Consider the following 72089-nt stretch of genomic DNA (forward strand, 5'->3'; position numbering starts at 1 on the left):
CTTACTCTATGCAGTCTGCTGACACTTCCTCTTCAAGGCTTGAATGTGGAAGTGTGGAGTGGCATGGATCTGAACTATAATGAAACTAAATAGTTAGGCCAGTAATTTTAGAACTGTATTTTAAAAGAAAGTTGAGTTGAATTCTAGAAATAAGCAAACGTGAGGGGAAGATGCATCTTCTTTTTTCAAAATATGTTCACCTATCCCTAGGGTGTATATACACACACATACACTGAAAAGAAATTAAATGGGGAAGAGATGACAGCCAAACTTTAGCTCTCCTATTAAAGCCTGTTTGCCCTATTTTTGAACTTACCTTGCCTCTCTGTGCTTGCTAGTGTTATATCTTTTATTCAACCAGTTTCTGCTGGTGAGAGACACAAGCTTTTGAGTCACACAGAGCGACTGAGCTGGCGACAACTACATTGCATACCAGCAAGCATAATAATTTGCATTAAGGGCCTGACTCAAAGCCCCCATTGAGGAAAACTCCCATTGACTTCAATGAGCTTTGGATCAGGTAGCAACTGTTTGGGGCACAGTATATGGCCACTTTTGGTGGAACTTGGAATTTCAGAGGTGGATAATGGGTCAGAGGGGAGGAATTAAGCAGACTTTTGCAAACATCTACAAAGGCTCAGGATTGGTCCGTGTTTTATGTAATGGTTTGGGGTTGAGAATGCTTATTTCATCCGAATCAGGTCACTCATGTTTAATTTATACTGAAGTAGGTGCAGCCTTCCTCAGCACCAGAAATGTTAGGGTGTTTTTACTGAATAACTTATAAGAAGCCATCACCTGCTAACAGGTCAGCCTCCCTTTGTATTTCATTCGAGTTTCATTATGAAAGAAAAAGGGCCTTTGATTGGATTAAGGGAAATAAAACCACAAGGACTGAATTATAAAGCATCCAATGATTATTTCTACTAGCTCCTGCTTACAAATAGAACCACAATTTTTATCATTGCAGCCTCAAAACTTTTGTATATAAGTGCAACTGACCTGGACTCAAACGTAGAAGAGGCTTTTTGCATTAGCAGGAACCACATTTCATCCTTACCTCTCCATTTATGAGCTATTGAGGCACTGTTTTTCAAGGGGATTGACCTCCTTTGATGTAAGGTTTGGGGGGCTCTGAACAAAAGCAAGTTGTTGACTTCCAAGAGGAGTCAGGGTTGTGGGTTTTTTTTGCAGCACGGGGTTATTTATTTATTTATTTATTTGGTGGGACTATGCTTCAGTGGCTGAAATGATTGGAGATGACTCAAGCACTACAGGCAGGCCTCAGAGCCACATGCTCGGTATAACTTATGTAAACATTGTCCTGGATGACAGCGTTTTCCTACCCCAGCTGCAGCTGCAAGGGAATCCATTATTTTTCCAGTCCCTGGGGAGGGAAAGTTCTTGGGCATCATTACTCCTAGGCAAATGTAACTGATTCTACTGCACACCCTAATTTGCTTGCCGTAATTATAGGTCACTCAACCCCTTTGCTACTTATAAAACCTTCATTTATTTATTTATTTTGTTCTTATCAATAATAAATGAATCCAGTGACTCACAAGGCTGCAATATTTGAATATTATGAAAATGCTAATAACCAGGTGTCATAGACAGGAGCATCCAGGTCTTATCAGCTGGTCAGATGCTCTATTAAGCAGCCAGTGAGGAGTTCAAGCAAATTGGTTATGTTAATGTCGTGTAGTACTTGGGAAAGATGAGGAGTTAGCAATCTTTTTCCCCCCTGGCTGAAAACAGACAGGGCGAAATTATATTGCTCCTTCTCCATGGGACTAGGCTAGGAGGAGGTGAGGTAGAAAAGGAAGCTTCTACCAAGAGCTTTCTGAGATCTAAATGAATGGTGCTAAATAAAGAATGGAGCAGGAAAAAAATAAATAAATAGAGCCCACAATAGTGGGAGAGCAACATTCTTCCCTATTCATTCAGCTGACAGTGCTTTTGCAACTTAAACCTGTTTTATTAATTATGTTTGACATTTCCTTAATTAGTTTCATTTACATCTCATCAGCCCCTACCAGAGCATTGCCCCATACATCATTTCACCAGAGGACTAAGATGCCTACAGAATTACCAAAACAAAAACAAAAACCCACAACAAACAAACAAACAAACAAAAACCTACACACACAGTGGCTGCATGTAATTTGCACACAATTAGTGGATGGGCACTTTCTCCTTTTCTTTTCTTTATTTTTGTTTGGCTGTTTGTTGTTTTTCATCTCTTCGGAATTTGGAATGCAGGGTAAAAGGAGCCCGGTTAGATTTATTTTTGCTTCTTCTCAGATGCTTTGCTTTGCTTCCAGGCTCACTCCCTAACACAGATATTCTGGTGTCAAAAGAAACACATACAGTACAGACCACCCCAGAAGACTCATAAGTAAGGGCCTGATCCTGGCTTTGGATTAGGCCCTAAAAAGTCAGCTGAACTGAGCATCCTCTGAAATTCCCAAGAACCTTTCCCAGGGTAGCCCCAGAGCATAATACATTGCATAGGCACAGGAGCTTTGCCTCTTACAGCCAATCTGCCGCTGTTGATACCGCTCAATTTGTACTATAATGTCCATGTAAATGTCCATATATTGATTATTTCCTCCTCACCACACCTTTCATATGTTGCTTGTCTTGGGAACAACAACAAAAAGGGAACTAACAAGCCATGCACTAGCACCCCCCCCAAGCCATCTGACAGCATGATGTAGCTTAGGCCTAGGCTGACCAGATGTCCCGATTTTATACGGATAGTCCCGCTTTTGGGATGTTTTTCTTATATAGGCTCCTACTACCCCCATCCCAATTTTTCACATTTGCTGCTGGTCACCCTACCTAGGCCTTTGTCCATTCCTTGAGCCTGATGCTTTGTACTTTTGTAGTAATTTAAAAAAGTGCAAAATGGGCATGAAACATTCATTCCCTTGTGGATCAGGGAGCATTTTATAACTACTTTCTACTCACAGTGCACTGATGTAAATGGCTTGGCCAGGTTTAGGGTAAGGAAAAATCAGACCGCTTGTGTATTTGGCCAGTACAATGTTGAGGGCAGAGACCAAATCTTGTGTTTTGTCCAAAATCTAGCATAAAGTGGCTTTGCTCTTGACTGGGCACTACAGTAATACCGATGAGGAAGTCATAGGCCTCTCTTGATGACTTCAAAGTTTGCTGCCATGAGCTGTCATGGGAGGGTCACCAGAGTGGATGGTAACATCTGTGAGGTTAATTATGCGGGAGGAACAAGTTAGTTCTACTGGAGACAATTATTTTTCAGTCCCTTAACAAGCAAAGCTGAAAATAAAACACAGCCTCACAAATGATATTCCTCATCTTGGTAAACGATGACATTGTGGCACATTTTCTGCTAACAGCTGCCGCACAGGTGCGCTGCATTGCACTGGGGTCGGCAATACAGGGTACATAGAACAGATTCCATTATTGGACTGGCAGACCTGGGACAGGGGGCTAGCTGAAAGATTGGAGCCATCAGTGACACTTATATATTTACACATTGTGAGGATTCAGCCCCCCTGGAGTCAATCCTGGGGATTTCTCACGGCGTGCAAATTTCAGCACATATGTAAGTCTTAGCAGGAGCTGGGCCATAGTATTTATACTCATAAGGGAGGAGGCCCAAACACACACTAACCTCTTTGCCTTGTGGAGAAGTGAAACTATAAACACCAGCACACAGGATGTTTATCAGAGAGGTCTCAATTTGTTTGTTTGTTTTAATTTAAGATGTTGTTTTTAAATTAAATCCATTTGTTTCATTTGACAGAAATAATTGCAGCTTTTAAAATCTTATTAATGTTATTTATTTTTACAAAAATCAACATTTGGCTCTGTTTCTCTGGTCCAGCCTGGCTGTGCTGAGCACAGAACCAGTGGGAGATTATGGGGGAAAAGGTGACTTCATTGCCTATATACAGGATCATTGCCTTTAATAGCCAGCCTACTGATGTCGAAATAGCTCGTGAGTCACCCGGGGCCCCCAAGAACTGCTCTAATTTACACCTAAGCTGCCTATTGCTGCAAGCAGCTCTTCCAGAAGCTGCAGAACAGCAAGATGCAGCAGTTTCCTCACCACGTTCCCTTTCCCCAGTTACACCTCCTATAGTAGAGGCCAAGGCATAGAAGCCACTACAATGACCTTCCATCACCTTAGGATTCACCCACCTATCAGGGATTCTTCCACTTAACTGTAAATCTTATGGATCTTGTATGTTGTACTGGCAGATTGGCACTAAACAGCCACAATGCGAGGGAGAGGGGAGCTAAGAAAACAAATGAGGTCCCCTTAGCCTTTCCTTCAGAATATGTGTGTGTTGAGGGGGGACAAAATCGTAAGATATGGTTGGTTATGGTAGAGATATTAAATTGTGCATGTGGCTAGATGGAGGCGGGGTCACGGAAAAGACAGAGCAATAAATAAATAGCTGTTTAGAGGATTGCTGGCAAAGGACTATGGATGTGGGAATTGGGCAGGAGTAGAAGAGGTAACAAAGACCCTCCTTGGGACTGATGGGAGAAGAATGTGCATCCCTATTGGCACTGCTGCCAGCCCACCCAGGACCAATGCCCCTGAGAGCTAGATATGTAGTGGTAGTGAGTCCCAACCTCAGTGCCTATTAGAGCTGACAGCCATACTTCAACATGTACACTGTCAAAACATAAAACTGTTCCATTGCAGGCATAATGATAAAATACCTTTCAGCCCTCAACCCATCCTCTCCCTAAAGGAGATAAAAAGATGGACCTTGCAGCATGCCTGAATGATTAAGAAATCCATGCTCTGGTGGACCAAAGGAGAAAGGGGCATGAATTCCAGCATTCAACTAGGAACATAGAAAACTCTTGCAATTTGTCCTAGAGTGAAAGTTCTCATCGTATTTTTGAAGCTTTCCAGGCAAAGCCGGGCCTGGGACTCTGTCCAGATTTTCTGCAAGGCAATGGTTGTTTCCTTTCCAGATCACCTCAATCCACAAGATCAAAGGAAGCTTGATTTTAAAAGCAGGAATTCAGTGTTAGCAAAGGAGGCAGTTTAACTTTGCTGTAATTATGCACATGATTCACAGAGGAGTTGTTAACTGAAAAGTTTAGGGTATTTTTTGTTTTGGTTGGTTCGTTGTCTCTTTCTTCCTTCCTTTTCTTGTTTTCTCTTATCTTTGCTAGGACCATTTCCCCATGACACTGTGAGAACACTGTGTGAGATGAATACGAAAACAGATTGTAGGGAAAAGGTTGATAAGATGCACTCCATTGTTGTTGGATTCCCCCCTCCCCAAAGATTCCCACTTAGAAGCAGTTCAGAAGAAATTTGGAGAGATGAAGACAGGGGATGTAACACATACCCCTGCGGGACCACTAACGGCTCTGAGTGTTGTTCTGTGGGCTCTTGCTTCAGACAGTGGTTCTTTTTGAGTTAGGTTGGCTGCCTTTTAATAATGTCCTCCTGGGTCATTGATGTGCTTTCATGACATGTTAACCTCAAAGGATTTAGACCATTTCCCAGCTTCCCTGTCTGGCTTCCACTACAAACAAATGAACCAAAAAAAAAAACCAATCAAAACATTTGATTCAATTGTGCACATTTAAATATCTCCTCTATAATAATTTGGTAGATTTTACAGATGCCATTGGGGTAGGGAGCTATCTGATGTAGCATCAAATGGTCAAAAATCAAAATATTTTGCTGTCACATGCTGTCATATACCGTCAGAGCAGCTTGTGAAATAGCTGCAGTGAAGTTGAATCTGATTAAAAGATCAGTAAACAAGGCAGGTTTAGGGGAATTTGATCTCATCATTGCCAAGCCTGGAAATACCTGTCAACTTCTAGGTTGTCCTGCACCATGACACTTCTGTTTATGCAGTTTGCCAATGGACATGCTTCGTGACATTCTGTGCAAGAAAAAAAAAGCAGAGAGATACACTCCAATTTTTATTTCCAGCTCCCATATTATTATTCCACTGTGATCAAGCCTAAACATAAATACCAATTACCAGAGCTTCAGACAAATGAACAACTTGATGCAAAACAATCCTGCTTTATTCAAGTGATAGGAGAGGTGAAATTAGCACTACACAGGATATTATGTTAAAAAGAAAGAGAGGAGAAAAAAGACTTCAAAATGTCTAATTTTAAAATAGTGTTATCAATGATTAATGATTTCCTTGGGTGTATAACTCTTATGAGAAAATGCAGTCTAATCATGTACATATTTGATTAAATAGCTTAATTTGTGTTCATTTAAAAATAATAAAATAATGGCAAATAAGCTAGATAATGAGTAGGCATGTTGTAGGAAAAGCAGATGGAGTTTGAGGCACTAGATATGTTCAAAAGAAGCCACCAATTTCGCTTCAAGAATATTTGCGTATGAAAGCTTATATTTTCCAGAAACATTCATGAGTAGGACACAGAGGGAAATTTTGCCAAATTCTGCTGTTTCTAATGAAGACAACAAAAATACCCCAATTAAATTCCACTCATTGACAAATTCCACTTCATATGAGAAAAGTCTTCAAAAAAAAAAAAGACGAAGGCTGCTGAAAATTTGCCCTGAAATATGTTTATTTCTGACTCACTGAGAACAAAATTTCCATTTTTTGGCTTACTACCGTTCATCTGTGGAATTAAGTTCTTATTGCTCTAGGTGATCACACAGGAAAAGACATATTTATACTGACTGGAAATAATGGGAATTTCTTTGTGGGTAAAGCTTGTAAATTACTGCGTTAAATGAATGGATAAAGCTTTAATGTGGCTAATAAACCCCACACGTCCCACGGTATTGAGCAAAGGAAGTTTTTATGAAAATGATCAAATAAAGCCATAAAAAAGAAGGGACTTCCCCTCTGGGTTTATGAGCTCTCTCGTTACACATCATGTATGACATACTGACTGGCAGGATATATGATGGACTGTCATACATTGCAGAATGACTTCAATTAGGGTGATAAGATGACAAGTTCCCATTGTTCATATCTATGCTAGGTTGGTTTTTTTTGTTTTTTTTTCAATGGAGCTCTGAGTTTGACCTCTTTCTTTCTAATGTTTGATATTGAATTTAAAGGGCCAGTTAATGTCAGAGGGGGCAAAATCTGACTTACTCTAGTTTTGCTTCCTTTTTTTACCTTTATTTGTGCTTCAGAGGCATAACTCAGTGCTCTCTTACCGTTGAAAAATAACCAGTGCTAGCAGCGCAGCCCACAAGAGCATCCCAACAATAACAAACCAGTGAGTGCAGCCGAGCCCTCTTAAACAAGCCTACAGTCACACAACAGTGGGCACAACCCAACGCTGATGAGTAATCCAGCACTTTGCACTCTGTTGTAATGACACCATGCCATGTGCCTAGGTGATGTCAGAAATGCATTTATTTTCATAAGGAAGAAAGTGATGTCACTTTTAATATTCCAAAGTATTAGTAGAAAGAGAGAGAAAAAATAATGTAATTAAAATTATGAAATGTCCAGTCTGTTTCCCAATGTGTTCTGGACTGCGATGCAGGAAACCCAAGTTCGAGCCTTGGTATAGCAGAGGTTTGAAACTATTCAAAGGAAGACCACTTTGTCCTAGGAAGCAGCAGTGACTTTAGCCAAATTAGGTGCACCATTGCCCAATTCAGGAAGTAGCTTCATCACAGATGAAAAAGAAGGTAGTTATGTCGACACTTTGGACCGCTGAGAAAGAAGGTAGAAAGGGGAAATAGGAGGATACTCAGAGATTTGCTGAGGACCTATGAGATCTTTTGCATATACTCACTATGAAACGAAATATTTAAAATGTCTTATTAGTATCTTTTAAAGCTATACTGTGTATGTGTTCTAGTGGCAATAGACAGCAGCTATTGTTCTCCTAGAACATATATAAAATACTCTAGAGCAGTGGTTCCCAAACTTGTTCCGCTGCTTGTGCAGGGAAAGCCCCTGGGGGGTTGGGCCGGTTTGTTTACCTGACCCGTCCATGGGTTCGGCCGATCGCTGCTCCCACTGGCCGTGGTTCACTGCTCCAGGCCAATGGGAGCTGCTGGAAGCAGCACAGGCCGAGGGACATACTGCTCGCCACTTCCAGCAGCTCCCATTGGCCTGGAGCAGTGAACCGCAGCCAATGGCAGCCACGATCGACCGAACCCACGGATGTGGCAGGTAAACAAACCGGCCCAGCCTGCCAGGGGCTTTCCCTGCACAAGCGGTGGAACAAGTTTGGGAAACACTGATCTAGATTCAGGATTAATCCCAGACCACACGTTTCCCCTATAGCAGAGAGTATATAGAGAAAACCATACAGCCTTAGAAGGGCAAAACGGACTCCTTGATGGTTCTGATCCTTTAGCGCAATCCCAGCCTGACTTCTTGGATGCTCCATGAAGCCAAGGAAATGATCTTAATGTATACCAGCTGAGGCTGTGGCCCAGAAACCTTCATGTTGTGACATAGTTTGAGACAATCCATTGATCTGGAAGAGGCACATGTATTCTAGGTGAAGATGAAATATTTTTCATGTGGCCCGGTCTACATATCAAGCCGTATTACAAAGTACTTGCCTTCAAGTCAAAATATTGTTGCCTATGAGACTCAAAATTAATCAGCAAGTGGCAGAAGCAGAATAATGGAGGCACTTCCCCATTAACAAAGGCATGTGCTTGGTTTACATAAATGCAAGTGGGAGCGATCCTGATTGAAGAACTGTCTTGTGCATCGCAGGATATGTCACCACTCCAACACAGCTAGACTAGTGCTGAGAATATAACTCAAACAGAGTTAAAAATAAAAGCCTCTGAAAAGCAAGTAATAGCTCCATTTATTTAGCCCTGGTGACTCCCAAATGTGAATAGTTACAAGTCAGCATTTCCCTGGCATCTACCTCCTGGGATAAAGTCACTAGCGAGGGCAAAGACTAACTCAAATGCCCTGCCGGGGGGGTGAGGGGCGAGAAGAAAGGAAAGGGGGAAAAAAAGGAAAATTTCTGCTGAGTTTAATCTGAACAGTGTATCCATCACAAAAATGATACAAATCAGCCATTACTGGATCATGCAAAAGCAACCCTACTACCTGTGAGCCCTCCTTTGCTTTCTAAACCTCTTTTCAGCCCAGCCTAATGAATTGTCAGAACTGTCAGACAGCTCTGTGGAATGACAAATGTCTATGATTTGCTGCTGCTGCTGCTACTTTACTGGAAACACCTGATATATGTAGTCTTGAATTCTACTGTTTTATATTAGAGGCAAGGGAAGCCAGAGCAACCGGTATATACACAGTGTTATTTTCCTTGGGTGAGCATATAGTCAAATGAAAAGAATATAATAAGAGAATGTTAAGGCTGGATGGTAAAGCAACCCAAAGTCATGAAATGACAAGATGGAGGACTGCATGTGAAACCTTAACACTGCCCCATTATGCAAATGTATTTCAATAATGCTTTTAATTACAGGATCACATAAATATTTCTTAAAATGAAACATCATGCAATAATGTGTTTTTTTCCTATGACCTAACATGCAAATGGGTAGCAACTTGTAATATTATATATGATACTATTTTCATTGTCATTATTAGAACTAGCCAAAATATTAACTATATTAAAGCGTTGAAAAAAGTATTTGATGGAAAATAGCAACATTAGTCAAATAATGAATTTGAAAAATAGCATTTAAGTCAGGATGGTTCAAAACATCTTTATCAGCCAATTTTGTGCATGTTATGTGAAATCCTGGTTGTACTGAAGTTAATGGAAGTTTTGTTATTGAATACAATAGTTTTTGGATTTGCTGAGTAGTAATGTAAGCCCTGATGGATTTTTACAGCCAGTTCTGCCATCCTTTATGGTCTATACTAGACTGGCACTATATTTAATATATTTGTTGCGCAGAACTTCCTTTCTGTAAAGGATCTCTATCCCAGCCTAACTAAAATTACTAGCATTAATGACTCTGCAAAGACTCACATATAAGTGTGCTGCTCTGGCACATAGATGTCTGAAATTGTATTTCCTAATTAATCAGTAGTCCAATATTATTGTGGACTTGGAAGGGAACAGCACTGTCTTCCCAGTAGCAGGCGGAGCTGCTGCACTTTTGGTGCTAGTCAGAGGATGTTTTCATAAATAGCTCAGCTCCCAAGTGCTCAGATGGTTTCCGGGATGGAACTATCTATGGGAGGGAGTCATCTTGAATGAGTACAAGGAGGCAGGAGAAAGAGATGGGTAGTTCTCTGAGCGTGAGAAGAAAGAAGACTTCAGGAGCCTAGCCCGGTAAAGGGAAGAACTGTGTTAGGCAGGGAGCAGTCAGGAAGGGACCACAAAAACAGCCTGAAACTGAAGTACTGGGAGGAAGCTTCTGGGGAATCTGGTTAAGGGCCAGAGGAATCTAGAGACACTTTAGGGATCAGCAAGGGTTTCTGTGACAGATTTGGGGGACAGCGTTCAGCTAAGGAACTGCTGGAGGCACCAGTTCTGAGTTACAATTTAAAGGACAAAGACTGAGACCCTGGGAGGCCCAGCCCATTGAGTCAAGATAACAAGGACTTAAAAAGGAGCAACAGCCAACACTAGGCAGCTGGCTTGGGAAGGAGTCCCCTACCCAAAATGTGTGGTTCTTCCTGACAAGTGCCTGGCATCACAGGCAGTAGAACCACTCCAGAGCAGAAAGTAATTACTTTTCTCAGCAGTTCTATTACAATTATTATGATCTTTGGTGTTTTCTATCCCAACTTTTAAAAACATTCTTGGTACCTGTAGGGCATCTCATGTTTCTCTTGAAAACGGTGTCACTGGAGGTTCATATCTCCAGTGATCAACTGGGCATCTTCTTCAGTTGGGTATTATATTTGCACAAACAAGTGGGGGAGGGGGAAGTGAATCAACCATCTAAGTTTTGGTTCTAAGAGCATGCTGCGAGTGAAAAAGTGTGTATTCAGGAAGGGAGGGATAGAGGAATACATACAAGAAGATTACCAGGTTTCTCAACTGTAACTTGGCAATGATCAGGTGTTGAGAACTCGTCTATGATTTAGCAATAAGAATTCCACTCTAAGTGGCCTAAAATTCACTGATATATCATCACTTGCTGTTGTCAAATAAATAATCACTGAAATCGACTGCAGAGAAAAGTCTCCTGTAGAACCGAGTTCATGCATGACATATGATATATCTCTTCAAAGGGACAGATACATCTTTCTTACAGCCGGCATGCAGCTTCCTTCACTGCACCTTCCTTTCCATCCAAATCACCTCAAATAAATGTGAGTTCTGCAGCGTTCACAGTAATTCCTTCATTTTTAAACACATAATGGAAATGTATAACTAGTCCTCATAAAAATTTATATCTCAATTCGTCCCTTTAATTTATAACAGACCCTCCAGGCAGTTATTATTCAAACATTAATAAAATGCCTATGGATCACCAAAAGCATCAATTTCCAACCTCACCTCCTATTTGTATATATATATATATATATAAAGCCAGATTAGAGTTCATGCCACTCTTGTGTCTAACAACAATTACACCTTTAATAAGAAAGGAGCAAATGATATATTATCTTAATCATGTTAGGAATTTGGGTTCCTTTCATGAAACAAAGTTGAATTTTTTATACCCCTTCTGACAATTGTTACTTAACAGCCTATATGTTTGGATACTGCAGTTTATGCAAATGTTCGTGTTCTATAAATTTTAGATTTATCTCCATTCATCATTCCTTACAGAGATTAAGGTGTCTGCATGTGTTAGCACGGGCTAAAATGTGATTAAAACACATTTCATTTATGCCAGATGGTAAAAGAAAAAAAAAACCTTAAAAGAGGATTTTTCTATACTAGAGGTCAGATCCTCAGTTGGTGTAAATCAGTGTTGCTTCACTGGCTTCAGGTGAATTACACTGATTTGCACCAGCTGGGACTGGGCCCTGCATTGCTAGCAATGCAATTTTAGAGAATTAATACATTCAAATAACACCCAGACATTACTCTATTTTCTGGAAGCAGTTGCCTCCTAATTGTAGAGCCAACCCTGTAAATCCTTACCTATGTGTGTAAGCCTTACACAGAGGAACTATTCCATAGAGGTCAATGGGACAACCCAACTGCGTTGGAGCTTGTGGTACTTGCCGTGGTCTCATTTAAGAGTAATGACCATAAGGCCCATAAAGGTATGCACGGAAAGAATTCCTGGAAACCTTTCATTCTCTGCTATGATCTTTAAAAATCTCTTGAATCTGGGGAGAAAATAAAAAATAGGCTGTATCCTGAGCTGGTGTAGTTCAATTGATTTCCAAGGAGCAGCAGCTGTTTATGCCAGAGGTAGGATCCATGAAGAATCTTAGGCATTGCCACCCCGAGTGTCACAGCGGCTAACATTAATGAGCCTACAAAAGTCACAGGAACAACACTTTAATCCACAAAGCTGAGCTGGACACCTCTGCCCCCTGTACAATGAATGGGGAGAGACAGGATGCCTGGAAGGTGATCCACAAAAGCCAGCATGGCTTAGCCACCTAAGCTAGCAGATGGGAGACACCACTGAGAGGGATGTGTGCTCCCTTCCCCTCTCAGAGAGATAGATGCCTAAGTCAGATATGCAGGAAGGCAGCTATCTCTGCTTGTGATTCACAAACAGGAAACACCCATGTGGAGTCAGGTGGCTTGGGCATCTAAGCTACTTCTTGTGGGGATGAGTTTACTTCCTGTCTTACTCCACAGAAAATGGCTGGAAGAGGAGGTGGCCACGTATAACTTTTAGCCTACTGGTTAGCACACTTGCAGACCCAGGTTCTGGGCAGGATTTGAACAGTAGAACTCTCAGCTCTCAGGAGTTGTGGATTTTCTGATGGGGGGCTCCCACGGTGTCTCCTGTTGAAGCTGTTTCACTGTGGCTAAATAATGAAGAAGTGATTGGCACACGGGAATTGGAGTGATTAGAGCAGGGTCCTCCACCTCCCAGGACTGAAGAAATATGAGTACCTGTGCACATGGGAAACTCCCTCTTCCTACTGACACAGAAAGGAATTCTCAGTCTGTCCTAGGTACTACTGAAAACACTTGGGCCCAGATCCTCAACAGTCTAACTCCTTTGAAGATCTGAGCCTTGTTGTGAAGACGCCTTCCACTCCCCAAAAAAGTAAAAAATGACCTTGTGCCCTTAAGATATTATTAATACTGAGTTCAATTATTCTGATTTCTTCTGTGGATGAATTTGTAGCAACAGAACCAGGTGCCTGGCTGATGCCTGTTCATCTTTGCTTATAATTGACTGTGATCCTGTACCTTTAAAAATCAAACTCCTGCTTCATTCACTTTATGTCTTTGCAACACTAACTGTCTTTCTACTAATTGGTTCTGTGTAAATGAAACAAGCTGAAAAACACTTTGGCACCAATAAATATTAATAAGTTATTGTTTGTTTTCTTTACCTTGCTTATGGATTCATACAAAGACGGTGCTAAGACATTAACTCCAGTCTATTAATTGCCACCTGATAATTGCCACCTGATACTCTTCTCCTGGATAATTAGGTACCCATTAGTTCTAATCAAGTAGTTACTTAATTATTGCAGTAATTAGTCTAATGGACTAGCAAATTGAAGCTTTATCACTTTTGGATACTTAATGTTCCTGACAGAATTCTTCAGAAGTGTCAGGGTTCCTGATTCAGCAACCTGTCATCAATGAACCCCCCTGCTGCCATCTCCACCCTACTCACATTGTCGCCCCATCCACTTTCCGAGATAACTTTGATATGTGAAGTGAGAGGCAACATAAATTCAAGTCCCCCTCTCTTCTCAACATCTTATCTGCTCTGCTTTGTTGTCTTCTTCATTCCACAGCAAACAAACTTTGTTGAGAAATTAAATAACATCTTGGCATGGAGATCACATGCATTAAACGGCACAGCAGTGGTGAATCAAAGAAAGGAGATGATATTGGCAGGTGCAGAAAAAAAGCAACTGTCTGGGGAAAAAAAGATTATTAATGAATGCTTAAGTACAGCAGGACTTGGAAAGGAACAAGGCGCAGAAGTTAGCCTGTTTATGATGAGCAGAGGCTCTACTTGAAGGTTTGGGACAATTAATGGGTTGCAAACCCTTCCATTTTTAGATCAGTGGTTCAAATCCAGCCCAGGGTTTTGGCCCCCAGAACTCAAGTCATTCCTAGCTGATGGCTAATAAGAAAGTCTATGTGAAATGAATCTTACAGAAAACAGCTGTTGACAGTCAAAGAGGAATAGATATGGAATCTGAGCTGCCTTCTTCTCCTTACACATGGACTCTGCAGTTGAGAGACAGTAGGGAGAATCTTGTATTGTTTTGTATCTTGCGGGTAAATAGAGGATTTTTAATGTGAAGGGCTCTCAATCCTGAATTTTACCCCAGTACAACATTTACCTTAAAGAAATACCTCGGAGCATCCTCTCCACTTTCTGCAATCCACAGAGTGCCCAGTGCCTTTTTGTGGATCCCAACACATTTCTGAGATGGAGATAAAAAGCACAGATGTAGCGCAATGACATTGCATTAAACCAAGACTTTCTCTCTCCCATTGATCTGATTCGGATTCTTTCAAGCTTCGTCATGTCAGATTTGTATCTGAATTGATCATCAAGCTTTTTGAAAAGTGTCAGCTGCCACTGTATTGCAATTCATAACATTTAAGGGTCTATTGACCTGGAACAAAAAGCTAGAAGCCACTTGGGAATAAAGACACCTATTCTATTAACAACATTCCACAATTGGCTAATTTTTATGCTATTCCAAATACATGGGAGGATTACAATGTCTGAACTAGATTTATATATCTTTTCCTCTTCTCAGCCAAATGTATTAGAAATCAGTAAGATGAGCCATTTTTTTCCTTTGTATTACAATAATGCCTAGGAATCCCAGTCATGGACGAGGACCCCGGTGCACTAGGCAATGAACAAACACAGAACAAAAGGACAATCCCAGCCCCCAAAGCCTTACAATTTTGGTAGTCTCTTTTATATAGGGTAATTTCTTTTGTATGTTTGGGATTTTTAGAACAGGGCTGCCAAGAGGTTTCTGGGGATACTTAAATAAATTAGCATTATTGTCTCCATCATTCTCCTCACTGCATGAAGGGTTGTGAATTCTTTCCCTCTCTGTGGGGTCCCAATCCCTTCAGCAGTCAAGATACAGCAGATAATTAGGACCAGGACTTTGCCTTCTAGCTTGCCCTATAAAACTGCTGTCACATTCCCAGACACAGTGTATTGCATCCATCACCATTGATTACAAATGTTGTTTCCTTAAAAGCTGCTGCTTAGGCAGCAATCCATAAAGCTCCATGCAACCTCTGAAAAATCATACAGATAAAACTGTTTAAACACCTGTTTGCGGCCACTGAACAATAAAGTTCCTGTGCACCAGAAGCAAAAATTATTCAAATTATACCTGGCCCATTAAGGAAATATACTACTTGAATTTAAAGTTCCTAAGTATGCGCAACACTTTCTTCCAGTGCTGGCAGTCTCAGCAGGGAGGTGAAAGCCCAAATAGGACATGGCGGCCCAGATTCTTCTGAGCATAAATGACAACTTCTGAAAGCAGAGGAGGAGACCCGCAGTGATGGAAAGTCCACTCTGAGGAGATTGTAAAAGTGCAAAACCGCCATGTCCCCCCTCCATCAATGGCCAAAAGCAGAAATTGCCCCTAAAAGCCATCTGAAGAAGGCAGTACAACCAGCAATTGCACTGAACCAGTTCAATCAGCTCTAATCAATAGGACACCTATGAAACCAGACCTTACAGCCGCCTTCCTCCAACAGCTGTCCTGGGGGTGTACAAACAGCAAAAACACCATCTGCCCTTTACTGTGGGGGGGAATTCCTTCCCTATATCAGGACAGTCCAAGCCAGTCACACCTCCCTGCACCAGCTTGGCTGAATCTAGCTCAGAGATTCAATAACCTTCTCTTCTGCAAGGCAGAGCAGATACTTATTAATGACAGCCTATGGGAGTGACACACTGCGGTTGCCCATGCTGCATCTGTCCTCCATGCTATACCTATTCTGAGGATAAACAGAGAACTTTAGATGCCAGGGTTATTGATCTAGCGCAAGCATTATATTCACTTAGAAGAAGCAGATGATGAGAGAGAGAATGACCCACATGAGACAGATGTTAGTCACATCACTTAATGTACTAATTAAAAGTGCTCAGATACTGTGGCAATGAAAGTGATTAAAGAACCTATGTAGAATAGAATATGTAACCTCCCCATTTGGAGTTAGACAGCTTCTGGAACTCTGGACTGAGCCTCTCAGGAGCCCCATGGACTACAACACTATAGACTACAACACTAATGGCTACCAGTCTAGAGTTCTCTGGTACCACTTCTCACCATGCTTGGAGTTGGGATGGGACAAAATTGACTAGAAACTCCTGCTGAGGACAGAAGGAAGGCTTCTGCCTAGGATGATATGGACAAACAGTTAGCTGGGCCAACAATGAGCCAGGGCTTCTCAGCCCCCTTCGGTGGAAGGGAACAGCCTGATTCAGAGACAAAGACCTGGTCTACACTACGCGTTTAAACCGATTTTAGCAGCGTTAAACCGATTTAACACTGCACCTGTCCACACAACTATGCCATTTATATCGATACAAAGGGCTCTTTAAACAGGTTTCTGTACTCCTCCCCGATGAGAGGAGTAGCGCTGAAATCGGTATTATCATATCGGATTAGGGTTAGTGTGGCCGCAAATCTACAGTATTGGCCTCCGGGCGGTATCCCACACTGCACCATTGTGACAGCTCTGGACAGCAATTTGAACTCGGAGGCACTGGCCAGGTAAACAGGAAAAGCCCCGTGAACTTTTGAATTTCATTTCCTGTTTGCCCAGCACGGACCTCTGATCAGCATGGGTGGCGATGCAGTCCCAAATCCAAAAAGAGCTCCAGCATGGGCTGTATGGGAGATACTGGATCTGATCACTGTATGGGGAGGCAAATCTGTTCTATCAGAGCTCAGTTCCAAAAGACCAAATGCCAAAGCATTTGAAAAAAATCTCCAGGCTATGATACAGAGTCCACAGCACAGCACAGCACAGTTCTGCATGACAAGCATAACAGAAAGCCAAAGAATCAAATAGACGCTCATGGAGGGAGGGAGGGGGTACTGAGGACTCCAGCTCTCCCACAGTCCCCAGCAGTCTCCGAAAAGCATTTGAATCCTTGGCTGAGCTCCCAATGCCTCTAGGGTAAAACACATTGTCCGGGGTGGTTCAGGGTATAGCTCGTTAATTTACCTCTCTCCCCCTCCGTGAAAGAAAAGGGAAAAAAATAGTTTCTTGAGTTTTTTCAATGTCACCCTATGTCTACTGCATGCTGCTGGTATACGCGATGCTGCGGCACTGAACAGTAGTATTCTCTACTCTCCCCTCCCTGGTGGCAGACGGTACAATATGACTGCTATCTATCGTCATCATCAGCCCGTGAGTGCTCCTGGCTGGCCTCAGGTGAGGTCGGCTGAGTGCGCCTGGGTAAAAATAGGAATGACTCCCGGTCATTCCCAGTAGATGGTACAGAATGGCTAGTAACCGTCTTCATCATAGCCACTGGGGGCTGAGCTCCATCAGCCCCCTCCCTTTCATGTGTAAAGAAAAGATTCTGTACTGCCTGGACTATCATAGCAGCAGGATGCTGGGCTCCTCTCCCCAGCACCGTTTAATGTCCTGCCTGGACTATCATAGCAGCTGGAGGCTGCCTCCCCCTCATTTTATCTCACTAACAAGTCAGTGTTTCTTATTCCTGCATTCTTTATTACTTCATCACACAAATGGGGGGGACACTGCAATGGTAGCCCAGGATGATTGGGGGAGCAGGGAAGCAACAGGTGGGGTTGTTGCAGGGGCACCCCCTAGAATGGCATGCAGCTCATCATTTCTGCAGGATCTGACACGGAGTGGCTGTGCTCTCTAGTACACTGGTTCTCTAGCACACTTGCCCCATATTCTAGGCAGGACTGACTCTATTTTTAGATACAACATAAAGGAGGGAATGACCCAGGGAGTCATTCCCATTTTTGTCTTTGCGCCCCCGGCCGACCTCAGCCAGGAGCATCCATGACAGCAGCAGATGGTACAGAACGACTGATAACCGTCATCTCATCGCCAATTTACAATGGCATGGCAAACGGTACAGAACAACTGATAACCATCTCTGCTATCTTGCAAAGGGAAATGAATGCTGCTGTGTAGCGCTGCAGTACCGCATCTGTTAGTAACATTCAGTAGACATAAGGTGACAGTAAAAAAAAGCTGAATGGGCTCCATGGCTGCCGTGCTATGGCATCTGCCAGGGCAATCCAGGGAAAAAGGGCGCAAAATGATTGTCTGCCATTGCTTCACGGAGGAAGGAATGAGTGACGACATTTACCCAGAATCACCCGAGACACTGTTTTTGCACCATCATGCATTGGGTTCTCAACCCAGAATTCCAATGGGCGGGGGAGACTGCTGGAACTATGGGATAGCTATGGGACAGCTACCCACAGTGCAACGCTTCAGAAATCGACGCTAGCCTCAGACCATGGACGCACACCACCGAATTAATGTGCTTAGTGTGGCCGCGTGCACTCGACTTTATACAATCTATTTTACAAAACCGGTTTATGTAAAATCAGAATAATCCCATAGTGTAGACATACCCAAAGAGATTAGTTGTAGTTTCAATTTTGCAGCTGAGGGAGAAGCAAAACAACTTAGGGAATGTCTGAATAACCTCTCCACCCCATAAAGGGTGTCTTTGAACTGCTGTGGGACCTAGTGCATAGGTCAGGCAGTTCTAGTTCTGCAGAGATCACTGTCCAGATGGACAGAGATTTGAGTTCGTGGGACACCTTGCAGATGCTATTCACGGGAGGCCTCAGCTTCCTCAAACCAAGAAGGAGATTTTCTGGGAAGAGATGGGTCCACCAGACCAAGAAGGGGAACAGCATCTTTGCACACCAACTTAGTGAAGAGAGCTTTAAACTTGTTTCAAAGGGGGCAGGTAAGCATAAAAAAGGCAACCTTTATAGAAAGCTGAATGTGGGGTAGGGAGGAGAGGGTAGATGGGGGAAATTACATAGGGTGATAGAAGCAACAAGACTAAAATCAGAGGAGGAATGGGCTCAGCATCTTAGATATCTATGCAGAAATGCAAGGATTCTGGTGAATTAGCAGGAAGAACTGAAAGAATTAGCATATACGCTAAATTATTACTTAATTGGCATCACGGAGATTTGGTGGGATACAGTTTGATGATGAAGGACAGGCAGAAAAAAGAGGGAAGAGGTATTGTATTATACATCAAGAATATATACACTTTTTCTGAGGTCCAGAAAGAGTTGAGTGGCAGACCAGTTGAAAGTCTCCAGGTAAAGATAAAAAGAGGAAAAATTGAGATGATGCAATGATAGGGATCTACTATAGACAACCAAATCACGAAGAGGAGATAGATGAGGCATTTCTAGGACAAATAACAACAACAACAAAACCCAAAACACAAGACTTGGTAGTAAACTTTACCTACACAGATATCTGTTGAAAAAGAAATATAGCAAAACACATTTCCAACGAGTACTTGAAACGTATTGGAGCCAACTTTCTTGTTTCAGAAAGCAGGGAAAGTAACCATTTTAGATTTGATTCTGACCAAGAGGCAGGAATTGGTTGTGAATCTGAAGATAGAAGACAATTTGGGTGAAAGTGAACATGAAATGATAGATTTCATGGTTCTAAGGAAAGGAAGGAGTAGAATAAGGACAGTGGATTTCAAAAAAGTAGACTTCAACAAACTTAGAATTTCTTCCCCTGGGAACTTGCCTACCAGTCCACTAAGGAATAAAGGTGTTCAAGAGAGTTATCAGTTTCTCAAGGAGATAATATTAAATGCTCAGCTGTCTACAATTCCAATGCAAAGGAAAGCTAGGAAGAATAGTAAGGGGCCAATGTGGCTCCTCTGGATCTCTTTAATGACCTGAAAATCAAAAAGGAATCCTACAAAAAGGGGAAACATGGATGAATTGCTATGGAGAACTTATTAGCCAGGATGGCAGGACTGGCACTAGGGGTTTTAGCGCCCTAGGCGCAAGGCAATTTCACCACCCCTCGCCCTGGTCCCGCGGCTCCGGTGGAGCTGCCACAGTGGTGCCTGCGGGAGGCCCACCAGAGCCGCGGGAGCAGCCGACTGTCCGCAGGCACGACTGCGGCAGCTCCAGCAGAGCCACGGACCAGCGGACCCTCTGCAGGCAAGACTGCGGCAGCTCCACCGGAGCCACCTGCCGCCCCCTCCGGCAAAATGCCGCCCACCAATAATCCTGGCGCCCTAGGTGATTGCCTAGGCCGCCTAAATGGAAGCACCGGCCCTGCAGGATGGACGGGGATCGTGTCCCTAGCCAGAAGCTGGGAATGGGTGAAAGGGGATGGATCACTTGATTACCTGTTCTGCTCATTCCTTCTGGGGCACCTGGCATTGGGCATTATCGGAAGACAGGATGCTATGCTAGATTGACCTTTGGTCTGACCCAGTATCACTGTTCTTATGTTTGTATGTTAACTATCATTAAAAAGGGGAACAATGAAGATCCTGGGAATTATAGACCAGTCACTCTAAATTCAATACCTTGAAAGATGCTGAACCAAATTATGAACCAAACCATTTGTAAGCACCTACAAGATAGTAGGGTTATAAGTAATAGCCAGTGTGGAGTTCTCAAGAACAAATAATGACAAGCCAACCTTTCTTCCTTCTTTGACAGGGTCACTGGCCTAGTGGATAAGAAGGAAGCAGCAGACATGTCTTATCTTGATTTTAGTTAGCACTATCTCACATGACATTCTCTTAACAAACAAGGGAAATATGGCCAGATGAATTTACTATAAAGTGGATAGTGACAGTTCTCAGGTTACCCAGGACTGTGAGTCATTTTGTTACTCCCCTATGAGGGAGTCGTCGCTTGTAGTAACTGGGTGTCAGCTCCCTAACATCACCAGCCTTTCAGCCACTCAGGCACCCTCCTCTGGCTCTGTCTTTGCTTAGCAGGTTAACAAGAGGGTGCACCCCAGTCCCCTTGAAGCATTACCCTGTGATATCCAGCCCCTGGCAATGACCACTCAGAGAAATCCTGGATCCTCTGCCCCCAAAGGAGCAGTGTACCTTCTAATGAGAAGGGTAGTTAAGCACTGGAATAGGCTTCCAAGGGAGGTTTTGGAATCCCCATCATTGGATGATCTATGTTTCCTGCCTCCGTGCAGGGGGCTGGACATGATGAGGTTTCAAGGTCTATCCAGGCCCTACATTTCTAGGATTCTGTGACTCCAGACAAAGGAGCAAGGAGAGGACCCTGCCACAGCAAGGGGGACCCACAATTTTTGTTTTAGCTGGCCAGAATTCACAGTGCTGCAGTCTCTGGACGCATCCCCAATGAACCATCTGCCTAGGAAAGTGTTAGGGAGGGAGCTGGAGGTTTTGAAGAGTTCGGAAGTGGGAAACTCGTTAACGTTTAGTACTTATTAGTTAACTCCAACCCTTTCATTCCCCAGATCCTATTTTCCTTCTCAGTAACGTCCCTGTTTCTTTTATTTTAATGATTTTTGGGGGGTGAGGGTGAGGGGGGATAAATGTCAAACAATCCATTACACCAATTTTCCCCATGGGTTTGATTTCTAAGCATTTGTCCACAGCAATTACATGGGAACATGCAAATTAGAAGACAAAAAGAGAGTGCCTTTGATGTCTGAGAAACCACTACAGACTGTCCAATGGGTATTCAGAGAGAGATGCAGAAATCATTAAGACAAGATTGCTTGGAGTGTGCAACAGTTGATGTTGCATCCAGGGGGAAAAAAAAGAAAAAGGAATCAAAATCCTTAGCATCATTATATCCTTCCCAATTTTGCTTTATGCACATTCAAGCTCTCTGGTTCACAAGCTCAGTGGCAATCAATTTTAGCTTGTAACAATCCGGAAGTTTAAAATCTCTGTAATAGTTTAGACCACTGCTGTTCAATGGCTTGTATAGCTCCTGGAAAAGATGACATGTTGTTACGAGTAGGAGAAAAGGAAATTGGGAGAATCCATCTGGCTGCGTCTGGTTTATCTGTCAGACTCTAACTGTTCTAATTTGTTTTTGGTTATTGTTGGGAAGGACTCACTAGTGACCTTTTTTTAAAGTTCACTTCTCAACGCTGGGTACATTGCCTCCTTTCAATCTCTTTTACACATGGGCACAAATGCCAACCCACTCAGCATGGGGGATAGGGCAGCTGAAAAGGCAGTATTCAGACTTCCGTCTCTGAAGAAAGAGGAAGCGATATTATTGGGACCGATCTTGCACCCAGTTGATGGCAAAACTCTGTGGATTTCAATGGGAGTTGCAGGTATGCAGCATCTCTGGAAATCAGGCCATTTGTTTAGATCACTATATGTGGATTTAGGTACCTAGCTGAGGCACCTGGTTTTGAAATGTTGGCTTTTACTCTCTGTGCCTCATTTTCCCTCCATACAATGGGGAAGATTCCCTATCTTTCTCACTTACATTGTAAGCTCTGTGGGGCAGGGACCATCTTTTTGTCTTGTGTTTGTAAGAACCCAGCATAGTGAAGTTCTGGCCCATAAACCTGGTCTCCTAGGCACTATGTAACTACTAGTACTAGTACTACTAATAATAATAATAAATAAAAGGGGTTGTAGAAGAGCAAAGTATTCATATGATAGAGTGAACTCAAGCCTCATCCTTGTGGCATAAACTGGGCTGCCATAGCAGTGTGAAGGAATATCCACAGCCCATCCCTACAAGGTAGAATATTGCACACCTGGCCAGGTATATTATAGGAGGGAAGAGTAGCTGATTCTCCTGCCTGTGCAGCATCAGCACTGGCCTTTGCTGAAGGTAAGATACTGAGCTAGATGGACCATTGTGTTCCTGGCTGGTAAATTTGGTACTCTGGACACAATTCCTATGCTATCTCCCCCCCTTAGACCCTCCTTAGCTGGCATTTCATGGGGGGTTGGGCCAGGCAGTGGGGAGAAGGTTGTACACACAATGCCTCATTCTCCTGTGACTTTCCAGGCTGGCCTTAGCCTTGGACACTGAACTTTCAGCGATGGCTTTGCCTACTTGGCCCCGAACGGCTGGGTCAGGAACCACTATTTTGGCCCAGTTCTCTCTCACTGCTTTTGCAGGGGATTGGTATATGCAGCAGCAGCCGGGCCTGGGAACAGCAACACCAGTGCAGCCCCTCGCTCCTGCATCAAACAAAATAGCTTTGGAGGGAGTGGCTGTGGAGTTTCTGCATAGGACAGCAAGGGGCTACTGCCAGTCTTGCTTGCCCAGGTCCAGATTAACCAGTGTGCACTTTGGCTCACTGGCACAGGGCTCCCGTCTCAGGGAAGCCCCGACCACTGGGTTTGTCTGTGTGGTGTTACTACAGGACAAACGTGAGTGGCGCTGTGACCCACACACACCAGGTTGCAACACCAGTCACTCAAATTTGGCCCAGTTGTCCCTCTATCCTGGGCGCTGGAGGGAAGAGGTGATGGAAGAGTAGAAACTGGGCCAAATTTGAGTGTGAGTGGCACTGCATTGTGGGGTCATCATGCCACCCAGGTTAGGCCTGGCTAGAGACATCATGATTGGGGGAGGGGTAAAAACCAGGCCAAATTTGAGTGAGTGGAACTGGGACCTGGCAATGCCACTTACTCAAATTTGGTCCATGCCATGTGAGTGTGGGGCAGGTGATGGGGGTGAGCAGAGCAGCTGGGCAGCCAGGAATAGGAGGAGCCAACTTAGCCCAGGATGGGAGCACAGTCAGGGGGATGCAGTGAGTGGCCAGGAAGGTTTCAGGCAGGGCTGGCTCCAGGCTCCAGCACACCAAGCGTGTGCTTGGGGCGGCATGCCACGGGGGGGGGCTCTGCTGGTTGCCGGGAGGGTGGCAGGCGGCTCCGGTGGACCTCCTGCAGGCGTGCCTGCAGAGTGTTCGCTGGTCCCACAGCTCCAGTGGAGCATCCGCAGGCACGCCTACAGGAGGTCCACCGGAGCCGCGGGACCAGCAGACCCTCCGCAGGCAAGTCTGCAGGAGATCCACCAGAGCCACGGGACTGGCAAGCAGCAGAGAGCTCCCCGCGGCGTGCCACCATGCTCGGGGCAGCGAAAAGGCTAGAGCTGGCCCTGGTCCCAGGGTGGTGGGTAAAGGGCTGGAGCAAGCTGTTGAGGTGCTATGGGGTGAGTAGGGAGTGCTAGGTGCTGTGCAGTGAAGGGTGGGGGGCAAGGGGAGGATGTTAGGGAGGTGGGGTGAGTTGTGTGAGGAATGAGAGATGTTGGGGGGTGAAGTTGGAGGCCATGATATGGGGGCTGCTGGGGACTGAAGTGTTGACTGCTGTGGTGAACAAGGCATATTTCAGGGCTGCTGGGATGTGTGTGGGAGGGGGCTTTTAGGATAACTGGAGGCTTGTGGATTGTTGGGGTATATATAGGGTGGGGGTGGCATGCAGGAGTCTGTTTGTAAGGTGTAGGCATGTATGGGGCAGGAGTGCTTTGCAGAGGGGCACCTATTCATGCTGCATGGAGCTAGCAGCAGCTAGAGCAAAGCCAGAGCAGGGTTGCATGGCCTCTCTGTCAGATAGGGGGCAACCAGGCTAAATTTGAGTGATGGTGAGAATGGCCCCAATTTCCAGGGTGCACAGGGCTCCAAAATTCTTTAATCCACCACTGCTCTCCTGTAAATCCAGCAATGTCACTGAAGTTACCCCTGGGTAAAACTGGTGTAAGTGAGATCAGAATCAGGCCCTTTGAATCATTGTCTTGGTGGAGGCAGTGCTGGGTGCTCCAGATTTGTCTGAAGCAGCCCTGCTTGTTCCCTTGGGGGTTTTCATTTTGTTCCTTTTTTTTTTTTTTTGGTGGATTTTTATTTCTGCACTCCACTCCAAGATGTAGCCCAACATCTTGCCAGAGACATAAAATGGAAAAACGAGCAACTCATCAGAAAAGGAGCAGCTGTTTTGCACCATCACAAAACAAAAGCATCATACACTAAAAACTAGATTTAGCAGTTTAAAAGAGCTGCTAACACAAAATTAGCTGGAGACAAGAGCGTGGTTTCGTCAGTGACACAGCTTCAGTCAAATCTCTTAATTTATGTAAAAACAACTTAAAAAACATTAAACGGCTGATGCTTCGGGAAAGGAGAGGAGCTTTCAGACTTTCAACGCCTGCCTGGAAAGAACATGCATATTTATATTGCCATTTTTCCCCTTTAATGAATTTTAAATAAGCATTATGTCAAAAGTGCCCCATCTTAAATAACAATGATGCCATAGTCCTCCTGACTAAAGAGATACCAGCTTTTATAGGCACGTCATCTGTAGTTATTGCTGGCTCAGAGCCAATAAAGGTTGCACAAAATATTTGCTACACATGAGATGCAACGATAAGGTCCTGACTGCTTAAGGATCATTACAGAATCTAGGCCATTTTTTATAAAATGTATATAAATAGACACACAACTTTAATGCATCACACACACAAAACCTGAAGCCCAAAGGCTGGTTCCTCAGGTGCATTCGAGCTCTCTTCAGACATAATAGTGGCTGTCCATTTCCTTTCTGTACCCAGATGCAGCTGGGATCTGCATTAGCCACTGGCACAACTTAGAGCAGCCCTGTGGCCCAAGGGACTATTCCACCAGCACAGAGTTCAGCATGCTCCAGCCATGTCCCAACCCAAACCCAGAACAACCTCTACATGTGTCCTATGCTGAAGGTGCTTGCGAGCAGGAGGGAAAGGGGGAAGTTTCCTACACAAGGGGAAAATTTTGCTAGTGTTCTGTCCCCCTTGTGTTGCCAAAGGGGCAAAAAGGGTACACAGCATGGCTGAGGATCTGTCACCTTAGAGCCAGGAAGTGCTGAAGGCTGGATTCTGATCTTAGTGGGTTTTACATCAGTGTAACCAAAATAAGAATCTGATCTCTTCCCTCTCTGCTTCTGACTCAGAGTCTGGTTTCTTATTTCTCTGCCTGTGAAATGGAAACAACACTCCTTTACAATCTCAGTGAGTGCTGTAAAGTTAATGTTTATAAATAGCTTGGAAGACTGAAAGTTATATGTATGTGTCAAGTAAGAACTATTATTATCCTGGCTGGCTAAAAAAATTGATGGGGCTTCCAGGAGATTCAGGACTGTGCCATTCCTTTCCCTGCCATAAACTGCAGCGTAGTGTTACTGTACCCTGTTAAACAGCTGCCATGTTCCGCCTCAGAAGTGGCTCCATTTCACCTATATATGTTAAATATGTAAAATCAAACCTTGCCTGCCTTACTCAGGCAATTCTTCCATCACCCTCAAGGGCGCTTCTGCATGACTAATGGACACAAGGCTGGTCCCACTGACCCCAATCCTGCAATTCACTGAATGAAGGTAAACTATTGCGCATCAGCAGAGCCCCTGTGAGTCCCAACAAATTGCAAGATGTGGCCCAGGGTTCACAAAGCACTTTGGCATCCTTCAGGCTGAAAGGTGATATAGTAATATGGGCAAACATTTCAAACCTAGATGCCAAAGTTAATCATCTAACCTCCTATATGAAGTCCTACATATAAGCAACCTGATTTTTCAGAGGTAATTTTATTTAAACCCTATTATTTAGGAACTTAAATATGGATATAGGAACCAGGCTTTAGAAAAAAGTTGTACAACTTTGCAGAAGGTTAAATATGCATCTGAATTTTTCAGCTCAGGACCATCTATGTTCTTGATCTGAGGCCTAAATTTAACTCAAGAGTTAACTGAGTGGCTCCTTTTCAAAAGGCATAAGCGCCAAGGCTGGGATTTCCAGTGACACTTGAGGGATTTAGGTAGCCAAACCCCATTCAGCATCAATGGGAGTCGGGCACTTCATTTCTTAGGTTCCTTCAAAAACTCCCAGTCGACAGGAAAACCATGCTGTGATCCTGCACTTTTATATCTGCCAAAAATATGAGAATGTTTTTGACCAGGGATCGGCAACCTTTGGCATATGGCTCGTCAGGGAAAGCCGTGGTTCGCTGCTCCAGGCCAATGAAGGCTGCGGGAAGTGGTGTGGGCTGGGGTATGTGCTGGCCACTGCTTCCCACAGCCGCCATTGGCTGGGGACAGCGAACCGCGGCCAGTGAGAGCTGTGATCAGCCAAACCTGCAGACACTGCAGGCAAGCAAACCATCCTGGCCTGCCAGTGGATTTCCCTGATGGGCTGTGTGCCAAAGGTTGCCAATCCCTGTTTTTAACCTTTGTTGGATCATTAGGCATCAGGACCTGAAATGCCTCATGTTGTGTCAATTAGGCTGAAGGAATGGAGTCCAAGAAGGTGAGAATGCAGAGAAAAGGGGTGTGGTTCTCCGTTGATCCAAAGAAGGAACGTGGCTTATAGAGCTTATCCTGAATACATTGTGCCTTAAATGGGGCAGAGTACATGCTGCTCTGAACACTAACACTTTAGGGGATCTTCTTCGCTTGAGAAGGCCATGCTGTGCTTCCAGTACTGCCGTGTTAAAAACCCATCTCAGCAGGAGCCATCAAGCCTGTGGAGTGAAGGCCTAGGAATTCCTTGCTGACAACGTTAAAATTCAGGATCTGAGCATCAGCAAAGCCGCCTGAGTTCAGCCACTAATACAGCCCTGAGAAAAGAAACAGGACCTTGCAGCAAGTGAGGCATAGCACTTAGCAAAAAGATTGACTGATCTTGCTACAGATCAGATGGATGGTTTTAAATGACCTGGAAAGACATTTCCTGAGCCCTGGGCCACAACATTAAGAACCAAGACACCACTAGCACTTCTGAAGTAGTTATTAGCGACTGAAGTAGCACTTGTCAACCACGATTTTAGTTTCAAGTAATGGTTTAACAGCATCAACTTGAGGAAAGGTTATACCTCTGCGTGTCTGGTGTGCTGCTGACACTTAAAGGAAATAATTGGTAGATTTAGAGCAGGGACAGGTGCCAGTGGTGGACCAGGACAGGAGGCTGGAAACTTGGAAGAAAACTTTAATGTTATTGTGTGAAACAGGAGCCAAGGATCCTCCTAAATCTCAGCATAAAATGCATGATCAACCTGTAATCTAATCTCCTAGAGGAAGCGCTGTTCTCTCGCCCATGTGCCAGGCTGCTGTGACCTTACTGAGTTGTCTACAGTTGCAGTTTGCAGCTCTGTCCTAACAAAAAGAAAAAAAATGTTGCCCCATGTGGTTCCTCACTGAGTCTTTGGAAAGCCCATGTAGTGCAAATTCCAGCCAAGTTTTGGCTCTAGTTCAAGAGCGCACAGAGAAAGTGTGCATATGTGCATGAGGAGTAGGGGGGAGTGTTAGAATCAGGTAATCAATCTCATTTACCTGTTGCTCTGTAATGTGACGCTAAAGCAGACAACTTAGTGTGCAAATCCAACAGCCGCTGGGCTGTCATCGCTTTCCAATTAGCTGCATTTGATTTGAATGGGCGCTGATGGATTGTGTTGGCAGGTGAGGTGGGCGTCTGGAAAGTGCTCCAGCTGCCATGGGATGTGGGGGTAGGGGAGAGGGGCAGTACATGTGCATGTGCTTTTTCTCCATGCTGCTCACTGGAATGACGCTGGCTTGCAAAAATAAAAGCATTGCTGTTAGCTGTGGGATAGAGGGATAAATACTAGTCTCAATTACACCAATGTGATGTTATTCCTGATTTACAGCAGAGTACCTAAGGGTCAGATTCACCACTGTTTTATTCTGGTACAACACCACTGAAATTAACATAGTTCCGCTGATGTAGCGCCATGATGAACCAAACCTACAGGTTGGTCCTATGTCTCTGATTATTTGTTCCATTACTCATGCAAAGCCAGACCTACATGCAGTAGTCCCAAGGAGCACTAATCATAGACCAGGACCCCACTGTGTTAGATGCTGTCCAAATACATAATGAAAAGGGAGTCCCTGCCCCAAAGATCTCACAGTCTAAGACAAGAAAAAAAACAGGTGGCTTCAGACAGAAAGACAGGAAACAAAGAGACTGTATTGGTCTGCATGATAGGCAGTGGTGTCAACATGCCAGCTGCCCAGCTGGTGTCAAGGTTTTTTTAGGCATCATGGCAAAGGAGAGTTTTAAGGAGGTATCTGAAGGAGGTCAATGAGGCATCTTTGTAGATGCTCCTCCCACATGTGAGGAGAGATGGAAGGTCACATTGCATTTTGTCAAATTTCCCTTCGATGAAATTAGTGAGATTTTGTGCAGAGAGAGAAGTGGAAGCAGAGGAGCAGGGTTTGAGGAGGGAGTAAAAGGTGGAGAAAATGCAGCTGGAATTGCATGCAAGAGATTCAATTCAGGGGGAGAAGGAGTTTCTTGGTTAGAAAGATGGCAGAACTGTAGGAAGATAGTACAGATTTAGAGTGGGGGAAGTCACTAGGGTTGTGGAATTTCCTCCAGAGATGCTCTACAGCACAAGAATACAGGTGTAGGATGTAGCTGTTGGGCTGAGCCAGGGCTGGCAGGATTGTCTTTGCAATCAGCGAGAGGGACAAAAGAGTCAAGGGTTGAAAAAGTGAAGCTTGGAGAGAATCAAGGATCATATCAATGGAAGAAAGGGAAGAGAGGGCAAGGAGGAGGGGGCAAAAGAGAACTTATCAACATTAATGGATCTGAAGTTACAGAGGGCTTATTCTGATCTCCCTTGAAATGGTAAAACTCACTGGAACCAGTGTTAAACTAAGGCACAGTGAGAGAAGGATCAGAACCAATTTTTTTAATTAAAAAAATCCTTGAAAGGGAATCTTTGAACCACGTAATAATTATTTCAATTTTGGTGGACATTTTGAGTATAGAGTTCCAAGAAATATGATAAAATGACTGGGCCTGATTCTGATCTCTTGTGCACTAGTGTATAGCAGGAGTAATTCCAATGAAGTCAAGGGATGATGGTGTAAAGCAGGGATCAGCAACCTTTAACATGCAGCCCGTCAGGCTCGGCATGCATTGCACCGCTTCCTGCAGCCCCCATTGGCCTGGAGTGGCAAACTGTGGCCAATGGGAGCCATGATAGGCTGAACCTGCGGACACGACAGGTAAACAAACCAGCTCGGACCCCCAGGAGGCTTGTCCTGGCAGGCCGCATGCCAAAGGTTGCCAATCCCTGATGTAAATCCATAGAACGTGAGTTGAGAATCAGGCTGGTTGACTAGCTTAAGTCTTTTCAACTCATGAATCCAAAATTCAGAGTTGGAAGGTAAGTTAGGGTGCCCACCTCTGCATTTGGGTGCTGAAGTACCCATGTCGAGTAACTAAATTAGATTCCTTTTTGGTAACATAAATATATAGGATTAAATTCAGCCTTGGGTTATGTCAGTAGCCTACAACTTAAAGCTACCCTCCTTAGGTGGGGGAGGGGGCAATGTGACACTGACTGTGACCCCTTAGTTGGATGTTAATCAAGAAACCACATAATGCTTGGAACTCTTCCTTTAATTAGCAATGGGCCCAAGTCACCACAGTTGGAATTGAATTTGGGGTTATATTCAAACTCTTTCCACCCCCACCCTGGAAGTCAAAAATTTTCCAGTTCAGCACATTTTGGATCAATGTAGGGAATCCACATTCAGAAGTCCTCAAGTTGGGAGACTGGGAGATTTGGATACAGTGCTGCAGTTCAGGCACATCTTTAATTACAATTTTAATCATTAAAAACAATAATATACATTTAAAAAACCTGAAAAGCAGCCTTGAACCATGCCATCCAGTATCCTTCTGTTACCATCCTCAACTGGGCTCTGAACTGATCATGTCTTTTCAGACAGTACTACAACATGGACATGTTTTTACAGGCCTGTAGAAAGGCCATTTTCATTCACATATTGAGTCCCACTCATACATTGCGCCAGTCAGCTAATAATGAGACAGAAACATTGTTTAGTCTTTCCTGATGAAACCAAACCAAAAGGAACCAGCTTAGGCTAAGCCCACTCACCACAGACAGTGATCTCATGTGATCTGAACAGACTGGATCAAATGTGCCTTGGAAGCCATTGTTATGGAGACCAGGCTTTGTGCCAATCCAAGCTGTGTCATAAACAAAATATTCACCGAGAATGCATGAAAGCTTCACCCTCACCTAGTGAAGGCTGGGTACCTCTGAAAGAGAGTAGGCAAAATTGGCATGAAAGGTGCAATTAGAGTTGGTGAAGGTAATACTATATCTGACCCAAATGAGGCCTTCAAAACCGACCTTTGTTTAACCTCATAGGAATACCCCCTCCCCCCAAAAATAAGTATGTTTTCATAAAGACTAGTAATTATGGACACTTGAAGGAGATTAAAAGCTTTGTTCATTCATTGAAATGTTAAACTCATTGTTTAGAAGGTATATATAGTCTTGTTCCTTACAGCACTAGAAGAATATGGCATGAATATGTCATGCAAAAAAAAAAAAAAAAAACCAACAATCTCAAGAGAAATGTGTAGAAATGCTATTTTGGCCTAGGATACATGCCAGACATGTCAGCTGATAGCATCCATAGAGCTGGAAGACTGAAAATGAACTGCATTACAACAAACAGAGATTTCACAACTTGAAAGCAGCACACTGACATTTATATTAGCTCAGTTTGACACAACCTGACGGGTTGCGATTGGATGAAGAGAAACTATCTTCAGCATCCACCCACCTCCCTCTGCCAGGGCTCCTGACTGTTTTCCTAAAGTGCATCTTTCAGGCCAGGCCTGTGTAGGTAATAGATCATGTTAAAACACTGCCATTTTCAATGGCAGCTGCTGGGTGAGTGTATGAACTTCTGGCTCATGATAACAATAAAGCCGGTATGAATGGAAATGTGTGTCTGGGGAGACACATCAGTAGGCAGAGAGAATGAGTGTTTTATTTAAATCCCATGGGGGATCTCCTCAATGTGACCAAAGAGCACACAGCTGTGGAGGGAAGGTACCAGGGTTTAGACACTTGTACCTTCCCTTGAGCCTAGGCTGCCCCTGTGCCAGGCCATGCTCCTGGTGCAAGCTGGAAGCAGCCTGGCAAACTGAAATCATTCAGAGTCTACAGAGAAGAAACAGCCTGGGCACAGCGGGGCAGGCTCTGCTGCAGTCCCCTGCCATGTGCCTCAATGCTGAGCCACAGGAGACACCTTTGGCAATGAGCGGGAAATTCAGCCTCCATCGGTTGCTTTGGACACGACCTGTCCTGGTGCTTTTCTGTCATATTCACCATTTGTCTGATGAGAGGAACTAAACTAAGAAGAGGCTCATTTCTTGTGGAGTTCTGAACAACCATAATGTGCTGTAACTGTAACATTTAGGAAGCACTTGGTGGGATTGTCAGGAGACAGAGCTGGGGGCAGTTTTGTATTGATGACATGAGCAGTCAGCTCAGTCTGTGTCTGCTCAGTCTCCTGGAAGCATGTAGTTCACCCTAAGCAATGCTCAGAGCTTTAATACAGGGATTAACTGTTTGTGTCTTTACTCTATACCCAACACTCAGATTATGGGGAGAACCACACTGGCACAGCTGGATTCCAAATAACCATGTTTATTAGTGGTGTGCAAATATTCAAGGCCTAACTACCAACATACATTGATGTTCTGGCACAGTTCTGATAACTTCAATAGACCGAAAGGAAGATCTGCTAGATCAGTGGTGGGCAACCTGCAGTCCACGAGTCTCACACAGCCCATCAGAGCAAGCGGCTGGCAGGCAGCCAAACTATTTGTTTACATTTGCATGGCCTCCCACAGCTCCCACTGGCCACAGTTCGCCATTCCCAAATGGTCTGGCAGCTTGCCCTGAGGGGCCATGTGTGGTCTGAGGGCTGCAGATTGCCCACCACTGTGCTGGATAGCTTCTAAACTATTTAAAGGGACATTACTCGATTCCTAGACACAATTTTAACATAGTCCCTCAATTTCTATAGTCATAACTATACTAGTAACTTGATCTCTGGTTCAATATTATGCAATTAGTCATATATTTAAAAATCTTTTCTCTTGCCAAGGGGAAAGAGTGAGCAGAGCTGCATGTGGATGGTTGATCTCTTTCTCCTTCTGCACATAATAGCTGAGGAGAGAAACAAAGACCAAAACTGGCCAAAAATAAAACAATCTTGAGAAAAATGAATTGGAGGGGAGATCCAAATTTAAACTTTCAGTAAAAAAAATTCATGAACATTTTCAGTTTCAATTTTTTTCAGCCAGCTCTAGTAATAAACTACAGAGACTTTCGCCTATAGGTCAATAGTCAAAATCCAGCCTAGGTTGTGTTTTCCTATCACTATCTCTTACCACTCTTGAATGGTCTGTGTGAGATGAGTTGGTGGATCTCTGCCCAGTTCTTCGTACTGAGGTCTCCACCTCCCAAACTCCACAACACCTAGATCCCCCCATTGACTGCCACAGCAGAGAGGCCAAATATCACCTGGGCCACAGACATGGTCCTATCTCTCACTTAGAAGTGGTTCAGCGCTGATACGTGAAAAGATCAGAGCTGCGACACCTCTTGGGGAAGCAGTATTGGGAAATTTTGCACTGTGTTATGAGTCCTTTGGAGAGAGCCATCCTGTGTCTAAGGCTGTCAATTTGCCACCTATCCCCAGCATTAAATTCAAGCACAAAAATAAAAATAGTTTGAAACAGCTTTTTAAAACATATTTGCTTCAACATTTTAACCAAAGAAAGCTCTGAGAAGAACATTAAAGCAAGAGGCCAGCTGGGTCACAGGAATTGTTCACAGCTTGCTACAGTGCAGTATTTTGTTGCAAACACAGAAAATAACCTTGTACATCAGAAAGAGAAAAATGAAATCTATGAGGAACATTGGCCGCGGCAGCAGTCAGATATATCCCCTTTTACATGGTCAGATATATTTAGCTTCCCTCTCTGATTACTCCAGAATGAAGTCCTGCCTAATGGCACCATATGAACGTAGAGTCCCAGAGAGCCCCGAGTCACACATTTGATTCCTTAGTTTATTGGGTGGCTGCAGGCTGCACATATTCAGGGCAAGTGATGTGACACATCCTGTCTTCGGAGAAGGGTCAGTCAGCTGTACAGCGGTTTGTGCCCTTAGCAGGTGTTTCAATGTCAAAGGTATTAAAGCTCGTTATTTTCTCCTCTCTGCTCAGTGCAGTCTAGGCTGTTTTTTTCCCCCCTGATTCTAATTAAGTTTATAGCCAGTGACTACGAGCTGGCCTAAGAGTTGAGCTGTCGAGCTGAGACCTCAGAGGAAGCGGCTCACAAACCCTTCCAGCGGGAAAGAAAAAGGTTCTGAGGGTGGCCATATTGTCTGGAAATTCTCTTTCTCTTCCACATGTATTTGCCAATATATCACACCACACATACACACCCTCTACAAAAGATATACACTAACTTGTCCTGCTCTGGTGGATTTTGTTTATTGACATTGACAACAAGATTGGACCGTTTGATTGCGTCTCTCTGTTATATCAACGCAATTCTGACATTATATGAGTGTGCCAGTATTTGGTTCTGGTTGTAAACATTGGCTCACGCGTGACTCCAGAAGGAAGAGCCCATTTAATGAAGACTCAGCCCTGGGACCTGTAACCCACTTTCCCCCTTGACTTCCCATTTAAGAATTTGCCCGGCCTATCCCTGCTTCGCTTGTGAGATGTGATCAGACCTCAGCCCCCATGGTAATGTGGCTGCCTGCCAAATGAGTATATTTCCTACAGCCCTTCTGAGCCTAACTTCAGCAAAGCAACCTCAAGCCGGTGTGTGTAGTTGCCTGAGCTCCCTGCAGTGAAGGTGTGGTGAGTATTGGCTGGTCTCTGTGTGGCACAGCAGTGTGCTCATCCAGTTCATTTCCCACGTTCAGATCGAAGACGGATTCTGATGATGATAAAGGTATCCCATCCTTGGGCGGCTCATGCAATCAAAGGAGAAGGGGCTTGGTGGAGATTTGTAATGCGCTGTTGGATGTATTCCAGCTGGCTTTGAAAGGGGTTAAACAAACAACGTGACTGCGATTTCGACACCTCGTGGACAAGGCATTGCATCACAGAACACAAAATCAAGCCCATCTCACTTGCATAAGGAAGTTTGCAGGACAATAACAGACTGTCAAATGCGTGAGAGATTCCTACTACGGAATGGCTCTAAGCACAGATAGTCACCCAGAGAGTTCCTATGTCACTGTGACTCGGAGGATATATGGCAATGGGATTTCCCAGCTCCTTTATTATTTTGGGACTAGATTGTGTGCAGCTGTGCAGGGACCGATGAGTGAGCAATAAGCTCCCCATCCTTGCACTGCTGCGCAAGATTCACACACAATAGCAGTCCCTGTGTTCGATGGAGTGCAAAGATTGCTCTTCCTCTTGTGCGTATGACTTTAAAAAGGGAGTGGCTACCATAGGCTAAGACCCCACACCTCCTTCACCAGCCAATGGAGTTGGGACGGCACAGTGAGAGGTACAGTCAGATCCACCCTAGTGAATGGAGCAGTTTGTGCACCAGGGAGCAGCAGCAGTTGTGTTTGTGTCTCTGCAAGGGGAAGTAGGCTCCAAAGCCCTTTTCCTTCTTAGTGCAAATTGGATGGTAGGCAGGACAAGAACTGAACTCGGCATAGGGCACTGCGGGAGAATTCCTAAGGGTGATTGTGGGGTTGGGAAGGGTCAGGCTGGTCTGCAAATAGAGACCAGGCTTTAATTGTTGCTGTTACTATAGTTTTGAAATAAGGCATCTGTATGACTGACTGAATGATAACATCTTTTATCTGTGGGGGGACAGTGGCAGGTAAGACAGGGCAATAGTATAATGTGATCCAGGGACCCCTCTCTAAAAAAAAAAAGTCAGAATGACCAGATTACATCACAAAGCATTTTAAACCTTTGATGGAGAGACCTGAGACAGCCCCAGATCCAGTCATTTGATTTTTGTTTCCAGAGAGGATAATTAACACTAAAATATAGATGGCTTGGTGCAGCCCCACCTCCACCAGTGTCAGGGGCCCATCCCACGGTCAGTGATTCAAATGCTCTGATGCTGTTAGCTCAGCTCTTGCTTCTGCTGCCCGGATTATGCTCACTGCGGAGTTTTAAGGAAACATCAGAAAGTCCTCTAATTCATTGGATTATTGAAAAGGATATAATTACAAATCCAAACTGTAATGTGTTTGATTCGCTACTAACCTTCTGAGGCACCTAGGTAGGTCGTGATGGTGGGGAGTTCGCTAACTGGTGATTACCAAATTAGTTGCATGATAAAACCTTTTTCAGTACACTTTTTACAAAAATAAAATGAGTCATGAGATGATCTTCTCCTCCAACATGCTGTAATTTTTATTGATTTAACTTATGCCACTTTATTAGAACAGAAAAAGAGCGAGCAAAGTACCTGTGTGCTTTTCAATTCACGTTGCAAAAGGCGACAGCATTGAAAAGCAACTGGGAGAATTCCTGAATGTACTGTAGTTATATTTTAAAATCCACATTAATTATAGATCCACTTATTCTTTGAAAAGACAGGAGCTGCAGCAGTGCTGAGGGCGGGGGAGGGGTCATGTATAAATTGTCTCCCAAGGACCCCACTGAAATTTCCATAACATTCACCATATGACACTGATGTGTGAAAATTGACATGAAGATTTGAAAATTGGGACCGAGGGAGACCAAGCATAAAATAACTTCAATTTTGCGCTCCCTCTGTCTCTCAGAGGAATAGTGCAGCGGACTGACCAACACAACACAAACAAGCGAAGGGAAGAGAAAAAAAAAACTACTCAGGGAGAAGGATAGGAGTTATTAAAGAGAAAACACACTCCTCACTCTCAGAGAGAAAGGATGATCAATGGATTTAGTCACAGAGAAATTCAAGCAGAAAATTGCTGCTGTTTTTTATCTGAGAGGCAGAAAGTTTAACCAAACCAGAATCCTCTCAACTGTGTGGAAGGCAAAGAGTGAGGGGAACTACCTGAATTCCGAAGCACTAGGGAAGGAGGGGGAGGGGGGAAATGTACAATTTTGGGATAGCCAAGCAACTGCTGGGTAAAATCCTCAACTCCAAAAGTCCTCCGTCTGGTAAAGTCTATAACTGGGTTTTGTGCATTTTCCCTCCCGGAGCACCATCGTCAAAAGAAAGACTTCCTTTAATGATAAATTATTTTTCCCCTAATGATTTTAGAGTCATGGCCATGACTGGTTAATTTTCCATACTGGTTTATTTTATTGTCTGCAATCAAATATGTGTTGCTTCCTCACTTTAGAATTTCCTGGTCCAATCTCTTCCACCTCCAGAGGCTGTGCCTTAGATAAGGGAACTTGCCAAAATCCAGTGACCAAAACTGAGGTTCTGGTCTCATTACAGAATGAAGACAAGTCACTTGACTGAACCTGGACCAGAAAAAAGGAGCAACTCTCCAAGATCCCTTCTGTAGCACAAGTAATAATGGATTAACCACATCTATTGCTTTGGGTTGAGACTAAAAGTTGAACCTTATAAGGAAGGAAGCCGAAAACTTGCAGTCAATAAGCAGGCTAGAACAATGGCAGGGAAATGGAAAACCAAGAATGTCACAAGTATGCAGAAGAACACACTGGACCGCATGCCCGAGAGATCAGGGGACCATCAGCAGGACCATGGCAAAACACAATGCTCAGATCAATCCAAACTAACACTGAAAAACTTTATGAAGAATAATTCGTGGATCCTTTTTCTGCCCCTCTTGAGACTTCTGAATGTTGTTCTTCATCTAGTGTTGCATTGGGCCCGAGCCTGTGCCCTTCAAATTCACAGGTTAACACATCACTTCAAAAAGAGAGGCATTTGGGGTTGGATTCAATGAACTATGGGAGCAGTAGCAAAGCCTGAAGCACATCTCTTCCAGGTACATTTGTTCTTCATAGAAAAGGTCATCTAAACAGCCTTTCTAAGTGGTAGTAGATGGTGGCTCATTCATCTAGGATTCAGGTTAGAGAGAACTAGAATCCTTAGAACAGTGTTTCCCAAACTTGGGATGCCGCTTGTGTAGGGAAAGCCCCTGGCAGGCCAAGACGGTTTGTTTACCTGCCACGTCCGCAAGTTCAGCCAATCGTGGCTCCTACTGGCCACGGTTCGCTGCAGCAGGCCAATGGGAGCTGCTGGAAGTGGCATTGGCCGAGGGATGTACTGGCCGCCGCTTCCCGTAGCTCCCATTGGCCTGAAGCTGCGAACCGTGGAGAATGGGAGCTGCGATCGGCCGAACTTGCGGATGTGGCAGGTAAACAAACTGGCCCGGCCCACCAGGAACTTTCCCTACACAAGCAGCGCCCCAAGTTTGGGAAACACTTCCTTAGAAGAACAGCTTAAAATCTTAGCAGGGCCAGCTGAGCTGTTTCTTTATGAGCTCGACAGACTATCACGCAGTTCAGCACATGGATGTTTTCCTAATAAAACCGTAAAAGTCAAGATCTTGTCTGCTCTGAATGGACATGGCTTCCACGTCTGTGAACAAAAGTTCCCTTCCAAGCACCACTGTGCATTTTCCTGAGCACCAGGTGGTTGTTGCCTGCCTGCTCACCCACCCCAGAGACAGCTGCATTACAGTAGTACCATATGTAGACATAGTTTTGCTCAGGATGAAAGCCACTATATACATGTACAGTACTATTGCCTTTAAAATGTGTATTCTTCAAGTTATTGTAAGAAAATGATGCACACTCCAAGGTCAGTTGTAGCAGGAGAGAATGTACTACACAGTACTGAACACTTCATTATCTCAGTAGCGGATTTTTCCTTGGTCCGACTTACTTTATTTTATTTCGCTTTGTGGAGATTAGGTTCCTGATACTTGCTGATATGATGCTCTACAAGACATGCTCTGGATCTCATTTATTATGAAGTGAAGTATGTAATAGTGAAAAATAGTTACAGCAATTCCATCTTTCTCTAGGGTATCTCAGCACCAGTATGGATGACGGCACATACAGCCAGCTCTGTAGAAACAAATGGAGAGGAAATGGCAGTGCAGTGTTTTAAGCTCCTATACACCTGTTGGATGACTAGGCTATGGCAGTTCCATCTTTAATCTAGGAATGCACTTGATCCAGAGGTCACTTTGTTGGTACCAGGGAACAGCTTGGAAGGAAAGAGACTTCTCCATTTCACAGGCTGCTGGAAATATTGATCAAAAGCACCTAGAGGTTTTTTAACAGCAGCCGGAGGAAAATGCTCCACAACCATTGCACAAAGGAAAGCTGACTGCCCCAAACTCTGGACACCCTTCTGCACATTAAAACTGCAGTCCATGAGCAATCCTTTAGGACCAGGGCTATAGTGATAATTCCAGGTGGAAGGCCTGGGCACTACAGAGTGACATGGAATGCAGGTTCATTCTAAACACCGCCACTGGGCCCTATAGATTCACAGGGAACGCAGGGCTCATTCTAATCCAGGGGTCTGCAACCTTTGGCATGCAGCTCACCAGGGTAAGCACCCTGGCGGGCCGGGCTGGTTTGTTTACCTGCTGCATCCGCAGGTTCAGCCAATCACGGCTCCCACTGGCCGTGGTTTGCCACTCCAGGCCAATGGGGCAGCAGGAAGCGGCACGGGCTGAGGGATGCGCTGGCCACGGCTTTGCGCAGCGCCCATTGGCCTGGAGCGGCGAACTGCAGCCAGTGGGAACAGCGATCGGCCAAACCTGCAGACGCTGCAGGTAAACAAACCGGCCCAATCCGCCAGAGTACTTACCCTGGTGAGCCGCATGCCAAAGGTTGCCGACCCCTGTTCTAATAAATCACTGGCACTGGGATCTACAAAGTTTGTTTAAATTAAATTGTAAGGTCTTCAGGGCAGGAATTGTGTTTCTGAATATGTTTGCACAGTGCTCAGCACAATGGGTTTCAAATCCTGACTGAGGTCTTGGGGCTCTCCACCAAAACAAACAAATAATAATTATAATGATTCTGGGGTTTATTTATTTGCCTTCTGCTTTTTGAACCGGCTGGGTACACTCAGGATATCTTTCTGAGTTTTTCTATACAAATGAAAGCTGAGGGTCTCATGTAGTCATATGACTTCAGGAGCTGAGGCATGAACAATCAAATATCACAAGACTTGTGATGAAATGGCAAGACTTAACAACAGCTGTATTCATAATAGTATGAAATACAATAATCATATTCCCAAAAAGCAAAGGCACATTTTCTTACAATTTCAATGCACCTTTTCTAACCTCTTGTTGCATTATATTAGCTATTGTTTAGCACTTCCCTGCACTAGGTTGTTGTAATCAAGGTCTAATAGGAGCTGACCTCTATTTAAAAATCTAAATCCTTTTGTGCAATGCCCAGACATGACAAGATTGATTCTTAGATCCCTTATGCTGCTGTTAAGTTCAGTGAGGTTACACTTGATTTACACCATTGTGAGATCAGAATTAGACCCAGTATTTGCATTATTACTTTTAACCAGCCAAAGATATATTTTAAGGATTTGTTCTCACAGTGGAAGGGTAGCTTCTGTCCTGAGTTTTGTTTTAATGTTCATGTGTCAAATACAGATTAAAGTACTTGAATTTATCAGTCTTAGATCCATCTTGGCTTCTGCATGATCTTTAACGTGTCTGTCTTCTAAAAGGTGCTTATTAAAAGATGGGCTTTCTTTATTTTTTTTAAATCATAGTCCAGGTTGTATTGAGTACTTTAGAATATACATATAAAATACTTCTGGCTGATTTCATGCAGTTTGGAAATATTAGTCGCTCTGTGAAGTCTGAGATGAAATTTTCAAATACAAACGATCTTACCTACCTCAAAAAGGTCTTCAGAAATCTGCTGCAGGAGAGGTTGGGGAGGAAAGATAACCTAGTCGTAAGGGGGAAGGCTAGGACTGTCACTGTGATTACCACCATAAAGAAGCATTTTCAAGGTAACTTTTAAATCCAGAGCAGTGGTAACAAATTAGTTTGCAAGCCATCTTGAGCACTTTGAACCAGACATGTACTTAAGTAAAAGACACAATCATCAGGCTACAAGTGCAGAATCACTAGCCATCAGCCTGAGCTACAAAGTTTGAAACTAGATCTAAACTTTCCCAGAGTTTGAGGTTGAGTGTATATTGGAATTTTGGTTAGCACTTGTCCTTACAGATGATCCAATATTGTAGTTATTTGATAAAGGAAAGGAGAGGAACCTCCAATCTACTTTCCTAAGCACTAGCTCAGAGAGAGTTTCCCATTTGGAAATACATGATAAATATGGATGTGGCTGGGTGGTGTTAAATTGGGAAATGTGGATTAATATCAACAGGGTCTATGTTATTACAAAATCCCAATAAGTGTGTGGACACCACCTGTTTGCAGACATCCAAAATTTCATGAGGACATTCATGGTGTCTCTACTCTTTAAATTTTGTTTGGCTTCATTGTTAAATGGGAATATCATTCTGACAACACTGTCATGCATCTTTTCACCAACGGTCTTTAATTAACTGAAAGATTATGGAAATACTTCCACAAATCAGTTGCATAGATTCCCAGGCCAGAAGGGACCATTGTGATCATCTAGTCTAACTTCCTATATCACAGGCCGTAGAACTTCCCCAAAATAATTCCTAGACCAGATCTCTTAGAAAAACACCCAATCTTGATTTAAAAATTGTCAGTGATAGAAAATCACCACAACCCTTAGTAAATTGTTCCAATTGTTATTTACTTCCAGTGTTAAAAATTAATGCCATATTTTAAGTCTGAATTTGTCTAGCTTCAACTTCCAGCCATTGGATCATGTTATATCTTTCTCTCTAGACTGAAGAACCCATTATTAAATATTTGTTCCCTACGTAGGTACGTGCAGACTGTAATCAAGTCATCCATTAAACTTCTCTTCCTTAAGCTAAATAGATTGAGGTCTTTGAGTCTTTTGCTATAATACAAGTTTTCTAATTCCTTCATCATTCCCATGGCTCTTCTCTGAATTCTCTCCCAAGTTATCAACATCCTTCTTGAATTGTGGGTACCAGAGCTGGACACAGCATTCCAGCAGTGGTCACAGCAGTGCCAAATACAGTGGTAAAATAACTTCTTTGGATTACATTAGTTCTTCTGGCCACAGCTTCACACTGAGAACTCATGTTCAGCTGATTTTCTCACCACAATCCCCAAATCTTTTTCATAGTCACTGCTTCCCAGGATAGAGTCCCCCATCCTGTAAGTATGGCCTACATGGGTCATGAAAACCTCACAGTTGTATGGCATTGTTTGCATGAACTGTAAAATAGCCACAGGAAAGAGTCAGGCTAGTTTCAGGCACCCAACGTCCCTCTGTCTTCCACTCTTCTGGACTGAGCAGAGATTTGACACACGGAAGAATCAGCAGGTGGATATTGGAAATCTGGATCCAAGTCTTGTGGCTTAAACCAATCAGTTTTATATTACAATATGTATCTGTAGTGAGTGCCTTCAGTTCTTTATTTGTTGAAACAGAAAAAAAAATTCTCCTCTGTCTCCGAAGTTCTGCTCAGTTTGCTAATCCCCACTCAGATCCTTCTGCTTGAACCGATTCTTGTTTGATTTTTTCTTTTTGCCTTTCTTCTGGGTGATTGCCCAAACCATTTCCCCTACTGTCACCAGGATGCTGCAGAGAGCTCTTCTCTGTTGTTGTGCTCACTCTTTCCCCCTCCCCCCTTTTAATCTCAAACCAAGGTGAGATGGACTGAATGATGATGATGAAGCTTTCAGGATGTTAGAAAGTAAACTGCTGGAAGAGGTCAGCAGGAGCAGAAACCAATAAAGCACAAGGAAGTTTGATACGTACGAACAAAGCAATTGGTAATGATGTGAAATAGTTGGGTCAAACGAGGGCTGTGAAGAAATGAAAAGATTCACCTCCAAACACCTGGAAAGTTTACCTAACCTGCCTTGGCAGGAGCCACTCTCACCGGGAACTGACACTAACAGCTTTACGCTTTCATTTGCACATCTCCTGATTCCCATGTGCATCTGGCCAGAAGGAGTAGGTTGGATTTTCTTCCCCAGAGAAACACATTGAATCCAGTAACACTCCTTTCTCCCTCTCTGTTCTAGCCATTGCTGTTTATTAACCAAAATTTATGATTCAGGGCCAGCTTCTGACCCCCTTATTTATATTGGGTAGCGCAATACTGCACAAGCAGATCTATTGAATTCCAGGGACTGTTGGTGGTGTATGGTACTATTGAACTCAGGGGTATCACAACCTAGCTCACATTTATTCAGGGCTCAGCTGTCTTATGCAGCTCATAATATTGGGTAAACTGTCTTAATTTATCAAACTGGTACCGATTTGCTTCTTCTCCTGGACCCTAATATTGGTTTTAAAAAAATGATTCAAGACAGGCCACTAGCCAATTCAGACAAATTGTGGGATCAGTCAGAACCATTCTGGTTCATTTAAAACATGTAGTGGAAAACTACATGAATATGATCATAAGATATCTTAGAGACACGGTAGATGAGGTAATATCTTTCATTAAACCAACTTCTGTTGGTGGAAGAGATAAGCTTTCAAGTTTCATGGAGCTCTCTCTGAGGTCTGAAGAAGGTAACCAGAGTGTCCAAGCTAAATACAAGTTGGGGAGAAATTGTTAAGCATAATTTCACAATTCTTAACAACGTTTGAGGAGGGTCAACAAACATGGACACGGGTGAACTACTGGATATAGTGTATTTGGACTTTCAGAAAGCTTTTGACAAGGTCTCTCAACAAAGACTCTTAAGCAAAATAAGTAGTCATGCGATAAGAGGGAAGGTCCTCTCCTGGATCAGTAACTGGTTAAAATACAGGAAACAAAGGGTAGGAATAAATGGTCAGTTTTCAGAATGGAGAGAGGTAAAGCGTGGGGTCCCTAAAGGATCTGCACTGGGACCAATGTGGTTCAATGCATTAATAAATGATCTGGAAAAAGGGATAAAGAGTGAAGTGGCAAAATTAGCAGATGATACAAAATTACTCAGGATAGTTATATCCAAAGCAGACTGTGAGGAGTTATTAAGGGATTTTACAAAATTGGGTGACTGGGCAACAAAATAGCAGATGAAATTCAATGTTGATACATGCAAAATGATGGGATCTAAATTAGCTGTTACCACTAAATAAACAGATCTTGGAGTCATTGTGGACAGTTCTCTGAAAACATCCACTCAGAGTGCAGCAGCAGACAAAACAGCTGACAATGTTAGGAACCATTTGGAAAGGGGGATAGATAATAAAATGGAAAATACCATAATCCCATTTGTAAATCTGTGGTATTCCCACACCTTGAATACTGCATGCAGTTCTGGTCACCCCATCTCAAAAAAGATATAGTAGAATTGGAAAAGGTATAGAGAAGGGCAACAAAAATGATTCTGGGTATGGAACAGCTTCCCTATGAGGTGAGATTAAAGATTCTGGGACTTAGCTTGGAAAACAGACAACTAAGGGAGGATATTATAGAGGTCTATACAATCATGAATGGTGTGGAGAAAGTGAATAAGGAAGTGCTATTTACACCTTCACATAACACAAGAACTAGGGTCACCCAATTAAATTAACAGGCAGCAGGTTTAAAACAAACAAAAGAAAGCACTTCTTCACACAATGCACAGTCAACCTGTGGAACTCATTGCCAGGAGATGTTGTGAAGGCCAAAACTATAACCGGGTTCAAAGTTTGTGAAGGGTCAGTCCATCATTGGCTATTGATATGATCTGGGTGTTCCTAGTCTCTGACTGTCAGAAGCTGGGAGTGAATGATAGGAGATGGATCACTCTATAATTACCCTGTTCTGTTCATTCCCTCTGAAGCACCTGGCACTGGTCACTGTCAGAAGACAGGATAGTGGGCTAGATAGACCATTGATCTGACCCAGTATGGCCATTGTTATGTTCTTAAGAACCTGAACAGAATAATTATTTGCTCAAACTGCCAATAGCACATGCCTTTCCCCTTCTCTGGGAAGGCAGCCAGCCTGCCAGCTGCAGCCTGTGCCACCCTTTGGCAGACCTATAGGGCATTTTTCTAGGCCCCTGCTAGGGCAGCCTTTATTAAAAAGAGAATTACAATATTAATAGGAAAATGATTTTTTGCTAATGACAAAGGACTCCATCGCTTCCTACTTGGGAGCGATTATGTATCCAACAATGCCACTTTCAATATTATCTCAGATGGGTACTTGCTCCCCGGAGGCTCTTAGGGGATGACCTTCTGTCCTCTCTACCTTTGATAGAGCACTGCCTGCATGCATAGAAATCAATTAACAACATCAGTTTATGCAAATTTTGCATTTAGATGGCATAGTAGAAATAAGCAAAGCTGTTTATACCTGTTTGAACGAGCAAACACAAGAGGAAGCTCCCCCTGCCACCGAACCTCTCCGCATTGAGAGCAAACAGCTCTCATGCTAGAAACAAAGCTGTCTTAATTTATCTATTTGCACTTTCGCTATTTTCTATAGGGATGAGGACAGGCAGAGAAGATTATCTAACACAATGCAATGTTTAAAAATTCCTCATGAACCATTTGCTGCTCGGCTCCACTGACCCATTACTCACAGTGCCTATTTTTTCTTAAGAATAATCTGATGTTAATGGACAGTTATCAGTCTGATGCTGAATACTTAGTCTGCTGTTGGGTGCTGCTGTCATGCAATTTCCAGATTCTGTCCATGGGGTCTGATCACACACAACTTGCTGGAGATGTACAAAGGCTTTGAGCCTTCAAATTCTAGCACAGGGCAAAATCCAATGGAAGGACTCCTACTGACTTCTATGTGTTTTGGATTGAGTTTATGGTGCACAAGGTGGTTGTATTCCAGCAGAAATATGAGAGGAGGCTACCCATGGATGGGTGCCAATAAAATTAAGCTCTTGGCATACCCCTCTACACAGAGAGGAGACAGGGTCAAACTCCTTAGAGTCCTTTACTTGCAAAAGTATGGGCAGAGATGTGGACTGAAGTGTCTCGAGAAACATGATTCTGTTCACACTAAAGAACTCATAGACTCATAGACTCATAGGTCAGAAGGGACCAATATGATCATCTAGTCTGACCTCCTGCACAAGGCAGGCCACAGAACCCTACCCGTCCACTTTTATAACAACCCCTAACCCAGGACTGAGTTATTGAAATCCTCAAAATTGGTTTGAAGACCTCAAGCTGCAGAGAATCCACCAGCAAGCGACCCATGCCCCACGCTGCAGGGGAAGGCGAAAAACCTCCAGGGTCCCTGCCAATCCGCCCTGGAGGAAAATTCCTTCCCGACCCCAAATATGGCGATCAGCTAAACCCTGAGCATGTGGGCAAGACTCACCAGCCAGCACCCAAGAAGGAATTCTCCGCAGTAACTCAGTTCCCATCCCATCCAACATCTCCCCGCAGACCATTGAGCAGATTTATCTGGTGATAATCCAAGATCGATTGCCCAAATTAAACTATCCTATCATAACATCCCCTCCATATACTTATCAAGCTTAGTCTTAAAGCTCGATAAATCTTTTGCCCCCACTACTTCCCTTGGAAGGCTGTTCCAGAACTTCACTCCCCTAATGGTTAGAAACCTTCATCTAATTTCAAGTCTAAACTTCCTAATATCCAGTTTGTACCCATTCGTCCTCGTGCCTACATTAGAACTAAACTTAAGTAATTCCTCTCCCTCCCTAATGTTAACCCTCCTGATATATTTATATAGAGCAAGCATATCCCCCCGCAGCCTTCTTTTGGCCAGGCTAAACAAGCCAAGCTCTTTGAGTCTCCTTTCATAAGGCAGTTTTTCCATTCCTCGGATCATCCTAGTAGCCCATCTCTGGACCTGTTCCAGTTTGAATTCTTGAACATGGGACACCAGAACTGCACACAATATTCCAGATGGGGTCTCACCAGCGCCTTATATAACGGTACTACTACACCCTCCCTTCTTTGGCCTCACTCTTGCTTTAAGTAAGAGAATCTTGGTAACCAATCAGCTTCAGTCTCATTACTTCAGAGACAGCATTTCCAATGGACAGGGCACAGGACTGAAAGCCAAGAGACCTAGATCCCAGTCCCAGCTCTGTGAGCTTGAGTAAATCACTTCACCTCTTGATGCCTGTTTGCCCTGGTAGCTTTTGTCAGGCTTGTTTGTTCAGATTGTGAGCTATTCAGGACAGGGACGGCACTAAGTCTTTGTGCAGTGTCTAGAACCCCAATCTCATCTGTGGCCTCAGGGTGCTACTATGTGAATAATAGTTGTTTGGGATCAGGTTCCTCTATGCTCCATTTTTTTTTTTGCCTCCCATTTACTCTTGCAGCCCTCCACACCCGTCCTGTTCAAGATCAAGCCCACAGTGCCTGTGCTGTGTACAAGCGTGTATTTGGTTTGTGCGTGTGCATTAGGTACGAGAGTATGAGTTGGACATGTCTCCGTTTCTGTGTGTGTTCGGATGGGAACAATATAATGGAGACAAGAACAATTTTGCTTGAGCATAAGGACTGCAGGAGCATACCCACGGAATACATATATGCAGCCGAGGTCATTTTATGATAAACATATTCATGAAATGGGGATAATTTCATCTCTACCTGATGAAAGTGATCAGAGGGCAAGTCTCTTTCCCAGTTGATAGCACCAGACAAGGATGGATGTGGCCATATTGTCTAAAGTACAAATCAAGTTATTTCCTTGGACACTGTCATGCTCATCAACACAGGCATTTTCTGATGATCTGATTTAGTTACCAGCAGTGCCCAGTGTTTCATGCCAAGGCAAAGAAAAAACAGAGGAGATATGCCAAAATTTGGCCTCATAAACAAGCCCTGGCTCCTTCCTGTATCCTGTTTTAAATTGTAATCTACATTGTGTCTATGGTGTACATCATTACTCTTTCCTCTGATATCGCAGGCATCTTGGCCTGATTGCATTTAAATACTTTTTAAGTCATTATTGGATCTCACCTAATTATGTTCTGCTTGGTCTTGTGGTTACCTCCTTCTCTCATTAGTTGAAGGACTGATTGTTTAATCGGAGATTAATTTTATCCCTCATATCTGAGCATTTAATTGAACTTCTGTCCTCCCAACCACCATCTCAATAAATGGACACAGCTCCAGCATGTTGCCTTTCACTGGGAGGCCAGAATGTCCCACCACATCAGATCCACTGCCAGAGCAACTCCATTGTTGAGATATTCAAAGTATGCCTTCTGCTCAGATGCACCCTCATCTGCAGACAACACATGCCTTTCTGCTACCTGTACTGTCTCCACTGTCATTTTTCTAAAACATTTATCATGGAATCAGTAAACCACCTTAACCAATGGTTCAGAAGGAGTCTATCTTTGAAAAATGTTAAAATAAGAATATCATTCTTTGAGGGTCTCTTGAGGAGATTTAAGGGCTTGTCTAATAACAGGTACTTAAGATGTTATAAGCTGTTTTTCTGCAGCTTCCCCACTCTCTGAGTCCACCAGATGCCATTAGAATTGACCAATTTTTTTTTGTGATGTCTGAGGGCTAGACTGTGCCCATCTAACCCAGCCACATAGGGTCATAGGAAGGAATAGGAGCACCCTTTCCCTTTCCACAACCTAAGTTATGAGTCCTCAAAATTATACTGGGGGAAGCAAAGGGGCCATTACCAAGTTTCTATTCTATACAAGGAACTCTTCTAAAAAGGGGTGGGGAGAAGACACACCCATTGCTCCACCCCTCCATATGCCAGCCAACATGCTGCACCTTATAAAGGGAGTGTTGTAAATTATCCTTTTTTGATTCAACTGGGAACTACAGGGAGTTGTGCTCCCTCGAGGTATTGCCACTCCACATGGTAAGGCTGCACCTCCAAAGCTTGATATAGGCTTGTGGGAGAAGAAAGGAAGGTGTCATGGCTTGAGCTCTTGCACAAGTAGGGGATTTTGCAAGCCAATGACAAAGAACCTGTTGTATGTGAATCAAATGGGTATGTGGCAGGCACATGGTGGAAGTGGCTGGAACCTTTCCTTGTACTCCTGATTTATGAAGCACCTATATATTTGAGTGAATCTCTGAAAATATCTAGGATCATGGAGAGAGAGAGACAGAGAAAAAAATAATCCCAACTGTGCCTGCAAATACTGGCTTTGATCCTAATAGCCAGTTAACAAGCCTCAAATGGTTTGGAAGTTTCAGTAGAATAAAAACTTAGAGGATCATATGTGATCCTAAAACACAGCCAAACTTTTGGGTCTGTATCTTTGGGCCAAAAGTCTTGCCACAGGTCTACTCATTGGGGTATGGTGCCCCATTTGGGTGATTCTGGGGATTCGCTCTGCCCACAGCAGCATCCCCTTCCTTCTCTTCTGCCATCTGCAACTCTCCTCCTGCTCACCAAATCTCAGCAAAGTAGCTTTGTGATTCAGCCCTCTGTCCAGGTCCCATTGTGATTCCCCTTCTGTGGGACAGTCCTTCAAAGTCTTTCTGTGCAAGCAGCATCAGGCAATCCTCACACCCACCACCCTGACCCTGTCTCTCCTGCAGTGACCAAGCAGTCTTCTAGTCCAATGTCCCAAACAGTACCACTGCAGTTCACTGCCCCAACCAGTTAGTAGGGGAACCCAGGCCCACTGTCTACTCTGGTTTCCAGTCCAGGGTCCTGTAGCAAGTGGTGACGGTCTGTGGCTGCACCCAGCTCACTCTGCTAGCCCCTGGACTACATCCTACTATGTTTCTCCAGTCCACCTAGTCAGACCCCTCTTTCTCATGCCTGCTAGGTTTCAGGGATTCCTATCCACCTTCCTTCTCCCTTACTCCAGAAAGAGACTACGGGCTTTCCTCCCCTCCTTCATCATCAGCTTCCTGGCTTTATAGGAGCTCCTGCCTGTTTCCTCAGCGGTGAGCTTTTTTCTAATCAAGGCTCTCCAAACAGCCTAAATCTCCCTCCTTCGCTGTTTAATTGGCTGAATGGGCCTGCCTTGCCTTATTCAGTTCTCTCAGGGCTGGTGTGGGGAGTACACACCACCACAAGTCCCCAAGGAGGGATCTGGAAATCAAATGGGAGAGGATCGGAACACTTAGCATGGACCCAGCACTTCTTATCTTCAAAGCATTTTACCTCATTTTTTAAAAAAGATTCTTCTTTTTTTTCCCCCAAGTATCAAAATGAAAACAGAAACCCAGTTTGGTTCAAGTTCTGGACTGACATTAGGCTCCTGTTTCATTCTATCTGTGCTGCTTTGCCCACCTAACACGTCCTTGGCATGAAGTTGAAATATCACTTTGTACTGCAGACACAAGCTGAAAGGGGATGTGGATCATTGGAAGGATCATACTGCACAATTAAGATCTCAGTGATTTGAATAAGCATGATTCAAACTGGATCTCCTTCATGTGTTTCCAAGTGGCAGGCTTTGCTTTATTACATTATGCATTATCTCTTTAAACGTACCCACCAGGGCCCCTATCCTTCAGTCTTGACTCACTCTGGGCTCAGAGAGAACTCTTATTGATATTAATGAAGCGTGCGAGCATAGGAGAAGATGCATAATAAACAAGACGGAGAGATACTTCAGCAGCACTACAGGGGAGCACATTTGGGGGTGGTTTGGGTTTTTGCAAAATCTCACTGGTTGAGTTTAGCAGCGGAAGTGTTGCAAGGGTTCGCAAAGTCTTGCCAGTCAACTTTTAGTTTTGCCACACCAAAATTGAGGGTGATTGGAATTTGGGCCCCATTTTATATGAACCCTCTAATTTCCCGTCTCTTGACAGCCATCTCCATTTTTCCTTCAACAGAGAACTAACTTTAGAGTGGAGCATTCTTATCCTGTTAAATGTGAGCAGCAGCAAGTAAACAGATGGCATTCAACCCCATGCAAATATTTTTTGGGGGGTGAGGGTAATTGTTTTTTTGTTGCGAGCAGAGCTAGCTTTAATAATAGAAAGAAAGAAAAAAAGAAAGAAAGAAAGAAAGAAAGAAAGAAAGAAAGAAAGAAAGAAAGCCTCAGTTGTCTCGGCAGCTGATCAACAAAGGAGCAGTCGTGAGCTGTAACCTCTTGGAGCTGCAGTCTGGAACATGACACATGTCAGGCTATGATAAATGGTGCGGAGTGTGTGCAATTTCAAGCGCAATGCCCTTGAGATGCGCAGGACCCCAATCGCAAATGTTATTGTTAAATTAAACCTTAAAGGAAGGATTGGGAAGGGGAGGGGTGGGTGTATATATAGATATATAAAAAAAATAAGAAATACACAGTAGAAAGGAAAAAGACAAGGTGAAGAGAGAAAACTTTCTGATTTTCCTTTAATTGAATTGAGACCCTCCTTGGTCAGTCTGGCTGGGATATAGGAGATCTCGGTTCAGGATCCCCGCTCCTATGGTATTTCGTTAGCTGTGATCGGTAACAAATTGGTCATTAGAGATCAGCCAAAGCAGGTTGGCTTAAGTTTGGCAAAAATGGCACTGTAATTGTTTCGTTTTCCCACCTCCAAAGCTGGGATGATGCGCAAAGTCCCGGTGTCATTTTATCCAGATCCCTCCATTTCAGAGAGTTTTGATAAATGGCTCTGGGATCCACTCATCACTTGAGGGTGGCGTGGGAGTGCTTCTTCTTTCATGTTGGGCCAAACTTTAGTGTTTAACCTCTGCACTGAGAAGGGCACAACACATCTGACTAGAACACGGCATGGGGAACTCAGGGAGATGTTGTGCATCACAAATCCACAATCTCTCCCTGCAGAGTTAGCCCAAGGGACGGGGGAACAGTACAGCTGTGTGTGGTGCCCTGCTCGTCCAGTGCCAGTGCCTCCACTCCTTTGGTAGCTCAAGCACTGATACCAGGAGTAGTGGCAATGAAGAAATATTATTTAAGCAGGATGCTGATGGCAATAGTGTGAGTGGTGAAACGGTGAGTGAGGAGGGGATGCAGCAAAAGCCTGCTAGTTGGGGAAGCAATGCGGGTGATTGAAGAAAGGAACCTCCCCGTAGGTATTTCTAGCACTGCCTCTCTGAGCAGCCTGGTGACACAGACTACAGTGTCATTTTGCACAGGGCAGCCTCTTCCTCCCAGTGCAGCCAACTCATGGCCCTGCTCCCTCGCTGATAATCTCTCTCTTTGGGCTCTTATCACATTTCCATCCCTACGGCATCTATGCCATCCCCGCCCCCTCTGGAGCACTGTGCACCTCCAGTGGTGCACTGTGATACTGCAATTGAGCCAGGCCTTTCTGGAGGGAAGGCTTCTGGGCCCTTTTGGCTCCAGCATTCGGGTAAGAACCTGTCATGATCTGTTATTTCCTCCTTCCCTTCCTCTGGTCTTTCTATTGCATAGCTTTTCACGGCAAAGTCTCATTCTTCCATTTACATTCACAAAACTTTCTGATCCTGGCTCAGATTGCTCAAAATCTTTCCTTTCCCTCCACCCTCCCTGCCCCGCACCCCACTTAAGTGTAATTAGCATAAGTAATACAGAGAAATTCAGGTGGAATGGAATTATGCAGAGGAGGGGAAAAGACATTGAAAGGGGTGAGCTGCGGGGGCTGGAAATTGTTCACAGGGAAATGCTCGCAAGACCAGCATGATAGAAGAAAAGAAAGATGTAAATGGGCAATACCAAACATCAACTAGAGAGGGAGATGGGGAAAGACTTTACTTTCTTTGTGTATTTTTGCTTTATGGTTTAAAGTCTAACAAAGGACAGCACCACAAGGGGTTAATTTAGAGGAGCGGTTCTCAGATTGTGAGTCAAGACCCCAAAGTGGATGAGGTTTCTAGGACTGGCATTAGACTTGCTGAGGCCCAGGGCCAAAACCGAAGCCTGAGCCCCACTGCTTGGGCCAAAGCTGAAGCCTGAGCCACACCACCTGGGGTTGAAGCCTGAGGGCTTGGACTACTCAGATGTCCAGAAATCATCAGCGCACTATAGCATGGTCTAGCTATCTCCCAGATTTTCTCTGGCCTACCCAGAATGCCTAGAACATGGAAGAATAGGTGGCATAGAGCTGACCATACCGGCTCTATAAAACCTGTGAATTCCTATCTTAGGAAAACCCATCTTCCTATCTCCATCCCCTTTGTGCCACCAGAACCCAAGGCTAGGATCTGGCCCAATATTTAGGAAATGCTTTGAGCAAGAAAAGCACTAGCTACAGAAAAAAACAAATGCTGTTGTTTTTAAAGGGTATCTTATTAACATGCTGCAGCTTGTTTTGTACTTTTGGGTTGCCGTTGCCTAATGTCCAGGCAAAGTTAAGTCCTTTTCAGTCCTTTGGACAATTTCCCCTATGATTCTTGTTATTAAAGAAAATAGACACTAAGCTGAAAGGACCTTTATCGTAACTATAAATAATTCAATGCAGATGGATTTATGAAAAACAATGGGCAGATTTTGAGAGAGAGAGAGAGGGGAATGCTGTAGGGTTTGGATGAAGGGAAAAAACAGAACAGAAATGACAGAATCTGTTGAGGAAAACAGAAGCAAGAAGCTAACTGAAGAGAAAGTAAAGAGGAAGACAGTAATAGGGGGGAAATGGGAAAGCAAAGCAAACCTCTCAGGGATGAATCCGAAGCCTTGCACAGCTTATGTGCTTGGGTTACATGCTCTGGTTCTCCATGAAGAAAGAAATCTCCCCCCAGGTCATAGGACAGTTCCAGAAATACCCTGCAGCTGTCTCCCAAGGCTGATGTGCAGTATCCTCTCATGGGACAAATGGAAGGTGGTTGAATATAGTCCTGTACCACCCACCTTGTCCCTGTCCTAAACCCTCTGATATATAATAAAGCAAATGACACCTCCCCCCAACGTAATACAAGTCTCCAATTCTTAACTCTTCTATAGGAAAATCACACTGGCCCCTCAGTGTTCAGGGTCCAATACAGTTGGTAAGGTCCCACACCCAGCAGTTGGATTCAGTCTAGGAGTGCACCTTTACATTACTAAAGCCTAGACTTGAACTCAATAGGCAGCATCTAATCGGCACTTACTGCCTTTCATCTTGAACAAGCCCTTTAGGAAATACATATATTTTGGGGAGATGTGCGGTCTAATGTTTAAGAGGAAGCTGGAGATACAAGTTCTATGCATCTGATAAAGTGGGTTTTTTACCCACGAAAGCTTATGTCCAAATAAATCTGCTAGTCTTTAAGGTGCCACCGGACTCCTTGTTGTTTTTAAGTTCTATCCCCATCACCACCATCAATTCACTGTGAAACCTCAGGGAAGGTCATTCCTTACTGAATCAACAAAACCAGACTTGGCTTTCTTTGGATGTCTCACATGTAAGTACTGACCATGGCTGAAGTTACCAATGAGATCTAACAAAATGCCAATCCAAGGAAATATGACTTGTCTCTCCCGGGTAAACTGGGAAGAGAGTTTTGTCCTAGCATCTCTTTTATGTGTTCGTACAACAACCACCACAATGTGGGCCCAATCCTGAAGTTGTTACAGGAGTGCTCTGTGTCTGAAGATATGTAAATAGTTAATAAATAAGGTGACAGTAGATGGCACCCCAATTATATAGCATAGTTCTTGGGTTTTACAGGACAAATAAAACATGTTCTGCACTGCAAACAGCCTCTTTTGTGCAGCTTTTTGCATAGAACTCTGTACTAAACCTATTAAACCATCAGGACCTCTGCTCAGCTGGATGTGACTAGGCCAGCCTAGCTGTATAAAACTCAGCAGTAGTACTTTGCTGATTTATCAAACATGGATTAATCAAATCCCTCACACAGTTAGGCTTGCCCAGGTAGTCACAGAGAAGAATTTTCTTAGGATATTCATTTTGGGCTGATGCCAATGGACGCTGAGCTTTTCTGGAAATCTGGCCCCTGAAGGATGGACTCTGACATATGATACAATATGTTGTCTAAGCGCAAACACTTCAGTTGATTAATACAGGCAAAAGAAACTGCATGTTGAATGCAACGTTGTGTCAGATGGCAGTGGTGGAATGTCAGCGGTATTCACAAAAGCAGTCTGGAAAGTCTGTGGCTGCTCTCAGTTTCCGATCTGTCCTTTTTCTCTGACTTCTTCCCTCTATCTTTTCAAGAATATTTTCCCCCAAAGGCTCCCCCTCTGCCCGCCCTCTCTCTTTTTTTTCTGGAGTTTACAACAAATGTGAAATCCAGGACACAGCACCTGCAGTCCTTGGAAGAAGTAGCCTCTTCATCATTTAAACTACAGCTTGGGGGACCAGTGTTATTTCTTACACTTTTAAAGCCCTGAAAGCAAAGGAAACAGTTTAAATGCTGCTAGTTCTGAAATGTACATCTGTAATCCAGAAGACATTTTAAAACTACCCCAAAGACCCACAAGGACCTGGAACTAAATCTAACCTAAACAAAAATATTATGGGCATTTTTTGTAGTTCAGTCTGAATTTAAAGAGTAAAGGAGATTCGTTAGGAGTGTTGTTTCAAGGGTGGGAGTGGGAGGCAAAGCTGATCGGAGCAAAAGAAAATACCTTTACTCCTACTTTCTGGTTGAATGTCTTCTCCATTGCCCATTTCTCTGCTTACAGCACCTTGACTGTTCCCCAGCACTCCAGCACCCATTTATTTTCCACCCACAGCCTACCTACCTGAAGCTGCATTAATACAGGGCCATTTCAGCAAGCAAGAAACATCAGGCTTTGGGGACATAGAAGGGAAAACTAGCCTCAGAGGACAGTGAAGATGGAAAACAAGCCTGTTCTGAAGTAGGGAGGACTTGATACCTTGGTGAGGAAACGAGTGATAAGGAAGATGGGGATAGTATGAGGAGAGTGGGGGCTAGTTATTCCAAGAGGCTGGCTTTTGCGCTGTATGATTCTCATGTATTTTAGTTTTGTTACGAGAAAGATGCTCAGAGAGTTACTAAATGGAGTTCCATGTATTACTGGAGGAGATTTCTGGCATTCTAGTACCTGTGTAACCTCAGCTTCTTCAAATTATATCCATATAGCACCTCTGAAAATACGTTATCTTCTATGACTTTGCTAGATCCCAAGCAATTACACCTTTGCTAACAATTCTATTCATGATGCACAAGAAGGAATAAGAACCCAGTTGCTATTTCTTAGCTGTATTGGTTCTGAATAGATGAGAAGCATCAACAGCCCTAGGAATTTGCTTTGGTCACTGAAGTTAGCAAATATGGTTGAACATACACAGGGTATCTGCTGAGTAGGAGGGAGCCATTGTTACACAGTCACTGTCCAGAGTAGAATTTCACTTTAAAGGCATGCATATGGCATCTATTGTTACAGCAACTGAGTGCACAGTAAATGGACACTGAGAAGACTATTCATGAGAGGCAGAGAAGCTACAGCTTTGGGTCTGGTCAGAAGTCTATGAAGGGCACCTGAGTCCATCTCTCCTAGCCAATCAGAACACTTTTGGGGATGGCCTATGAAAGGGAGCTATATAATGTGAGCAGGAGGGGCAGAAGAATGAGAGGAAGTTCTCCAGCCTGAAGGGAAGAGAACAACCCAGCATGGGGTGTGGGAGGCTTGACTTACATCTGTAAATAATGGAGAAACAAAAGTAGAAGCCCAGGGAGAAATCATACTCCTCTCCTTCTGCTTAGCCAGGCACTGTTGGAAGAATGCATTGCTCTTCTGCTAAATATTGCTTCATTCCCACTAAGTGCAATTGTCTCCCAATGGGAAAAGAATGGGAAACTTACTTTGTTTTATCTGTGTGATGTGGAGATAACAGTACAGAACTGGTCAGAAAAGCAAAGATGAAATTCTATCTAAATTGGATTATGGGTGCATTTATTTTTACTTAGGGAAGGTTTTGAACTGATTTCCCCTTTACTTGCTATGCACAAAAAATGTTGAGAATTGAACAGTTATGTTAATAAGAAAAAGAAATCCAAGAAATTCTTGAAAAATAATTGGACTGAAACATCTCACCATCTCCAAGTAAGATTAGCTTTAAATCTTCTTAAGGACCAATAGAGGCTTTTGCCACAAAAAGTTATTTCATCAGATTGACACTGCATATTCAATACTCAATCTGCTGACTTAATTCAATGAGCTTTGGTTAAAAGGGGCAGTTTTCCCTGGATATGTATTAATGACAGTACATTTAGTTTGAAATTAGAATTCAACAATCAATAAAAAATACAGAATATTAAGTGTTCCTCCAAACCCCATTCAAATCATATTCAAATGAGTTAAACGGAGAATGTCAAGTCACCAGGCCCAAAATACAACCTGTTCATTCCCCCATTACAGAACCGGACAAGAAAATGACAGCTTTAACTTTAGCAAACTTTGAGGGAAAATAATTTCTGTCCCAAACAAAGTAAGGGCTTGCTTACATGGAGCAGCAGTTTGGTCTATGTGGGTATGAACTCTAGATATCTGCCCTATGTAGACCTTGCAGGTGCTAACTAAAAAAAAATATCAGGATTACTTTAATGCCAACTTCGTACACCTTAGTCCTCACCAGCAGGGTCCACACAGGGCAATATGAGTGCAACATTTTAGAGCATGCTACAATTCACAACCCTGTAGCTTGGACCATGGTGCCATGTAGACAATCTCTAGGTCAGCAATCTTGTTGAACTAATCAGAGAAAATAGCGATAAATGTAGGCCTTCCTCCTGTTTGTAAATTATCCATGTACAGACTTTGAATTTTATGACTTTACACAGAAATATATCTGCAGACCAGTTGTTCAGGACCTGTTTGTATATGTGACTTAAGTGAGCAATCAGGCACCATGAACAGTCAATCACAAATGGTCTAAGACATAGTCAAAGCAATGTGCAATACCAGTACCGATTATTCCCTCTTTCTATGAGTTCCGCTATGCTGGCCTGTGCAACAAAAAGGTGGAACCAATGTCTCCACGCCTTCCCCAACACAGTATGGAATGAAGAATAAGGTGATTCCTTTGTCTCATTACTTGTACTACACGGGACAATCCTTGCTCACAATTAGCAAGAAAATATTTTATTACCTGTGAGATATTTTATTCCAAGTGCATAGGGAACGGCTGGATAAAATCTCTCATGGATGGATTATGGTGGTCAATTGTTTCTTTTTGTTCTTTAGTTTTTTCCCCAACAAAGAAAAACTTTTTTTCCCCCCATGTGCATTGGTGTTTTAGAAAAAAAAAATCCCCTTCAGCCAACATTCCCTTCTGAGTCTGGGAACCTCTATTGTCTTTTCTCCAGTAATAAATGATAATAATTAAAGGCAAATACACAATAATTAGTCACACTAGATTTATCCATCTGGCATACCTGTATCACATCACTGTGTCTTTGAAACAGATGACAAGCACCATATTGCACAACATCCTGCTAATGGGACTGAGCAGAGAATGGAAAGGCAAAGGGGTTATGGAAAAAAAAAAGGTCAGCAAGAGGGAATAAGAACATCATATACATTAAAAAAAAAAGAAAAGGATGGTAACTGACCATCAAGTTATATATCACTCGTCAGCAGATGTGCTTCTCATTGGGGCTTTTGAGTGTATGGAAATGGACAGTACCCAGCACAGATTTATTTGTCCCTGAACTGATGATCGCTTCCTGGACGATTTTAGTTATGAGTTTAGAAGTATGTAGGGTAGCTAGATATTTTGGTATCAGATGTTATAATACATTCATACTGGATCTTTGGTTACGTGCAACGTTTGGGTTCCTCTCAGAGCACAGTGCATTATGGACCAAATGACCATCTTCAATGATGGTTTTTTCCCTTCAACTCAAAGGAATCAAAACTGCTTCCTATGTCCTAACTGACAGGTATTCAGATGTCTCCTATTGAACTTGTGCTTTTCAGAGAACTGTAAGTAAGTGCTGGGCAGAGTCTCTAGTTTCAGGCATTTTTAGCAGCCTTCTCAATGTCCCTTGGGATTTGTGGGTGGAAGGCAGATCTGGGCTAATACTACCAAGAGTTTTCAACAAAAACGTACTTCATTTTTTTGAAGTGACAACTTCATTCCTGATCACACCCCGTTGTTATTTGCTTTCTGTGGACACGGATATTTAATAATAATTCTTAGCTTATAAGTAGCTCTCCAAGCACTTTACAAAGAAGGGTCAGTATCATTGTTATCATTTTACGGATGGGGTAACTGGGGCAAAGACAGATTAAGTGATTTCCCCAAGGTTATCCAGCAGGCCAGTAGCACAGGTAGGAATAAAACCAGGTCTCCCAAGTTCCACTCCAATGCTCTATCTGCTATGAATATTCAGAGAGTGAATGCATTCAGAGAGTCAGATGCATTCTGATTTTCAGATTAGCCCCCCTCCCCAAGTGCTTCCTCTCTCATCTAAGGAGGGAGCAAAAACCAATCCCCATTGATAGTTGATTTACATTTTGCATTGCGGTAGTGCCTAAGAGCCTCAGTCATCACTGGGCTAGGTGCTGCACAAATGCAGAACAAACAACGGTCTCTGCCCCAAAGAGTTTACAATCTAAGTATAAGAAAACAACAGGCTAATTTTGTCCAGCTACAACTAACCCATTTCTTGAATTTTGCATAGCTGAAAACTGTTCGCAAGTTAGAAAGTTTGCAAAATATGCATCAAATATTCTAATGAGATAAACATCAGAATAGTGGCAATTCACATCCACTTTACCCTTGCTTCATGTGAATGCAAATGATCACCCTAGGTGCAAGGAAGAATCAAGCCCAACAAACACAAAGTAGATTAACATATTGCTATTTTGTTTCCTTTTTGTAAGAATCCTTACCTGCTCAGTTTATAGGGAACGTCCTTATTTTTTTCTCCACAGTGAAAAGAATTTTTCTGTAGATGCTGTATCAAGTAGTGTCGCAGGCAACAGCTGAAGTATGTTTGAAGTGAATCTTGGCAGATGGTACGTGCTTTGTTGGATATCCAGGCTAAAGGAAAAAACCATGAGTGTTAGTAAGCTTACCTGCTCTTTAATACAATGCTGTGTGGGATTTTTTTCCTTGAGACATCCAGGATTCCATGAATGGATTAATTACTATTATCATTATTTGTTTGTTTACTTGCAGTGCCAACAATGGGCTAGGCACTGTCAAAGCACATAGGAAGATAGCAAAATAATCAAAAATCTATTCTGCAATTCTGTACCAGTAAGACAAGGGCTGTGGTTGCTGCTTGAAAGGCAAAACAAAATCCCACATTTTACATCAGTTACTGAAGTCTAAATTAAGACCATATTGACATATACATTAATCACGTGTTTGATTGGAAAAGAAATTCTTCACTTCTTCAAGAAAAGCACATCTAGTATTAATGTTATGGATAGGCACTTTGCTCCACCCCAGAAGCCACTGCATTTCAGTGGTGGGTGTGTGATCCCCACTGCATATATTGCATAGTATATAGTCTCCATTCCTGCTCCCACTGATATCCACAAATGTTTTGCCATTGAATTAAATTAGATTAAAATACATTTGTAAAGAAATTGTGGATCCTTTAAGACTGATTGTCACCATATAAATCCAAGCTATGAATTAGTTATTAATTAATCCTGTGTAAATTAATTGGGAACAGCTTTTTAAAGTATTTCATATAACTTGTTTTTTGAACAAAGAGAGTCTTTTTTCTTGTTTATTTCTTTCTTCTCATGGACAGTCTCCAGTAATAATTTTCATGGCTCTTATTGAAGCTGCTCATTGTTCCATTGACACATAATTAAAGGGCACTTCCATATGAAATTAATGTATTGTTTTTATTTAATCTTTATTGTAATTACTGTACAAGGGCTGTGCTGTCTATATGCCACTCCATATACTGTCATCTCCCTTCCCTAAAGGAAATAGCTACACATTCTCTCCTGGATAAGCTTCTAATCTACTCAAGTGATACATTTGCCCTTTAACCTATCAACAGTAATATTAGCTTGTAGTGCCAGCATCTTTCATGAAAAAAAAAAAGAGATGCTCAGGAAGCCCAGGTTGCCTGTTGTTTTCGTCCACTCAGAACTGGATGTTGCTGTACTGAACTTCCAGGTCATACGCACCTTAGGTGAATCCTCAAGACTTTTCTAGCTTATTAATATTGTTTCAACGAATGTTCTGACTAATATAAGAAAACCTTCTTGCAAAGTAACTGAAACTTAAGCATCTTCATAGACTCCACATGGAAGGCTAACCATGTAAATCAGATAGAAACACAACTATGTGGCATCATTTTGTGTACTTTGTTTTAATCACTTTCCTGGAATCCCAAAGTTATAAACACATCAAAGTCTGTACAGGAGCTTTTCTTTTCATGCATTGCAATTCATCTTCTAGCAGGTGGTCTTCAAGGAGATAAAAGTCTTCTTACAAAACTAGTTCTAGCAAACTAAAGACATCATGAGTTTCCGTCAAAGGAAAGAGATGAGGTTTAAGCTGACTTTGGTCTCCCTGAAAACTTCTTGTCAGAGTCATAGTAATTGGTAAACTAGTCAGAACAACGAAACAAAAATAGTTAATTCATAAAACACAATTCATATGAATTAAACTTTCATGATGATTTATTTCACAGAGAAGATATACAATAGATGTGGTTCTGAGATGGAACCCAGCTAACCCTAGCCCACTCCATAAACTTTCCTAAAGTTCAGATATGGCTTCTAAACTCAATTAATCTGAAACACGCCAAAATTTGGACTAAACTTCACGGCTGTGGCCCATCTTCAGGCTGAGTCAGACTACATTTGAGTTGTATGTCATCTACAGTAGATCTAGGATCTTGTTTAAATGAATATTGTGCAATTCCCTTTCATGTAGGGACATAACATTTAACACATTTTTCAGACTCGTTGATTAAAGTACAAGGAACTCCAATGACTCATAAATCTTTATGGTGCCTGCAGCACATATTATAATCCAGGACCTTTCCAGAAATTCTCTAGTCAATTTTTTGCCAAGTATATATTTTATGCAATTTATAACTCACTTTTTCCTTGTATCTGATCTTATTGTGTTCTTCATGGTGTCCCACAGGACTGCATTCTGGCCCTCGTGCTTCTGAGTGTCTGCATTGGCTTCCCTTTTTCAACCAGCATGAGGAGTGAAATTATCATTGCTACACTACATCAATATCACTCAGATCTGCTTTGATTTACTAGCAGATTGATCCCAGTGGTCTAGCAGTGCTCTCTTGCCCAGCAGATGTGCAGATCTGGTTGTTGTCTCAAAAGTAATGGTGTAAACACCACTGGCAGAGTCTGTCAGAATTGCTGGAATTACCATACTGGATCAGACCCATTGTCCATCTAACCCAAGGTCTGGCTGTGGCCAGCATCAGATGAAGCTGCAAGAAATTCCAGGCAGGTGCGGGATGATCTCCCCATCCCCTCTCCATGAAGATCTGATCCAAATCCTTAGTAATTAGATGTTGGTTTAAATCATGAAGCATGATATATTATAGACATTCAAAAACTTTCATAAGAATTAACTATAACAACTCTTGCTATTCTTGTTATCCATATTAATGTCCAATTTTATAAATCTCACTAAATTCTTGGCTCTATAAAATCCTGTGGCAATGAGTTCCACAGTTTTAAACAAAGGCTGTCTTCTACTGAAATTACTAGGCTTGTCAATGAATTTAAAAAATTAATCGCAGTTAATTGCATGATTAAAAATTTAATCGTGATTAATTGCACTGTTAAATAATAATCAAATACATTTATTTAAAATTTTTTGGATGTTTTCCACATTTTCAAATATGTTGATTTCAGTTACAACACAAAATACAAAGTCTACAGTGCTCAGTTTATATTTATTTTTATTACAAATATTTGCATTGTAAAAACCAAAAGAAATACTATTTTTAAGTTTACCTAATATAAGTACTGTAGTGCAATCTCTTTATCATGAAAGTGAACTTGCAAATGTAGCATTATATACAAAAAAACCCCCTGCATTCAAAAATTAAACAACGTAAAACTTTAGAGCTTACAAGTCCAATCAGTCCTACTTCTTGTTCAGCCAATCACTCAGACAAACAAGTTTGTTTACATTAGCAGAAGATAATGCTGCCTGCTTCTTGTTTACAATGTCCTCTGAAAGTGAGAACAGGTGTTTGCATGGCACTGTTGTAGTCAGTGTCACAAGATATTTACATGCCAGATGCACTAAAAATTCATATGTCCTTTGAGGCTTCAACCACCATTCCAGATGATATGCATCCATGCAAAGCAGAGAGGACCAACACATGTTCATTTTCATCATCTGAGTCATATGCCACCAGCAGAAGGTTGATTTTCTTTTTTGGTGGTTTAGGTTCTGTCAAGTGCAGTAACTATGTTTAGAAATTTCACATTGGTATATTCTTTGCATATTGTCAGACTTGTAGTGAAACTGTTCTTAAAATGAACAACATGTGGTGGGTCATCATCCAAGACTGCTATAACATGAAATATATGGCAAAATGTGGGTAAAACAGAGTAGGGGACATACAATTCTCCCCCAAGGAGTTCAGTCACAAATTTAATTAACACATTATCTTTGTAACGAGTGTCATCAGCATGGAAGCATATCCTCTGGAACGATGGCTGAAGTATGAAGAGGCATATGAATCTTTAGCGCATCTGGCACATACATAGCTTGTGATGCCAGCTACAACAGTGCCATGTAAATGCCTGTTCTCACTTTCAGGTGACATTGTAATTAAGAAGTGGGCAGCACTATCTTCTGTAAATGTAAACAAACTTGTTACTCTTAGTGACTGGCTGAACAAGAAGTAGGACTGAATGGACTTGTAGGCTCTCAAGTTTGACATTGTTTTGTTTTTTAGTGCAGTTATGTAACAAAAAAACCTAAATTTGTAAGTTACACTTTCACGATAAAGAGATTGTCCTACAGTACTTGCATGAGGTGAATTGAAAAATAATATTTCTTTTGTTTATCATTTTTACAGTGCAAACATTTGTAATAAAAATAATATAAAGTGAGCACTGTACATTTTGTATTCTGTGTTGTAATTGAAATCAACATATTTGAAAATGTAGAAAAACATCCAAAAATATTTAATACATTTAAATTGGTATTCTATTGTTTAAAGTGTGATTAATTACGATTAATTCTTGAGTTACTCATGTGAGTTAACTATGATTAATCAACAGCCCTAGAAATTACCTGTGTCATTTTTTACTCCCAGACACACAATTCACAACATATAGCTAAGAATGAGCAAAAAGTTTTGCAAACAATAAGAACTGACATGAAATCTTGCCCACAACCCAGAAAGAACTTGTTTCATGTTCTAATACACTTTTTAGTTTTTCTTGTACCGCTGCACAGTTTAATGCTACCACTGCTGGAATGGTGTGTTTATTTCTGGGGTCCATACTTCAAGAAGGATGTTGAAAAATTGGAGGGGGTTCAGAGAAGAGCCACGGGAATGATAAATAGTTTGGAAAACGTGCGTTATAGTGCAAGACTCAAGAAACTCAATTTATTTAGTTTATCAAAGAGAAGATTAAGGGGTGATTTGATCACAGTCTATATGTACCTACATTGGGAACAGAAATGTGATAATGGACTCTCCATTCTAGCAGTGGTTGGAAGTTGAAACTAGAGAAATTCAGACTAGAAATAAAGTGCACATTTATAACAGAGGATAATTAATCATCGGAACAACTTACCAGGGGTTGTGGTGAATTCTATATCACTGGACATTTTAAAATTAAGTTTGGATGTTTTTCTAAAAGCGATGTTCTAGTTGAGCCACATCTATTGGACTGGAAGCAGGAATTAATTCAGGGAAGTCCTGTGGCCTGTGTTATTCAGTAGGTCAGACTAGATGATCACAATGGTTCCTTCTGGCCTTAAAATCTATTCATCTATGAATTTAAGAGGCGGTTTAGAACCAGAAATAAAAACATACAGAAGAAAAAATAAACATCCTCCCAAACCCCATGAAAAAGCATATTTTCATAATTTCAAGCCTAATTCTGTTTATCTGAGAGGTTCAGGTAAGGTCTAGAGAAGCATCTGAACTCTAGGATGCTCTTCCAATGCAAACATTGAAACCTTTAAGGGCTCACTAATCTACGCAGAGTATAACCCTTTTTTTATAATTCAGGCATTGGCATCAGGTTGAATTTCATGCTGTGTTTAAATCTGAACTATATTGTGTTTTTATAGTAATAGAAGACATAGGCCTTTCTCAACAGACTAAACCAGTGTTTCCCAAACTTGGGACACCGCTTGTGTAGGGAAAGGCCAGGCCGGGTCGGATTGTTTATCTGCCTCATCCTCAGGTCCAGTCGATGGCAGCTCCCATTGGCCGTGATTCACTACTACAGGCCAATGGGAGCTGCTGGAAGAGGTGGCCAGCATGTCCCTCAGCCCATGCCGCTTCCAGCAGTTCACATTGGCCTGGAATAGTGAACTGCGGCCAGTGGGAGCTTTGATCGGCTGGACCTGTGGACACAGCAGGTATACAAACCAGCCCGGGCTGTCAGGGGCTTTCCCTATACAAGCGGCGTCCCAAGTTTGGGAAACACTCGAATAAATGATTCCATTGTGTTTTTTTATTCAGTCCTGCTCTAAGACCATGGGAAGAGGCCTTTTCACAATAAACCATATTGTAATGAATTAATAAATAATTCTTTGCGTTGAGATCCTTGGATGAAAGGTGCTATAGAAGTGCACTTTAGAAACATTTAATAATGTTACGTTTAAGCACAGGCCTATGAAGTAGGCATATCTATACTACAGTGAGGAGTTGAACTATAGCAACCTGCCCAAAGTTACACAGTAGCACCAGGAATAACACCTACACACGCTGATTCCCATTCTCCTGCTCTAAATAACAAGAGACATTTTTAGCGGCTTCTCTTTAGTAAAGAGGTGCATGGTATTTAGCACTCTCTCTTGTGCGCCTGAGAAACAACTCTTAATAACTGTATTTTTATTTATTATTTTTATCATGGTAGCACCTACATGCTCAGCTGGGTTGGGATCCCATCATGCTAAGTACTGTATATAGATAGCATAAAAGACATTCTATGCCGGAAACTGTTTCCAATCTCCATATAATACAAGACTTAATGGATAGGTGGAGCAAACTGAGTTTCTGGAGGATAATGTGTGAATACTACAAGAATGTCTTTTTGTAGACTAGCTGTGGGCACAATAGGAGGGTTTGTTTCGTTTTTGTTGTGGCAATAGTCTCGGTATGTCTCATACCTAGCTATTATCAAGCATAGCTTCTTGTGCAGGGGTATGAAATTGGAGCATGATTTCAGCTTCTTCTTTTGCCAGAAGCTGGGAATGGAAATAGGGGATGGATCACTTGGGGATTTTCTGTTCATTCCCTCTGGCGCACGTGGCCCTGGCCACAGTCGGAAGACAGGGATACTGGGGTACATGGACCTTTGGTCTGACCCAGTATGGCTGTTCTTATATAAGGGTCTGTGTTGATGTGCAATTCCTACTTGGGCTTGCTTGTTCTGCTGCTTTAGTTCTCCATTATTTCAGGGTTTTATTTCCTCATAGGCTGGCTATTTTGTGGATAATATTACTGGATTCCAATCACATGTCAGCATGGAGAATAGAGGTCAATTTCACTCCTAGGTATCGATTTAATACTTAATACACTCCCTCCTGGGACCTGGCCTAGCAGAGGTTCTTTTTGGCGTTTTGCATAGCTAACTCCCATGATGCCAGTGGTTCTGAAGCTTTGGCTGCTGCTTGTTCAGGGAAAGCCCCTGGCAGGCCGAGCCGGTTTGTTTATCTACTGTTTATCTGTCCACCGATTCAGCTGATCGCAGCTCCCATCGGCTGCAGTTTGCCACTCCAGGCCAATGGGGGCTACAGGAAGGGCGGCCAGTCTGTCCCTTTGCCCGCGCCACTTCCAGCAGCCTCCATTGGCCTGGAGCAGCGAAGCACGGCCAGTGGGAGCCGCAATCTGTCGGATCTGTGGACGTGGCAGGAAAATATACTGGCCCAGCCCACCAGGAGCTTTCCCTGAACAAGTGGCGGCCCTAGTTTGAAAACCACTGTTCTATACCATACTGTTTCACATAAACATGCTGTGTTCCTTTCTTTTTGCCATATACTCTTGCAGTCCTACATCAAGGTCTGATCTCAGACAAACAAACTGAATGTCTCAGTGCTTTAAATTAGAAGGAAGACTTGCATCTCAGCCCACTGTAACTGCAGATCCACGCCCTGCAGGACAGGAAAAAAACATCCACCCCAACAGATACCATGCACAGCGAAAGAAACTTCATTTCCATTATCACCTCCCTTCATCCACTTAAAACACATCGCTGCAGGGGTTGTCATGGTGATGCAGGTTTGACCTCTCACTTTTTACTCTTCCAGGATCTAAAAGGTAAAAATGAGGTATTCTGTCTCAAATGGAAATCAACCTCCCTCCATTAAAATGACATTCAGTCGCTTTTGCCCTTCGTCAAACCTAATGCTCTGTGGCCAAGATTAAAATTAATTAATTAATTAAATAAATTAAAACAGCCCAGAGTGCAGAGAAACAGAGAAGGCTTGATTCAAGAGCAGTACCAGGATTGTGCCTGACAGTAAAGGCCCCTGTCAAAGTTTCCCAAAAATCCAGTTACCATGCCCTGTGCTTCCCCTCTTTCCCTGTCTGCAGTGAGTGGTTGGTTGGCTGGTTGGTTTGGTTGGTCTGGTTTGGGGTTTGTGTGGGTGGAGGCTCTAGGGCAAGAAATCAAACTATTGATTGAACTGCACAGCAGCCTCAGAAGCCATTATTAGCATCCTGCCATATGCAAGACTGTAAAGGGTAAATTCATTTATGTATATTTATATTCTCGAGACGTGGGTTTCAGCAAACCAGCTGTTTTGGCAGATTGGCAGAAGCAGGCTGACACACATACTCTCCTAGTCTCTGGATCGAGGCAGTCAACTGAGCAGAGGTGTTTATGTGGATGTTTGTGGTGGTCTCTGATTTTTGTGCTTGAGAAGCTGTCCTCCTCTGTCTGCCAGTTTAGGAGTCTAGCCCTCTGCTTTGATAATCATTGCCTTTACCCTCCTCCATCTCCTTTTCCCCACCAGTTTGACATAGCAACAGGCCGCGATCACCCAAGGAGTCAATGTGATTGCAAAGTAGTTTTGTTTAGATTCAGGATGGGCCAGTTGCACAGAAAACCTCTGATGCAAATTCCCTAGCTCACGGTAGACGTACGTCAAACCTACTTCTGCATATGAATTCCCCATAATTACAAGCTAGGGGAGAGCTACTGATTTGTCATGACTGAGCTAGATTGAGCAGGGGTATGTGTTAATTAAAAAAAAAAATTTGCAGAGTTAATACTAAAACAGGCATAGACAGGTCCAGCTATTGCATCTCAGTGAAAAGAAAGCCTAGGCCAGGAAAAGGGCTAGTTCTGTGACCAACAACAAAGTCCCAGTGTAGTAATTTCGTCTGACCCTAAAACTACACATCTCACCCTCGTTTCTCCTGCCTGTGCAAGGGGAGAAATAGCAGCTCCTTGGTATCTGCTCTCCCTCAGTCGCAGACCATCAGTCTGGGCAGCCTAAGCAGAGCAAGGACTTTGGTTTATCTTTATGAAGTTTCCTTTAGAAACAAAGCCAGTCCCTACCACAATACGGCGATGATTTGGTTTCCCCATCTGACAGTTGCAATGCTAAGAAAGGCATAGAACCCTCATAATGCATATGACTGTGCTATACTGTTCATGAAGGAAGGACAGTGAATTGCTTCCTGACCCCACTGGTTGTCAGTTTATACCCTGAACTATTAAGATTGATAACATGAACAGTGATCTACCAAGTGCATCCTGTGGACCTGCGTTCCACAAGTTAATTATACCTGAAATAGTAAAGCATTCCCCTTGTTTGATATAAACAACCCCAAATGTTTGGTTTTGGAGTAGCTGTTTTTCTATGCATGTGACCCAATGTTAGACTGCTGTAGAAGGCAGAAGGGGGTCAAATTAGATGTAATTCACTTGTCTAATGCTTGCGGGGGGAAGGGGGCATTTTCTAAGTTTAGGCTCTAGGGTAGGTGTGGTCAAACTGCAGCTCTTTACAATTGAAGTGCAGCTCACTGAGTCTCCCCCTTCCCCCCTTCCATTATCTATCTATTAGATGGGGGAGGGGGGAGCTTGGGGCTTCTGCCCTGCGGCAGGATGTTAGTGCTAGGGGGTTCTGCCTTCTGCCCAGTGAGGAGGGGTTCTCGAGGCCTCAGCATTGAAATGCACCTGCCAGGGCTCAGGGCCCCAGAATGAGCAGGGCTGAAGGCCTGGCAAACATTCCCCGGCTCTTGAGCTTCTGAAGATTGTCATACGCAGCTTGGAGGACCAGTAAGTTTGGCTGCCCCTGCTCTAGAGGAAAGATTAATCCCTGGAGTACCTCTATGGCTTTCATTTCAGTTACACGAGGAATCAATCTGGCCCTTTTTGCACACACTATTGGGGGGAAGGGGGACATAGCAGCCCAGTACCATTGGTGCCTATTGTATGTTTGGAAATTCAACAGCTGATGTGCATTTGGAAGCTGCTGACTCATCTGTAGTTATGATCCTAAATTCATACCTCAAATGCATTTCTAACTCTTTCTGTCTCTGTCATCCTGCATTTTCCACAATCTCAAAGATCCAAGTGTTATTAAATTAAATAACCAATGACATTCCATGGTTACAGTACAGACTATAACTACTAAAGCCATATGAAAACCCCTTGAATACATCCCTCCACCCCAGGAGAAACATTTTGCTTTTCACATTTAATTGTACTAGTTATCATCTATTCCTACTCATTGGGCATTAAAATACACCCTGTTTAAGCTTTGATGTACTTCTCACTGGAGTAGAGCCTGGATCTAAAATAGCACATATTTTACAAAGTGAGGTAATGTAAAATATGTCTTCCAAACCCCTTCTCCGTATTAGCTCTCTCCAGGGCTTTATCCAGAGAATCCTCTTTCTTTATAGTTCCATCATTTAAGTGTTTGCTTATTAGCAGAATGTACTTGTCAGTAACTGTCTCCCCACCAACTCCATCCCTGCTCCTTAAATGCCCAACTCTGCAGCATGGCTCCAGAGAACTTCTGCCAAAGACATTTCAACATCAGCCAATCAGCATTCTCCAGGGCTGGCAGGTCATTTTTAGGGCCTAATCAACATTCTGCACAGCCAATAGGTCACATTCGGTGCCAGTCAGAATTGGCCAAAGGTGCTGGGGTCACGTTCAGCAACACTACTTTCCAAAGATGGTACCCCTGAGAATGAAAGAAAAACTTGGCAAGTGGGCAGGTTAGTGCCGCAAACATGTAGATTGCCCAGCACATAGTCTTCCCAGTACTTCTATTTGTGGAATATGGATGGATGATTATTGGAGGCTTGGAACTATAGCCAGTCATTGCTTTGCAGAGCAAATCCTTGCAATTTGCCCTATGGGACTGCAGATAGCAGACTATATTTATGTGTCTAATAAAAACCCCAACTGCATAAAAGATACGTTATAAATTAGTTCTATAGAAATAGCCCCAAATATTTTAACATCGTTATAAAAAATAACATCCAAAAGAAAACATGTAGGACACCATATTGAGTATAGACGTCTAACCTCAGTGGTCTAATACCAGCTGTATTTAAAGTATAGGTATATGAACTGGAGCTATTTTGTGGCTGCTTATGTCTTCAAGAAGACAATATTTATTTCCCAACTGACTGGGCGGGGAGGGGACAGAGTGGAGGGAGGGAAAGGAGAGGACAGCTTGAGGGTAAGGTACAGGTCAGGGAAAAGGTAACTTGAGACCTAATCAGAACTCTACCACATATTTCCTTTGTGATCTCAGGCAAAATATTTAATCTCAGAGTGCCTCAGTTTCCTCCTTCATAAAACAAAGATAATAATACTGACTTCTCTGGGTGCTGAGAGATTAAACCCATGTTTGTGAAATGCTTTGAGATCCTCCAGTAGAAAGCATGAGAGACATAAAAATTGTAAATAAATCTTTGTTATTCACAGCAGTTTAATTTTGGACATACACTCTGTGATTGACCTTGGCCTATCAATTCTTGTACTGTTTTAACATGTGCCTAGAAATGACAATGACAGATACACTTTAAAATTTGAAAAACTGAGCCTACATCTGATTTGAAAACATTTTAATTCTGACCCCAAGATTATTCATATTCAGTTATGATTACAGTATTTTTAAATTCTTCTTTTAACCTCACCTATTCTTTACAGTGAATGAAATGTAATGATTCATTTACAACAAGGACATGCTCTAGAGTTTTGTTCTGGATAATGAAATGCCAGAGAGGGCTAGATCATGCATTTCTTGGAAACCCCAAACGTCTAGTAATTGTGTGTAATGCAGGATCAGACCCAGAAAAGTTGTGCTTTCAGTTCAAATTTTGCTGGACTTTAATGACCCAAAAGTAAGTTTTATCAGCCAAAGAGGAAAAAAAAGAGACCAGTTTTAAAAGGACAAAGATTAGCTTTCTATTTCGGGTTGGAACGTTTTCTCTAAGTGTTTCTTTTAGAGGAACTTAAAAATAATAGGTCAACAATTACTAACTCTACACTGAGAACTTCCCTCCCCAGTCATTGAAAATCATCCTATTTTTTTCCCTGGAATCTATGAGCTAGTGAAAAAAAAGTGTCATTTTTCTTTAAAACAGTCAGCACGAAAAACAACAACAGTCAAAAAAAGACGGTTGAGGTTACATCGCAGAAGGGAAATAGAAACACCAAGAACTTTTTGAAGGTAATACACAGATTCTGGGAAAGACTGATTAACATATAAAACAGAAACCACTTGAAACTTGTATGTATGTATATAGGACTCTTTTCCTCTACTGAGGCAGGAAAGTTTTAAATCTACTCCTACTCTCCCACTCCTACAAAGAACTTTTAGAAGGCAAAAAATATTGCTAAGGTTTGGGGTTTTTTTTAATTCTTCAGGTAGTCTAAGTGTTCTTTCACACAGTTAAAGGAACTGTTAATTCCAATCATTGCATAGCTTCTTGAGAGCTTCCTATCACAGTGCAATTTAGTTTGTTTCTGTATCATGTAACTTAACTGCCCTCCACTGGATGTAAAAGGCAAATACAAGTTTTGCATTGAAGTATAAATGCACAGCCCAATTCTGTCCATACTGCAGCCCACAGGTTAATATTCTGAACAAATGAAATCGTCTGCTGAAGAATAAGAGAGAATGTTCATCAAAGTGATCATAATGTTGACTTTCTTTTCCTAGCCATGCAGCCTTTCCATCCTGTGTTCACTTT

General features: G+C 42.8%; 1 long non-coding RNA gene across 1 annotated transcript; it reads right to left on the reverse strand.

The window, feature by feature from the left end:
• Positions 1-20060: 20060 nt before the first annotated feature.
• On the reverse strand, positions 20061-24051 carry LOC115658780. The gene is made up of 3 exons (XR_004002386.1): positions 24031-24051; positions 23323-23329; positions 20061-20132 (listed from the first exon to the last, which is right to left on the reverse strand). It is a non-coding gene; the product is annotated as an uncharacterized LOC115658780 (long non-coding RNA).
• Between the last annotated feature and the right edge of the window lie 48038 nt (positions 24052-72089).

This window comes from Gopherus evgoodei, chromosome 10 (genome assembly GCF_007399415.2).
Source record: "Gopherus evgoodei ecotype Sinaloan lineage chromosome 10, rGopEvg1_v1.p, whole genome shotgun sequence".
Classification (NCBI taxonomy): domain Eukaryota; kingdom Metazoa; phylum Chordata; order Testudines; family Testudinidae; genus Gopherus; species Gopherus evgoodei.